The 68581-nt window shown below is 41.7% G+C and overlaps 6 protein-coding genes across 17 annotated transcripts in view; 4 read left to right on the top strand and 2 right to left on the bottom strand.

The window, feature by feature from the left end:
- LOC102084990 (glycerol-3-phosphate acyltransferase 3) overlaps positions 1-4635 on the bottom strand; it is a 30721-nt gene extending 26086 nt beyond the window's left edge. For 4 of the 7 annotated variants that reach the window (XM_021301087.2, XM_065061860.1, XM_005512408.3 and 1 more), the window contains exon 1: positions 1-207. This exon is cut by the window's left edge and continues 92 nt beyond it. In XM_021301087.2, coding sequence (XP_021156762.2) covers positions 1-58 — 58 coding nt within the window. In that variant the 5' untranslated portion in view covers positions 59-207. Of the gene's footprint in view, positions 208-3667; positions 3843-4467 lie in introns of those variants that run through there. The other 3 variants (XM_065061862.1, XM_021301089.2, XM_065061861.1) reach the window with 2 other exon arrangements.
- ABRAXAS1 (abraxas 1, BRCA1 A complex subunit) lies at positions 4219-13246 on the top strand. 3 transcript variants are annotated; one of them, XM_065061864.1, is made up of 9 exons: positions 4219-4535; positions 5288-5378; positions 6769-6805; positions 7649-7715; positions 8378-8571; positions 9215-9334; positions 9653-9737; positions 10235-10343; positions 10496-13246. In XM_065061864.1, exons 2-9 carry the CDS (start codon positions 5348-5350, stop codon positions 10915-10917), a joined length of 1065 nt encoding a protein of 354 aa, XP_064917936.1. In that variant the 5' UTR covers positions 4219-4535; positions 5288-5347; the 3' UTR covers positions 10918-13246. The 3 variants fall into 3 exon arrangements, with proteins under 3 accessions (XP_064917936.1, XP_064917935.1, XP_064917937.1); XM_065061863.1 differs by lacking the exon at positions 4219-4535 and adding an exon at positions 4594-4751; XM_065061865.1 differs by lacking the exons at positions 4219-4535; positions 5288-5378 and adding an exon at positions 4646-4751.
- On the bottom strand, positions 11593-14508 carry MRPS18C (mitochondrial ribosomal protein S18C). The gene is made up of 6 exons (XM_005512407.3): positions 14364-14508; positions 14196-14257; positions 12669-12752; positions 12174-12231; positions 11794-11853; positions 11593-11712 (listed from the first exon to the last, which is right to left on the bottom strand). Exons 1-6 carry the CDS (start codon positions 14413-14415, stop codon positions 11636-11638), a joined length of 393 nt encoding a protein of 130 aa, XP_005512464.1. The 5' UTR covers positions 14416-14508; the 3' UTR covers positions 11593-11635.
- A 57-nt stretch (positions 14509-14565) lies between these two features.
- Positions 14566-31256, top strand: HELQ (helicase, POLQ like). Of its 3 annotated transcripts, none has more exons than XM_005512411.3 (18): positions 14566-14912; positions 15312-16050; positions 16364-16542; positions 17101-17301; positions 18338-18410; positions 18896-18993; positions 19539-19637; positions 20343-20488; positions 21320-21559; positions 22703-22844; positions 23136-23240; positions 24274-24493; positions 24973-25130; positions 26532-26630; positions 26914-27087; positions 27661-27774; positions 29218-29352; positions 31053-31256. In XM_005512411.3, exons 1-18 carry the CDS (start codon positions 14772-14774, stop codon positions 31137-31139), a joined length of 3150 nt encoding a protein of 1049 aa, XP_005512468.2. In that variant the 5' UTR covers positions 14566-14771; the 3' UTR covers positions 31140-31256. The 3 variants fall into 3 exon arrangements, with proteins under 3 accessions (XP_005512468.2, XP_064917928.1, XP_021156760.2); XM_021301085.2 differs by having other exon boundaries at positions 14676-14912; positions 15317-16050; XM_065061856.1 differs by lacking the exon at positions 26532-26630 and having other exon boundaries at positions 14590-14912.
- Positions 31257-37590: 6334 nt separating this feature from the next.
- On the top strand, positions 37591-52335 carry HPSE (heparanase). Its single transcript, XM_065061850.1, has 12 exons — positions 37591-37827; positions 39510-39655; positions 41051-41176; positions 41566-41739; positions 42632-42803; positions 43106-43153; positions 46007-46100; positions 46806-46912; positions 47849-47963; positions 49256-49374; positions 49531-49677; positions 50415-52335. The coding sequence occupies exons 1-12, from the start codon at positions 37637-37639 to the stop codon at positions 50572-50574; spliced, it is 1599 nt and encodes a 532-aa protein (XP_064917922.1). The 5' UTR covers positions 37591-37636; the 3' UTR covers positions 50575-52335.
- Positions 52336-54368: 2033 nt separating this feature from the next.
- Positions 54369-63658, top strand: COQ2 (coenzyme Q2, polyprenyltransferase). 2 transcript variants are annotated; one of them, XM_065061851.1, is made up of 8 exons: positions 54369-54621; positions 54949-55115; positions 57092-57213; positions 57447-57532; positions 58444-58577; positions 58999-59187; positions 61633-61784; positions 62360-63658. In XM_065061851.1, the coding sequence occupies exons 1-8, from the start codon at positions 54402-54404 to the stop codon at positions 62391-62393; spliced, it is 1104 nt and encodes a 367-aa protein (XP_064917923.1). In that variant the 5' UTR covers positions 54369-54401; the 3' UTR covers positions 62394-63658. The 2 variants fall into 2 exon arrangements, with proteins under 2 accessions (XP_064917923.1, XP_064917924.1); XM_065061852.1 differs by having other exon boundaries at positions 54606-54719.
- The last annotated feature ends 4923 nt before the right edge of the window (positions 63659-68581 follow it).

Genomic DNA, 68581 nt, shown 5'->3' with positions numbered 1-68581 from the left:
AAATAATCCAGATAGACAAAATCTTTACAAAGCCATAGCCCTCTCTGTTTTCTTCCATGCTTGCTTCTTCAAAATGCCAACCCACTGCCTTTCTGAGAATAGTTGCTCATCTGCAGTGGAGAACCCAGCAATCTTCAAGAAACAGAGACAAATAAAAACTACACATTCTAATAGCCAAAGCTATCTCTAGGAGGAGGCTGTTGCTGTCAGAAGACTGCTACCACAGATGCTCTCAATGATAATGTCCTTTTTAAACTTTGTCCCACCCTAACTCCACCTGCCTCCTTTTAATTGATATGCATTTACTCATCAGTTATAATATAGGGGAGAGGAAAAGAAAAACATGACAAGTAATAATATATGTTAGGTAATAAGATACTGCCAATAAAGAAACTTGTCAATGTGTCAATGAGTTTTCACAAGGCATCCCATCAATAAATTACAACACAGAACCAAGGAGGCATGGTTTTCAGACTGACTAAACCAGGGGATCTATAAATGACTAAACCAGGGGATCTATAAATGTAGGCGTAGTTACATTTATACAGTCCTAAAATTACATTTCACCCTTTGAAGGCAACCACGAGGCTGACGTGGCACCCAATGAGAATGAGTTTGACACCCATGGCCTAAAATCTTCTCTTCTAAAACATTTAATACAAACGAAGCACTTCCCCAACTGACATTTACTCAAATTAGCAACTTATTTGGTTAGACTTTCTACTTCATGGTGAAATGACTGCCTCGTTTTGGTATTTGACCAAAGGAACCAAACTGAAACTTGAGTTGCAAGTCAAGTTTTTGGGTTTTTTTTTTGGTGTTTTTTTTTTTAAATAACACCTGTGAGATGGAAATACGAATTTCAGCAGGCAGGAATTAACAATACAATAAAACCTTCTCCATTCTTTTACAAGAAATTAGCTAAACTGTATTTCAGGGCCACAAAATGTACTGTGGTGAAGTAACAAGTCACCTACATTTGCATTTATTCAACTGCAGTATTTAAATACAATAGATAAGCAGGTTTTTATTCCTATCAAATGCCAATAACTTAATTCAGTATTTTTAAGAAAGCCCCAGTTCAGTCTCTTACACCGTCCACTGTCCTGCCTTTCTGTACACATCACAGAAGAAGAGGTCAGTAACTGCCCCTCTAGAATCTAAGAGGAGACCACCAGCTGCTTATTTACAAACTTATCACAGAATAAATTATCTAACCTAGGTGGAATGAGCATTTGGGCCATGTCTTCCAAGATACTGACATGTCAGTCCACAAAAGATCTTTCCTTTGCATGTGCTTACATTAGCGTGTTTGACTAAAGCTGGGGCTGTTGTTTTAAAATATCCCCATGTGCCACTATTTGGTTTATGTTATGGAGCAGCCTTTGTACATGCAAACTGGCTTCCTCAGAAGAGAAAGCAGATCCAAAGATGCTCTGTACAAAGTGCACCAAATACTCTCCAGTCAATAAGAGAAGGGCAGATATAAGTGGGCTGCAGCACCACTAAGTCCTCCAGTTTATACCAAGCGTCCCGGCACCAAGCAGCAGGCTCTTGACATGTTACAAGCTCGTGTGATACGATGGCATTCTTCTTGTGCCACACAATGAGTCAAGTAGCTTTTGTATCTCCAGATTTGCTGCTGATTTGCCATCCCTCAGGTCTCTGTTTCACCTCTTCTTCAGCAATCTAACTTTTGCATCTCCTGTTCATTATTAGTTGCCTTACCTTCTCTCCCCTTGCTGAACTTTCTGAGTCTTTTGCGTCTTCTGCAAAACCTCACTGGTTTGTTTTTTGTTTCTGCCTTCCCATTGCCATTTCTGTCAATGGCAACCTCAGTTCCCTCACTCTCCCATTACACTGCTGCTGCCAGACACACCATTACCCACTATTTCTTGCCTGCCTCACCACAAGCTACTTACATCTAGTATACCCTAGCATTGTCATCAGACACATGAAGGTGTTACTATTTCTGAAATTGTTCCTCTGGCTCCAATTGTAGCACTCCTTGGTGTTTCTACGCAAGTTTTGCCACGCTACAAAGACAGAAAAGCAGACTGATCTACTCAGAAAAGTCCTTTAAGTTAATGACACAAAGTCAAGAAAGCAAACCTAGGCTGATTTCCCTACATCTCATAACACATTTGGGGGTACCAGGATTAAGTTTAGCAGGGTAAGAAAGTTTTTCAAACAGGGCTGACCACAATATTCTGCACTCCAGTAATCCTTACGTGTGCACTCACACATGAAAACTATTAAGAAAACCTCTTTTTCAATTAAAGTTTTACCAGCTATAACAAAAAAAAAAGGTCCTTTTGGTCTCTGCTTATATCTTCTCAATGTTTCAACCTCACATTAAACAAACTCCTCACCTGATTGCTACTCAAGGGGGAAATAATCTCTTGTAATTTTGTTTCAATTTTTATCAAAACTGAGGTTCATGCCTCACTTGTGAAAAATGCTCCAAAAGACCAGAATAACCTTAAAGATAACCTACTGCATGGTAAGCAATGTCAGGGGGAATATTTATTTATGGAAACCACACTGTCTTCACACACTAAACTGCAAATGTCCACTCATACTCTCACTGATGTATGTCTGCTGCCCTTTAGTTCTGCATGGATCCCATCTACACCACGAAACACATCTGTGTTTATATTTGACTGCAGTCAGATTTTGTTATTTATAGTTTATGTCTGGCCAACAGTTGAGTTATGAAAACGTTGAAGAAGTATGTTTACATATTGCATCACAGTAACACAGCTGTGACCACACAAGCATCACTGTTTCCACACGAGACAAATGCAACAATTACAGAACCTTATTTATCATATCCTGTAGCTTACAACAGGCTTACACCTTTGTATTCCAAAAGCGTGGAGTCCCACTACATGTTTTGACTACATTTGTCTCAGCAATGTATAGATGGCCTCAGATGCGTAGGCATTATGTGACTGCCAGTACATACCTCATTTATTGTCAATATACACTTGTATATGGTTTGCGTATTGATGCAGAACACAACAGAATAATTTGTCAATGCCCAACATCAGTTGTATTGATTAAATGCATAAAATCCTCTCATGTTCCTGGCTTAGAAGTGACTGCAATCACAGTACAGAGCCCTTTGAGGCAATTTCTGAAAACTGTCAGCATTCATGTCTGCTTTCACTGTTTTCTCCACAAATAGCTATCCAAGCTGATCATATCTTGTTGCCTCCACTATGGCAACATGGTCCATAACAGAGTCATTTGTTACAATGCATCACTGTACTTCTCTTGAATTTATTGCCCGTTTGTTTAATGCCACATGGCCTATATTGCAAGAAATGGAGACTAGCTCTTCCACGTTAATCTTGACAATCATTCTGTATCACCTGTAGACTCGTCACCCCCCTATTCAGAGATCTAGATGATTTATGAATGTGTTGACAAATAAAAGTCTTACCTGGTCCCTCTGTCTACTGTGAGAACAAGTAAGAATCCCAACTATTTTTCTCTTCTAAATATTGCCACCATTTGCAGATATGTTAAATAATACTTAAGGAATTTTAATTAAATGTAAATACATCCCAAATTCATGGAAACATCTCTTGAAAGACCAGAGGAGAATGCATCCTATTCCAAGAGTCAGGAAATGAATGTCTAAAGCTAAGAATATGCTTACCTATAGTCCTGGTGAGGGATGAAATCAAATGTTTGCTTTCCTGAAGGGGGAAACCTCCAGCAGCCTTTAGACTGGATCTCTGAACACGTTTCAAAGAATGGTGTCACTTCTACCTCACCCTTCCTCATTTTTATTTCTAGAGTTTTCTTATGGCTGGTATGGCCAGGAACACCTGCTGGAATGTGAGCAAATATGTTACTAGAAATATTAAAAAGAGGTAAAATGTGATTATTGAAAAAAAGAAAAAATGTTCTCCACACTCAGTCCATGCCCTGAGAAGGAGTGGCATTCTACAATTAACTGCTGTCAGATCATTGTTTAGCATTGTCATTACTTCCTTATTAGAATTTATTAGGTTATTAACTCAGAAGAGTCTCAACACAATCCTCAACAGCACGGTGCACCTCCACACATACTCAGAGCTGCATGTCCTGTTCCAAAAGGTATAATCACTTTACAGACAGGAGCTCATGCGCTATGCTTTTTCATATTGGTGGATGGCGTGACACAATCCTCTCCCGGCAGAGGCACAAACACAGCCCGCTCCACGCACACCACCGGCTGGGTGATGTGAGCCAGGCAGCTCGGTTCAAACGCTGTTTTGATGCTTTACCAAAGCTCTTAATACCGATTAATGAGGCACTTCCAGAAGCACAGATCCTGAATTTTGGCCTGGAGCCACATCAGGCCCAGCAGCTTGCAGGAAGGTGACGGACAGGCATCAATCACTGAGGCCAGGACAACTCACCGTGCTCTGAGGAACAAGACCTCCATCTCCACTCCTTTCCTCCAGAACCCACCTGTGAGGTGCGGGGGCCCTGAACAGCCCTGGTAAATCGCAGCATCAGTCTCAACTGAAGGGTAAAAAGTAAGCAGGAATTCAGACTTAAGAACTGCAGTTTAAGGCAAAGTGAAAGGGCTGGTTTTGCAGTAAAACTGCTCGCCCTGCCGCTGGCTGCCGCTGGGGGCTCCCGCCGCCGCCGCCATTGCGGAGGGCATGGAGGGCGAGAGCACCTCGGCCCTGCTCTCGGGCTTCGTCTTCGGCGCCCTCGCCTTCCAGCACCTCAGCACCGACTCGGACACGGTGGGTGCCCCGGGCCCCGCCGCCGAGAGGGGCGGGAGGGGAGGGGGCGGGAGGGAACGCTGGTCGCCATGGCGGAGGCGCCGCCGGGGCCTCCCCCGGCCCGGTGTGGCGGGAGCGCTGCCGCCGCCGCAGGCCCCGCTCCCCGGGAGGACCCCAGGGCCTGGGTTCGGCGGTGTGGCCCCACACTGCACCCCGCCGCAACGGGAGGGGGACTGCCCGTGCTGGGGTTTCTCTTTAAAAATGACGAGGTGTGGGGGACTGAGCGCCCGGTGTGGCAGCTGCCACAGACAGATGAAAATGCTGGTCAGGCCTGGGATGTGGACAGAACCTGTGCAGCCCCAGACTGCTCACTTCTGAATAAAAACACGAGGAACAGAAACTGAAAAATTAATTGCAGCCTACTCTGTTAAAAAAAAAAGTTCATTTTTGACATCTTTTTCTCTCCTGAACGGTGTTTACCTTGTTAACATTAGCCAGAAAATCCTGTTTAGTTTTACCTTGTCACCTCTTCCCCCCGTCTCTCTCTCCCTATAAAGGAAGGTTTTCTTCTCGGAGATGTGAAAGGTGAAGCCAAGAACAGCATTACAGACTCACAAATGGATGACGTTGAAGTTGTCTATACAATCGGTTAGTCTGTCCACATTTTTAACACCGCGCTTTGTTTCGGATGATTAACAACTGCTTACAGCTTGGAATAAGGGCAGCCAGTGTAGATCCAGACCAAAGCTGCTAGATCCTGGGGCCCACCTTGACATAAAAAAAAAATACCTGGAAAGTTTTAGCAATTAAAATTGCTAAAACAAACAAACAAAAAAAAAGCCACACACACACACAAAAAAAAAAACCCCACACACCACCACATGTAGAAGACAATAATTTAACAAATACTAGTTAATACTAGTTCTTTGTTCCTTGAATAGCTCCTCTTTGCCAAATACCTTGTCACATTAAAGGTAATTTAGGGCCTAGACTCCTTTGTCTTGGCCACACCACAAACTCTCCTGGACTAGTTGCCTTGCCTAAACATGGCATCTTTCAGTGATGTGAACTTTAATGTGTTAGCATCTATTACCTAATTGGCAGCTTTTAGAATACTGCATGTGAAGGCTGCAAACTATTTAGGTATTTCATTGAGCAGATGCATGTTTCTTTACAGTCTTCAGGGGATTGAAGTGGATGTGCCTTTTATACTATCTCTTATACAAAAACATATGTATGCATACGCTTGTACACACAGTTAAGTCCATTCTTTCAAAATGCAGTTAAAGAGAACAAAGTAAAACAGTATGTGACTTCTTTCCAGTCTTCCTGAAACTATGGTAGAGAGAATTTGTATCTCATTTTCTAGTTTCACTCTAGCATAAAATTAAGGTGTAACACTTTCTTCCACTGAGTCTCACAGATGAACCAAAAATGTGGGGAAATTTTTTGCAGTGGTATTGATCAAGTTAACCAGTCTGGTCATCACATTCTCATAGGCAGAGTTAGTTGCTCCAAAGTTTGGGGGTTTTGGTTAACTTGTGAAAATGAAAGTAGGGGAGAATTTAGGTAAAGAAAAGGATTTAGAATGCCAGATCACTGGCCATTTTTTTCTGGTAGTCAGTCTTCCAGTTCTTGTCATGTGCTGTGTAGGTTTCTGTTCTCCAGCCTCATATTTCTTGTTAACAGCATCCATGCCTTGCTGCAAAGTAACTCAAGTGAAGTCTTTCATATTACATACTACTTGTGTACTCAACAGAAGGGAGGAAAAAAATGAAGTGCCTGATCTGATTTTTTTCACTTGACAAAACAATTATAAAAACACCATTTATAGAAGTGGTTTTCTTTATATTTGAAAAATTAATTAGAATATTTAAAAAAAATATATTTCTTAACCTTACTTAGATGTTAATACATTTGTTTTAATAAATTATATGGAATTCTTTAGTGATTTTTCAACCAGTTTCTGATTGTAGCATACAGAATAATATACATCTTGAACTGATGAACCCAGAATAATATTACCTTGTCTTTACAGATATACAGAAGCATATTCCATGCTACCATTTGTTCAGGTAAGAATCTTAAGCAGATATGAAAAAGTTAAAATTAACCCTAATTTGAACTCTGCAAGAGATAAACTTATTATGTTACTGAGGAGATCACCCAGCTGTAACTACAGATGTAGTATCAACCCCTTGGAACTACAGATGCAAAGCACCTTTTCTTATTCCTATTTTGTTTCTTGTTGTCTTTTTTGTTGTTTGTCTATGCATATAGAGATATGGCATGCTGCACCTTCTAGTGAGCAATGACACCATATAAACTACAGAATAATGTCAACATCCTGAAAAAAAAGCATTGCTTTCCTAAAAGTATATATCCCAACTCCTCACCCTCAAAAAATAAACAAGTAGCAGCAGCCATAAGCTTCTAAATGGGTCAGAAAAAGAAATACTTGTTAGCCCCACAGCAGGAGTAGTTTCAAAGACTAGTATTTAGAGTTCCATCACAGCAACACAGCTGTGCAGGCTTATATCCCTATAAGAAGAGAATCACGACAACTTCTCTCTCAAATTTTTATGAAAATTAATAAATCCGAATGTTGTTAGAAGGGCATTTAATAGGAAATTGAAGGTATTTTACTGTTTTGTAGTTGAGAGAACATAGATGCTACCTGTAACTTGTATCCCAGTAGCACTGATGCTAGAACAGCATCAGGGCTGTACAAGAACACCTACATATCTCTGAGTAATGAAATTAACTGCTCTGTTCTAGCACAGAAGCTGTGTCAGCATCTCTCTAATAGTTTTTTTCTCCCCCGGTAAGCACGAAATGACATGATTGCCAGACCACTAGGAAATAATTTTTACAGTAGCTTTTTTTTTTCTCTTCTAATTGTCCTACATTTCTTCTAGCTTTTATAATTCTGCAGGAGAACTGAATGAACTTGCCTTGAAGAAAATACTATCAGGCTGTAAGAAGGTAATTAATTTTCAAACCTAAACCATACCAAGGGGCTTGCTCAGATTTTTGAGGGCTATTCTGGGTATCTCTTGTATCAAGCTTTTGACCAATTTTTAATTTTTTTTTTTTTTTTAAATCTTTCATCTAGTCCCTCACACTGCTGGTCAGAGCAACTGCATCATATTTTCCCCCTGAAAGAACAGTATCCATTTAGGTTTCGACTAGAGTTTGGCCAGCTTTGTCACAACTTAATTCTTTTCTTATTCATTTCTCCAGTGAATAGTTCAAATATCCACAAGGAATTCTACTATTCAGTTGAGCTCAGCTCACTCAAGTGCTTAAGCACCACCTGACCAGAAAGATATACAGTCTTGTCCACAGAAGAAAGTTTCACAAGAGTAGAAGCTGGAAAGAGAAACAGCAAAATAACAGAGCCTGGTTTTTACAGTTATCTGAGCACAAGCTCAGGTAACAGGCCAGTTCAACAGATGGTTTGGAAGGAAAGAGAAATTGTCATACTGGAATTAGACTTGGATGTTTGAAGGGTTTCGAATTAACTATTTGAATACATACACATCCCTGAACAATTCAGATCCATAACTTTGTACTGAATCCTCCAACTTGCTCCAATATGACACAGAGCACCATTCAACACTTAATAACTTTTCTTCTGCCTGCAGAGTGTAATAGGATGGTACAAAATCAGACGCAACACAGACCAGACCATGACATTCCGGGAGAGACTTCTTCATAAGAATTTACAGTCACACCTATCAAATCAGGGCCTTGTATTCCTTCTATTAACCTCTAGCGTGATGACAGAAAGTTGTTCTACTTACAGACTGGAACATGCCTTACATCGGCCGCAAGAAGGGTAATTGGGTTCTTCTCTAGTTTTAATAAAGCAGCTCAGAATCTGCTATAGCTTGGAACAATTTTTTTCTTTGTTGCAACAGATTTATTGTTAACACTGTTTATTTTGCCCTCAAAACTTGCACATTAAGTAAGACTGTTCTATATATTCATAGAGCCCCATTGAGATTTTACCCTGGAGTTCTGTTCAGGGATTTGTATTTATGACCATATGTAGAGCCAGTGTCAACAGGCAGACGCACTCTGTTCATTTATGCACATAAACTGTTCTCAATTAGTTTGGGGTTTTTTATATAGGACTTCAACTACGCATGGTGTTCATCTTCATATATGGAAATATTTAAATTGGTGGTAACTTTATCTTCTGAGACAGGCTGCTCATAGGCTAGGCTTAACAAGCAAGTATTTCTTTATGGTGACTAATACCTAGAAAAGGGAAAACTACAGGCATTGCTCAGAGTCTTGCTGCTACTGCAGTTTGCCTAAAGCCATAAGTAGTCATTGCTGTGTGATGCAATACATTTAGCAAGAACTAAGACACTGGAAACCTCCATCTGGGATACTTAGTGGTCAAGAACCTTTAACTATCAAAGAGAGGCCTTTGGATGTAAATAAGTCATGTGTTCATACTTCTGCTTTTTAAGTCTTTTCCAGAAAGTTCCTTTGGTGGTTACCAACCTGGGTATGGCCGAACAGCAAGGTTACAGAACCGTGTCTGGTTCCTGTGTATCTTCTGGTTTTGTGAGAGCAGTAAGACAACACAGGTACAATATATGTCATATTTACCAATAGCTGTAGCTTTAAGATACATATAATTACCTTTCTATAAAATACTCTTTTTAAAATGCTTTCACAAGTGCTACAGCCATACATTGTTTACTTGTTTACCTGTTTCTTGCAAATATTCGCCTTTCCAAGGTACTTTGAATTTAGTTCAGTCCCATCCTTTACAATGAGAGCAGCTGTCTCTCTGACCATAAGCACCTACCATTGAAGCTCAAAATGCTTCTTCATTATAGTTCCTCCTAAGCAAGCACTGAGATCATTAATTTGCAATTACAGTTAGGATTCTCTGTCCACAGGTCAGAATTCTTTCATGAGGATGGATCCTTACAAGAGGTTCATAAGATAAATGAGATGTATGCCACCTTGCAAGAGGAACTGAAGGTAAGTCCAGTATACCTGTCGATACAGTTACTTTCTGCAGTACCACAAAACCAAGTCAAGCAAAAGATACATATGTCTTGCACTAAATGAGGAAAAACCTTTGTCTAGGAATGGCATATTGTAAGATCAGGGAGTTCCATTTACTGTTAGTACACCAAGTTCTCAAAGTTTAAGTCTTAAATTTCCATTTGATCAAAAGTATACTGATAAATAAAGTCCACTGATAAAATTCTCAGGACAGAAACATTTTGAAGGAGTACTATCTGTAGTTTGTTAGAGCTCCTTTGCTTAGATGGGAAATAAAACATCTTGCACCTCATTCAGCACAAGGTTCAAGGGTTCAAGTTCTCTAAAATCCACCTCAACTCTTTACTTATGCTTTTTAGTAGTTTGTGTCCAGCTTTTAAAATTGTGAATACCTTTAAGGATTTTGAAACAAGGTTAAAGTCAGCTTCTGTGAATACTGTTAATTCCAACAAATGCTCTTTTCCTTGCAGAAAATATGCTCTACAGTAGAAGTCAGCGAACGATCTGTAGAGAAACTCTTATCAGAGGTGAGACAATTAAAAGAGAAGATAAAGAGAAAAAAGCAACAGTGTTGTTCAGGTGAGTTAAAAAAAATGCACTGCCAGTCTTGGTAAGACTTCCAAAGTTGATTCAACAGGGAAAAGCACAGAACACTGAGCTTGAGGCAACCCAAACAGTAGTGGCATAAGTGCACAAGAGGAACTGCAACTTTTTTTTTTTCCCCCATCCAGGAGAGGACAGAGACCACCCAGGAGAGCCAAAGGAGAATGTCTTCCTCTGTCAGGCACTGCAAACATTTTTCCCCAATTCTGGACTTCAGACATGCATTGTTTCCTTCAAAGGCCAACAGATATCCAAGAATTGCTGTAACATTGACCATAATATTAACATCATGGACAAACTGACTCTCATGGTAGAGGAAAGAGACTTCACTGAAGCTGAAACAAGACACCTAACAAAGCGTAAAGTCAGAGGGACCACGACAGGATCAAAGTTATTCAAGAAATCCAGATCACTTCATCAAAAGTCACTTCGAGATCAAGAGGACAGTGATCAGGAAAGGAAGCTTACGCTGAGTGGCACTGAAACAGATGAGGATGTGCTGGAAAAGGAGAGAGACACAAACAAATACCCACACTCCCCTACTTTCTGAACTCTTAATGATTCATCTAGATAACTTTGCACCCAAAGCTACTGCCAACATATTCAAGTGACATATCAATTTATAACACTGCAGGGATGAAAACAACATAATGCATTTTAGCCAAAAAAAAAAAAGTTTCTCTCCAATGCATGAATCCTGTTTGCCATAGAGACATAGAGACAAGTCCAGATGACATTTCCTCATTTTGCCTTCCAGACCTAAATCTCTCTCAGGGTTTACTGACTACATTAGTGGGATATTAGTGGTCATATAACTACATCACATACTGCCTCCAAATAATGCAACCTCAAACTGCTGTTGAAGCAGCAGTACCTGCCTTCTCACAGCAGCAGCTGAGGCAGGGAGCATCTAAAGATCACAGGCAACATGCTTCACAAAACCAGTCTACAGAAATTCCCACAACTTAAAGTATTTATCCTTCACTACCCAGTACTTCTTTCCCCCCTTCCAATGCAGCAAGTGAAACAACAGCCACCTGAAGTTCAGCAAGATGTTTGAGCAGAAGTGTTCCATACAGTTGCCAAATTCTGTTATTGCTCTTCTCTTTCAAGTGTCCTTCAGACAATTTTAGAAACTTCACACTTCATAAAAAAGGAACTGACACCCACTCTTCAGTCAGCAATGCATTATGCTGGCCAACCACATTACCAGTCAACAAGTATATAAGTGTGAAAAGTAGTTTTATTGTTTACTTCTTTACAGTACATTACTCCGGATATTTGATATTACATATCTTGGGGTCTGTGAGAAATGATGGGTTCTTAAACATAACTGGCATAAATCCTGTAAAAAGATAAGACAGAGGTTTTTTTAAATAAAAAGTAGGCTTGACTTACACAACTCAAAAAGTATAATCACACTTACCCAATACATGAGCTCTTTTAATCGCTTTTGAAATTTCCTTCTGCTTCTTGTTGCACAAGCCTAAAGAAACAAGCCATTTTCAGTCTTTAAAATTGACAATAACAAAACCCTTGAATAAAAGGTTGAAGGTGATATTACTGACAATTCCCTCTAGCTTTGTTTAAGCCTCCCTAGAAAAATACGTGTGCTTATACTGTTAAATACAAAAAAGCATATCATTAAGGGCTATTTTCATTCCTTGATGAAGGCTACCAAGTCAGAGGAATACTGTTAGAAAACATGTACAGTTGGTTGTAGTTACTTTTGGAAAAAAAACATAGTTATTCAGACTCAGAAGAACATTAAAACTGGTAAATTATTTAACTGAATACTTCACATACCTGTTATATGCCTGCCATAAATGCAACCAGTATATGGAGAAACAAACTGGGACAATAGCTATTTAAAACAGAGAAAGACAAAGTCAGATGAAGAACTCTTTCCAGACAGCTTCAGTGTATTTTACTACTTGCATTCTGTTTTTGATTATTTGATCCGCTTTTACAAAACTTAATTCTCCTTGGAGATGAGACAAGTACAGCCTGGCATTAGACAGTATTTTACATGCCATAACATTAAAGCTGTATGACAGCAGAATAAGAACTGAGGATTCGATTTACTAAATAACAAAGTTGTAACACCCACACATAGAACTAGTAAATGGAACAGCTTATCACAACTACATTATTTGACCATTATCTACACATAGATTTAGACCCCTACATATACAAATTAATTTTTTCAGTCTTTTGAAGTCCTCCTGGACTTCCCACACACATTTAAGTACAATAAAACAGGTACTTTCACCTAAGGACAGGAATTTTCAACAAACTCACCTGCACATTCTTGTAGTCTACATTTATTCCACATAAGACACATCTTTTAGGAGGTTCTTTATAGGGGTTCTCCATTTGTATAGGCTGAAATTAGAGAATTAACATTTTTAAGCTTCATAGGACAATACGTAATTTTGGAGTTTCAAATGCTTTGACAAAGCATGCCTTGAAACCAAAAGAGCTATTTAATTTATCTTTGAAGTTTTTCAATAACTTATCTCTATTTCTCTAACATTCTGGTACCTAGTCATCTAAAAGAGGACTTCTCAGCTACACAACCTTTTAATAAAAATGACAACATAATCATTCAAGTAACATGTAAGATAGTACTAACACTTAACTTAGAAGGCAACATCTAGAAAAGCTGGTAGTAAGGCAGTTATGACAAATTACAAGAGGCTTTTTTGAAAAAAAAAACTTAAAAGTCCTGAGGGATCCTCTGTCTGCTCATACACTTTTTAACAAGAGCTCCTCAAACATCTCCTGAACCCTGAAAGGCTTCTGTAAGCTTCAAAACACAACCAGCATCAAACCCTTGTAATATATGAACAAAAAAGAATAAAATTTATTTTGACATACATAGGTAGAAGCTATATGTCCTGGTTTTGTTAAAAATCAGGTTCTCTTTTAGTGAATTTGCCTGTCAGCTAAAGCCGCCTTATTAGCTGCATTTTCCTGAAAAGCTAGATACATGTTTTGGTAGACATAGCAATGGTATGCAAGGTCGCTGGCCTGATAAGGATGCATGCACATCTCACAAGAGGAGCAACGAGAAACAAGTAACCAAAGACTGAGTATACCATCCCGTTCACTTGATGCTTCATATAAAGTTAGGAGACCACGAGGATCTCCTCCCTCTTCCACATGGCCAACATTAGGAGAGGACCCTGTGGGTCATCCCTGTGAACTGAGGCCTAGTGACACACTGAAGCCAGGTCCAGCTGGCTGCAGAGTCCAGTCCTGGACTTTCGGATGCTGGCCCTGCATCTGCCAGAGTAGTTGCCAGGACATTCAAAACTGGTTTTGTATATTTTGTATTATTTTCTCTCTTTTTACTAATAGCATTAGTAAAACATTTTTAATTCTTCCAACTCTCTTTTCTTGGTCCTTCTTTCCCTCTGAATTGCCTGTCCTTAGTGGGAACTGGGAGAATGGGAAGAGGTGGGAGAGAAGGGCTTAACAATACACCTGCCACAGTTTTATCATCACTCCACAATCAAAACCTTGACACTATAGAAAAAGTTAAAAAGTTTTTTTCTCATAACACCACATTTCTTCAGACATAATAACTACACCACCTGTGTTCTATTAAGTCTTTGTCTCAGATCTATACAGAAAATCAGCACTATCAGAGGTTTTGCTCTACATTTGAGGAACTAAACCAGTGATTTCAAGTTAAGGTATTAGCCTGCAGATTAGTGAAGCCTTAACTCCAGCACCCGGTAACTTCCCCCGGCACTAGGCTGCGGCTCTGCCACACAGCACGTAACTAAACTCCGCGGCTTCCAGGACTCGGAGGGGCCTCACCTGGTCAGACCGGCCGGGCTCCCGCTGGTGCTGCAGCCGGCGCGGCCTCTCCCACAGCACCGCTGCAACGGCAAGAGCGACACGGTTAGCGGCCACCAGGACATCCGCCTCACAGAAACTACCCTACTCAGAATAGGGAACAAAGAAAGGAAAGCAGAAGGAACGCACCGGGCAGCAGGCTCCGCCATGGCCGCCCCTCCACCAGCACCCGCGCCGCCATACTGCCCTCCAGCGCCGCTACTTCCGCCCTAACCTCACTTCCTCCTGATTACAGAAAGCTTCCTTACCCCTCCCGCCCTCACAAATACGACTCGCTGGCCAATGGGGCTGCGCCCTGCCCTACTTGGCGCAGGCGATTGGTCGCTGCGCCGTCACGTTGCCCTTATTTCAGTATGTCAGCGCTGGGAGTGGTGTGAGTGAGGTGGAAGTTGTTGTAGATTTCCGGTCAACTAATGGCGCTTCCCGCTCATTCAGCCGCCCCTCACTGGGCCCCACCGTGGCCCTGACAGCCCCCGCGGCAACTCCTCCGAGCACCGGCCTCGGGGTGGGGGTTGGTGTCTTCTCCCGGCTGCGGCGATGGCCGAGCCCGGCCTGGCCGTGCGGAGGAGGAGCTGCCGGGGCTCTGTCGGCAAGCGGAGCCGGGCCCTGGCGCAGACCTGCGCCGTCTGCTCGCCGGTGGCTCGTAAAAGGCTAAGCTCCGGTGACGAGGGAACAACGGTATGGGCAAGCTCCTAGTGCTGGGCCTGGAGGTGGGGGGACTATGGGGGCTTGGCCCGCACCGAGCCGCGGTGCCCTTGGTCTGGGAAGGGCCTCGCTTTGCATGGGGAGGGATGCGTTTTGGCTTATGCTAATGTTAAAAAAAAAAAAAAAAATCATTGCTAGTAAGTAATTATACAGGCCTAATGTCTATTTATAGGTTAAGTTTCACGAAGTTAAAGCACATACTCTTTTAGAAGTCAAACTAAGTGTTCCTCACAAACAGCATCAGAAAAATCTTAAACTTTCGTGTTAAGTTGAAGACAAATAGCTTATACCTTTTATGTGTGCTGTGCAAGTAATGCTGCCTTTTTTGGTGCTACTTTGTAATTTTAATACTCTTTTGTTATCTTATGACAGTGCAGTAATGATAGCGAAGAAGATATGTTTGGCGACTATGACAGCTTCTGTGGGAACGATTCTTTGCTAGCTCAAGTTGATGAAATAGAGCACAAATACTTGCAGGATAAGAATGTGGATATTAAAGCAGCTGGAGACATCATACTTGGGAATCTTCAGTCCAGAGTTCACCAGGACAAACAAGATGATATTTCTACTCCAGAAAACATGGTTGTCCTTAAAGCTGACAAAGAGGATGATTTCCAAATGAATGAAAATGACCTGGTGGACAGCAATCAAGAACCAAGTGAATCTGTTTTAGATGAGTTGCCATCATCACAGCTTCTGTATTTGGAGAAAATGAATGAACTTTCTTCAGGTTACAGAAAATCTGTAGGCACAGAAGAGAGGGATAAATGCATAGGTTCTTCCTTGGACAAAATCAGGAGTCCGCTATCTTTTTGTCCTGAAGCTGAACCCAGGAATAGAACTGTTGACTCTTGCTCAGACTCTAAGTGTGATTCACTTAAAACTGAGAGTCTTAAAGATCACCTGAAAAGTGCTATGACTGTGAATGCCAAAGCCCAGACTCTGCAGGTCTCTAAGACCAAGCAGCTTAAAGAAGCTGTGTTATCTGAAGAGATTTGTGTTGCTAAGAAAACTATTGAATCTTCTTCTGTTGATATAGGCCCTTTTTATGGATTGCCTAGTAAAGTTAAAGATCTACTCAAACAGTTCCGAGGGATTGAAACACTTTATGGTAATATAACTGATTGTTTGTTAAAAAAGTAAAGCATTACACTGAAAAAATGTTTAAGGTAATATTTATGTAAACCATGTTGGAAAGTAGTCGGCTTATTTTATTAAGTGGTTATTTTGCTTTTTTTGATTGGGGGTGGATGATATGGATTATGAAGTACTTCAGAAGGCTTGATCACTGAAAGCCTTTAGCAATTTATTGAAGAAAAAACAATCTCAAACATTAGGCCTAAAATATTTTATATGCAGAGGCACTGATATTGATGAACATGTCCCTAGAGGTTGCTAATAATACTTTTTTATTAATTTTGCAGAATGGCAGCATAATTGCTTAATGTTAGAATCTCTACAGCAAAGAAAGAATTTAATATACTCATTGCCAACCAGTGGTGGAAAAACACTTGTAGCTGAAATAATAATTCTCCAAGAATTACTCTGCAGGCAGAAAAATGTTCTGATGATCCTGCCATATGTTGCCATTGTCCAAGAAAAGGTCTGGATACAATGTTTCTGATACTGCTTATCTTTTCTGTTATGCCTGTTATTCTGTTGTTACTTGGCTGGTTTTAACGCTAGTGTTAGGAAACTCCATGGTTTTCATAAATAGGTGGGGTGAAGTGAGTGACTTCTCAATGCTCTCTGAGAGTCAGTAATTCTGTAATAAAGCAGACTGAAATTGCAAGGTAAAAATGCTGAGTCATAAAAGTAAAACGTGCTAAATCTTGAAATAATACCTTTTTGCAATGTCATATTTAGTTCTACAGTCTTAGATCTGTACTGTCCAACTTGTCAAAGAAATAATCTAGAAATAAAAACTATTTTTAATGTAAAGGAAAAGTGAGTTTTAGAGAACAGATGTAACCTAAGCTTGAAGATTTTTCTACATGCTTCAGGTTTGCAGTTGGAAAAGCTAGTTATAGCTGCATGTTTTCACTAATTCACACAGTTGATGGTGGGGTGGGTTGTTTATGTGCATGTTGAGTTCTTGAAACAGCTCTTTAATACAAAATGAGCTTGACTTTGTTCTCTAATTTATCTTTGTTATTTTCAGGTTAGGGGTTTATCGAGTTTTGGGATAGAACTGGGTTTCCTGGTTGAAGAGTATGCAGGAAGTAAAGGAAGATTTCCACCAATCAAGAGGAGAATAAAAAAGTCTCTTTATATTGCTACTATAGAAAAAGGACATGCTCTAGTGAATTCCTTGATTGAGACAGAAAGAATTGATGACCTTGGTCTGGTTGTAGTAGACGAGGTATAGTACAAGATTTATTTAGACTTATAAGCCATGATTTTTTTAATATTTATAATATGCAATTTTTAGCAAATAAGCTTTTTGATTACTTGGTTTTGCTTTGAGTGTTTATCATGAAATTATCACTACTTAGTTACTGCATTGGTATGTAATTCTGTTATATTGAATGTTGTTTTTCTTTAACTGAAGCATTTGTTGCTCTATCAGGGCAATCAGTTCTTTACTGAGAGAAGTATTGTGTTAGTGGTTGATGTTGAATTGCTTATTAACTGCTTGTTAATTAGATATCTCTGATTAGGAAAAACATAAAATACATTTCATATGATTAAAATTATTTATGAATCCCAGAACTGAACTCCTAAATGTGGAACCATGAGACTTTGTGTCTGGTATTAATTATGATTAAATGAAACCTTTAAAAACAAAATATTAAGTAACAGTGGACTGACAATTGCCCTTTACTCTTTTTGGTGGTGTGGCTGAGTTGTGTTACTAAGGGTTGATTGTGAAGTTCAGTCTCCTGTGTAACATCAAACAGGGATGTTTAATTCCTGGTATGCTTCAGGATGACAGAAGATAATTACCTTCTTCTTTATCTGATAGTAGCTGGCTGCCAGAAAATTTTTTATATTGCTTTCCACTGTAGGTGTTGCTTAAAATACAGTTTAAAATTGGTTTAGGCTGGTGAATACAAAGATCTTCACACTAATTATTTACTCTGAGGAGTTAAGTTTGTGTAAGTTATAGTCTAGTTAAATGAAAGGTAAATCTTATCTGCATTTGGTCTGTTTGGTTTGGGTCTCTTTTTTTTTTTTTATGATTTTTAAATGTTGTTACAGTGACGCTATACTCCTAAAGGAGCTTAGCAGTCAAAATTTAATAGAGGGATATAATGAGGAAGTCCAATAAAGACATTCTTGTAATAATTGCATAAGACTACATAATTTCTTTGGCTTTGTTTGTTTGGTTTTTTTTGTGGAGATGCTTTTTAACTCAGTAATGTTCTTGTATTTTCTTTTTCCCCCTCTGTGCACAGTTGCATATGCTTGGTGAGGGAAGTCGTGGAGCAACGCTGGAAATTACTCTTGCAAAAATTCTTTACACCAGTAGTAAGTCATGGCTGCAGTTAATGTTGCTAAAATACTGTAGTGATGGCATCTCGATAGAGAAGTCAGGCTTTTGCTTTCTGGATTTGTGGTGTTTCAGCTGCTTTTGAAAACCATGGCATGATTCCATGCAGTAACAGTGTTTACTCATTTAAGTATTAGAGTACGTTTACCCTGTAATGATGGGCTGGGTGTTTTGAAGCATTTTTCTTTTCTGAGAAATTCTGGGTATTGTTAAATGTTTTCTGTTTCCTCACATGAGCCCCTTAGCCATTCCAGCTAAAAGCTTCTGTAGAGAAGGATTCCTTTTTCATGTTTACATCTTGGGTAATATTTCTTAGCTATATCTCTCTTCAGAGCTGCCACTTCGCCACGTAAGAAGACTGACAATGGAGAATCACTTATGAATTAAATACTGAGCAGAAGTGATAAAAAGTGATAAAAATTGTGAACATGGCAATAAATTATTTTCAACTTCTGTTTTACAGAGAACACACAAATAATTGGAATGAGTGCAACTTTAAATAACGTTGAAGACCTTCAGAAGTTCCTGCAAGCAGAGTACTATACTAATAATTTTAGACCGGTTAGTATACAAGATACCATAAACTAGTAAAGATATTTGGCTTCAAAATTATAGAAAATCTGTTTAGGGTCACATCACAGCTTTTGTGCTTAATTTCGTGGCGCAGTGTAATATAGCAGCTGCTACTGTTAGGCATTGTACCAATACCATAATAGCACTATGCATGATGCGAGTGCCTGTATAATGTTGTATTAAGCCAGTTGTGTCAGTTTAACTAAACCAATTTCTAAGTTACAGCTACTGTGAGCAATCATTACGGTTTGATAGAAGTAGAATCTGGACTGTTGATGCTTGAATACTGTCAGTGTTTTATCAGTGGTACATGCGATACAACATTTGTCATGTTCTTTGTTATAATCAGACAATTTCTGAAGGCAGATAATTAAAACAATTACCTTTAAAAAAATGCTTGATGGGGTGGAGTGTGCACTTATGTGCATGCAAGTATATATAGTGTGATGCTTAGAAAAAATTAGCTGTTAATCACTAATAGGAAGACTTGGTAATTCAACTGAAGTTTCTGTTTATGGCCTATATCTCCCTAGGTAGAATTAAAGGAATACGTAAAGATACGAGACACCATTTATGCAGTTGACAGCAAAACAGAAAAGGGCTTTACTTTTTCACGTCTCCTCAATTTCAAGGTAAAACAGAAATGCTTATAGTTTCTTTGAACTGTAGTTACGAAAATTTTTTACACTGATTTGTTTACAATGCTTTTACTTAAACTTGTTAGTTAATTTGTCATACCTATAAGAAAGAAAATCGTACGGAGGAAAAAGCCCTTGAAAATACCAAATGCTTAGCTTGTATTTAACTTTTTTTTACTTCTCTTGAGGTAGGTGTTTCTTCAGTATTTTGATGTGTGAAGAGCAATGGATTTGAGTACTCCAGATACCTAATGCTCTGTGGTCTTGTTAGATTTTCTCAACAGTTGATCACTCTTAGATGATACTTTAAAAAAGGCATATTTTTGTTTGTTGTCAGATTATTAATGCCTGAGAGGGATTCCTTTCAGCCTTTAAAAAGAAAAATGTGAGTCTTGGTAGGCTGCTGGTAGCACAAGTGACATCACTACGTTGTCACTAAAAGAAATTGAATCAGAAAGGGGAAAAAGCAAAACATTCACTTCTTACATCCATGTGTCCCCCAGTTCAAGCCATGTGTGTTCATCAACTTTTGCAAGTGAAGAATTGAGAGAAAAGTTTATCCTTCAACTTAGAATTTTGTCATGTTAAAGCAAGTGGGAGTACTCTGGTGAAGGCTGAAAACAAATATTGAATACTTAGTTTGAGACTTAATTTCTAAGTTTGGAAAGTAAACATTTTGTCAATGTGTGTTTATTATAGTATTCTAGTAATCTGCAGAAAGCAGATCCTGACCACATCATTGCATTGGTTACTGAGGTTATTCCTAAATATTCCTGCCTCATCTTTTGTCCCACTAAAAAGAACTGTGAAAATGTGGCTTCAATGGTGTGCAAGTACCTCCAGAAGTAAGTTACTATCATGATTTTTTTAATTATATATGGAATAATTGGTTAGAATTTAGGATTTGTCTCGACTAGTTTGAAAGTGACTCTCCCTCCCTGGTGATCAGTAATAAATACTTTCAATATGGAATCATGTAAAGTTATTAAATGCTTAAGTTATAGGAAACTGCTCAAGACTTCTTAAATGTTTTACCGGAAGTTTTCATTTTTAAAACAAATTAGTTGGCAAAGTGGTAAATAGAGAAAAAATAATAAAGAAAAAAGTCAAACCTTGTATCTCCTTGGCACTGGTTTCCACAAGGTTAGTAAACAAATATTTTCTGTATAGTCTGGTGTTTGGTCACATATGTTACTACTTGAGTTTCTCTTGTTTCATACCTTGTTTGCAAACATAAGTTGTAAACTCTAGACTAGGCTTAATTAATAAAGAAAAGAGAGTAAGACTTATGATTTGTTTCATTTAGGTGTGGTTTAATAAACTCAATGGTCTGGCAAAGTTAAATTGTATGTAAGAAGAAACGATTTAAAAATAAATATAAAAACTCTCCCTTGCTATCAAAGTTGAAACCATTTTTGATATACCTATGGTCTTCACTATGAGCTGATATTAGCTCTCTTTCTATTCTTCAATGCACTTGATACCTACACCTGTCAGTATTTGATTCATTCTGTACCTGCGCTTACAAATACGAAAGAAGTTATGTTGCAACTTTAAAAGTCTCTTGCGTATTGCTGTTTTAATGTTACTGGGACTATTTCTCCAACCTCAGAGGTCTTTTTTTTTTTTAGTTAATGATTCATCAAAGTCTAAAATAATGTTTTTCCTCCTCCAAGAGAATTTAGAGCTCACAGGGAGAAAGAGAAACAAGATCTTATCAAGGACCTAAAAAATATTGGAAATGGAAGTGTCTGTCCTGTTCTAAAGCAAACAATCCCTTTTGGTGTTGCCTATCACCATAGTGGCCTTACAAATGATGAAAGAAAAAGTATAGAGGAAGCATATTCTGCAGGCATCCTGTGTCTGCTTGCTTGCACAGCTACTTTAGCTGCTGGAGTCAACCTGCCAGCTAGAAGGTTAGTAATTGAAACAGATTTCATTGTTTTGTTAGTTGTGCTTTGTGAAAAACTAACAAGTTAGAAACATCAGTGCCATTTAAAGCATGTTTCTGCTTTTACTATAAAATTGAAAGTGTAAAGGATTTTGTGTTCAATTCAGGGCACAATTAAGGCTGCAAAATTTCTGTGTAGGAAGTGTGAACGAGTAGCAAGTCCTTCAGGATGCATAGCAGGGGAACACTTAACCTGAATGGATTAAGGAAATTTTAGTAAATGGAGGAAATGCTTCGGTACTTTAGTAATTTTATCCAAAAGAGTAAGGAGTTCACGGTGGTTTCTTTAGATGTTGTCTTAAGAGCAGTGCTTGAATTGTCAAATAAATCCATTTTAAGGAGATATAGTTTGAATGTGTTTTAACACAAAAATATATTAGTTTTTCTTATGCAAGTGCTGATGAAATGGCTGCTCTATTTTGTATGACCAAAGACTGTTTGCTAAGAATCCAGTTTCTTCTCGGTGACAACCAGTAGGACAAGGGGTAATGGGTTCAAACTGGAACACAAGCAGTTCCACTTAAATTTGAGAAGAAACTTCTTCTCAGTGAGGGTGCCAGGCTGCCCAGGGGGGTTGTGGAGTTTCCTCCTCTGGAGACATTCAAAACCCGCCTGGACACCTTCCTGTGTAACCTCATCCACGTGTTCCTGCTCTGGCAGGGGGATTGGACTACATGATCTTTCGTTCCAGTCCCTAACATTCTGTGATTCATGTGCATGCTTGAATAATGCATCTGAAGTGAGAAAAATATTTCCTAGAGATAAGTGTGTTTTCTAGCATCACTGATGTATGGGCACTGTTGCTTATGTTTTTTTCAATTTGGTTTATTTTGTATCTCTTTGATTCTTCAGTCTTAAACTCAGGCCTTTGAGTATATGTAAAGACTAGTTCCAAAAACTCCACAAAACATAACTAACATGGCTTGTTAAATAAACGTTATACTGTTAAATTTTTTGTGGTTCATTTACACATCTGTTCAAGCAGTTCTATTTGGTTTTTATCTTAAGTTAATAAGCAAGAGGCATATTAAAAGAGCGTATTTGTAAAATGTAGTTGCTGTTCAGTAATTTTAATATAAAGCATAACTTACTAAAGACTTCTTTACAGGGTTATTCTAAGAGCTCCTTATGTTGCTAGTGACTTCCTGAAGAAGAACCAGTATAAACAAATGATTGGCAGAGCTGGTAGAGCTGGTATTGATGATGCTGGAGAAAGTATTCTCATAGTGCAAGAGAAAGACAGGCACCTGGTAATTTTTACAAAGCTGTTGGTAATTTGTTGGGTTAAGCTGGTGGGATAAACATCAGGAACTGAGCTGCCTAGCTTAATTTTTGTTCACTTCTTCACGATGCAAGTATTTGATTTATGTAATAATAATCACAATCTACCTTAATGTAGTTTGTTTTCAGACATGAACTGTAAACTCTAGATGTCTACTGTTATTTTATTTATAAGCCAAATCATGAGTATCAGTATTGTTAGAAGTGTTAAACTAATGCATAAATGTTTTCCATGAACTAATGTTTCTTGCTCTTTTTAGGTTCAGGATTTAGTCAGCAGTCCTTTGGAGAACTGTTACAGCAATCTTCTGCTGGAGCTGACCAAGGGAATGCAGAGCCTGTTGTTATCTTTGGTTGGACTGAAGGTATCAGTTAACTCTTCTCTGTGAGTAGCCCAAGTGCTCCTTGGCAACGCAAAGAAAATCTTATCTGCTGATTCAATAGAAAAAAACAGATTTTTTACTTTTTAAACAGATTGTCTTAAAAAGTTCATAGCCTCTAATCAGGTGAGAAAGACAAAGATTTGATTAGTGTTTTTATTTAACTGAGCCGGTGTTATGGATTTACACATACATGCTGCTGTATTAGGGTCTGCCCTAGGATCCTGGTGGTTAATGTAAGGTCCAAGAGAACTTTTCCAATTCTTCTTTATTTCTCTGGTTAAAGCTTGAGCTGGGTGCCCCTGGAAGGGGACCCCTACCCCAGATTGTGCCCCCCCAGTTTTACCTGTACCACCCAGAAAACAATCCTTGAGTCCAGTCACTTAATTCTGGTCAGTGGTCTCTTGATGTGTGTACTTGTTTTCTTTATTGCTGGGCAGACCTTCTTCTGAAGTTACCTCTTTCTCTTTGAATTGTTTCCCTTGGCCTTATCATTTTCATTCCATTCATATTTGCTGGATTCTGCTAGTTCTGTGTTAGCAGCATTAGTTTTATCAAAAAGTTTACTCTCGGTCAGCTCTTGTGGCCGAGGGCTTCAGCTACTTTAGTTACTAATGCTAAATGACACTATTCAGAGATAAGAATACAGTTAATCAAACTTATTCCATAACAGAAAGTAATCATGTAACATGAGTTTCTTAATGTGTAAAAGTCAATTATATCTACCTTATGATACATTACAGTATTAATAATATTTCAATATCTGATATTTGATCCAAATAATACAAACAATGGAAACAAATTAATATAATGCAGTAGCTAGAGTAATAGAAAATAAAGCATCCTGTCAGACCCATCATAGACTGTCTATCGTTATATTTGTTGTCATATCTTTCTATAGAAACAAATTAACAGGATATCAATACTGCTTTAGTATTCAGTAAACTGTTTCGTATAGTTTTTGCGTTATGTGGAATGACACCTTTAAATGTACTAATCACTTGCAAAACTGATGCAGATAGCAGTTACCCATGAGGAAGTCAGCAATTTTATGTGCAGTACATTGCTGGGTGTTCAGCAGCAACTCCTGTCTAAAGATAAGAGCCTCTCGGAGATAATTAAAGATGGGCTAGAAAATCTAATACAAAAAGGACTCCTAAGAGGAAGAACGTCTGAGAAGGACCATAATTCCAAATGCACACTAACAGTCACGCCATTGGGTAAAGCTACATATAAAGGTAAGATTTTTTTCTTATTATAATATTTCCTTCAACAAAGTCTTTCATCTCAACCTTATCTCAATTTGATATGCTTTCCCATCTTCAGTCTGAAATGCAGTGAAAAGTTATAGAGAGACAGTTGTGATTATTAAACAATGTGCTGGACTGAAAATGGGAATGAATCCAATAGTGGATTAACTGGACATGATGGGATCTAAGTGTAATAGCATTGGTCACAATGGGAGTAAAACCATAACTGTACCCAAAAATAAATTTAAAGATATGATTTGGTGATTGTAATCAAAATAGCTCATGACCTCGTTTTATAGTTCATTTTTGTGTAGGTATTGCGAACGAGGGATTTCTTAAGCTGGTGGGAGACTAAGAGGGAAAGGAAGCATATGACATGCAGACCAGTTGTAATGAAGAAGAAAGATATTATCAGGAAGTTCTGTTTTCCCATCATAAAATAGCAATACATTGTGTGTTTATTATAGGATCTATAGATTTGGCGTACTGCAATCTTCTTTACAGAGAATTGAAGAAAGGCTTGGAAGGTCTGATTCTTGAAAGCAATCTTCATTTGCTGTATCTAGCAACTCCATATGATATGACTTCTAACTGTAGCCCAGATTGGATGATATACTTGAAACAGGTGAGAATTTACTAGCAAACATATTGAGGCATATAATAATTCTGCTTAATAAATTTTAACTAAATGCTTATATATAGAAAATGTAGATAGCAGGGTAAGGATTTGATGAAAAAATGAGGTATACTAGTTTATTTTCAGTCATACGGTAGTGTGCTTTTCTGTATTGCATAAAAACTTAAGTTGTGTTGTATTTGGCCCTGTTTGGGGGAAACAGTTGCATGAAACACATCTCAACAGTTGCCAGTACTCCAAATCCTCTCTCTAACCTTGGTGCTAGCCTTGCCATCACCAGGCTCTGGTTAATCTTGAAAAAAATTCACTATAAAATAGCTAAATTTAACCACATCGTAATAGTTTTGCAAGAAAACCCCTATTAAATTATTCAAACCCCATCTTTACCTTCTGATGCTCACTCATTTTATCTGTAAATTTGGGAGCAGAACCCACAGGAAAATATTGTCTTAACCCTTGTTTTGTATCTGAGGCTAATGCTTAACTCCAGTTGTAACTATCACACTGTGACCAATACCTTCCTACAGACCACTATGCTTACGTCAGCCTGAAAAGCACAGCCGCTGGTCTAGTCTCACGCACTCTGTAAAATCCATGGGTAATTTAACTAATCTCTTTTCTGTAAAGTGTTTTATACTAGCGATAGCACTGAAGTCTATTTGGTTTTGCTAAAATGTGGCATTCAGAGATGGACAGTTACAGATATTGGAAACAAGTAAGCAAAGAATCTGCAACTATGTGAATACTAATCAGAGATATTGAAAAGCATTGTTTCACTTTGAGTAATAGTCTTGTGTTTTTTATAATATTAAAAGAAGTCAATACCTGAAAATTCTTCATAAAACTATCCTAGAGTCTGCAGAGCAATTGTTAAGCTTGAAGAACAGCCTCTGATCACCATTTGGGGATGACGTTGAATCTGGGATATACTTTAATACTGATGACATTTCTTGGAAAAAATATTTGAGCACTTAAATGTGACTTAGTTCTCCATGGTTTTTAACCTGTTCATCTTTAATCTTAAACACACAAGTAGACATTTTTATTAAGTGGTGGAAGAAAAGTGATGCAGTGTGCACTTTAATGCTAGAGTGGGCTATACATTTATAAAAATAAAATCTTCATAGGTATGCACACAGTAGGTCTATCAGCAGAACACATATGTGAGTTTATTTCCAAACCACTGGAGTTACAGGTTGTAAAGAATGCAAATTTGCCATTCACAGTGGAAAAGGAAAAGTAAGTTATTGGTCTGCAGGTGGTATCGGTATTATACAAATTTCATATGAATTGAGCACATTCACATTCTCTGCAGTTCTGATTTGTAACACTTGTAACTTTTAATGAGTTATTAATAAATAATCTTGACTGTAATCAATCTTATTTTAGTTCAACCAGCTAAGTGCAGCGGAGCAAAAAGTAGCAGATGTTGTGGGAGTACCTGAAAGCTTTATTATAAAAAAGGCTTCTGGTCAAGCAATCAGAAAGGTAGGCTGGAGGTTTCTCATACCTAAGATGAGTTTAGTAATTTCATTTTATTATTTACAAATGCTAGATTATTTTTCTGTTAGTATTCTTGATTTATCTTCTACTTTTAAGGTTCTTTTAACCTCATTGGTTGGTTTTCTTAATGTTGTTTAATGTGTTTGAGTGTAATACAGACATGTTTTAGAGATGTGAGGGTGTAGAGAGGGAAAGAATTTCCTTGTGGCACTAACAGAATATCTTGAATGTGATACTGGCCCTGAATTCTAACTTGCTTTCTTGCTAGAACATGGACAGTGCTGTGGTAAACAGACTCTACCTGACGTTTGTCCTTTATGCCCTACTGAAAGAGACCAATGTATGGAGCGTTTCAGAGAAGTTTAATATGTCCCGAGGATATGTGCAAAATCTTCTCAGTTCTGCTGCCTCATTTGCCTCTTGTGTTCTCCATTTTTGTGAGGTAATGTGTTAAATCTATTCTGATAAACTCTTTGGGATTGTTCTTGCAAAATCTGGAGTTTTGTTCTCCTATGTTTGAACTAAACACAGATGTTGTATTTCGCCTTTCCTGTGCAAAACTCTTTTACATCTTTCCAGTGCAAAATTATTTTTCCTGTTCAGAAAAGCATGTTCATACAGTGATACCTATTTCTTATATTAAAAGTAAGCTTTATGCACTAAGAATTTGAACACATACAAACTGTAGAGGGCATTGATCAGTGTCAGAGCTGTTGGTGAAATAATTTAAAATTTTACCTTTCTCTTGGAAATAAGGACATGCTGTTGTGGAATGTCATCTCGGGAAGACAGTTGACTCTGTTCTTGTGGTCTTTTTCCTCCATTGAAATAATGCATTGCTTATCCTTCAAAAATGCTCCATGCTTGAGATGCTCAGCTGTGGAGCACTGATAACTAGAAATAGTATTTTGCCTGTCTAAAAGCCAAAATATGTTTGCTGTAGCAGAGCTCTGTCAGTCGTACCTCCCAAATACAGAACTTAGGAGCTGATTTTTAGTGATCTTTGTCTCCGCAGGAGCTGGAAGAATTCTGGGTTTATAAAGCCTTGCTGACAGAACTTACTAAGCAGTTGACATACTGTGTTAAAACAGAACTCATCCCACTGATGGAGGTAGCAGGGGTTCTAGAGGTTAGTAAACCTGGCTTTGTGGAATTTTCCAATGTAAACTTGTATGCTAAATGTTACTGTGCCTTTCAAGCATACCTGGAAGTCCAAGCTAGTTTTTTATTGAGAATTTGGCATAGTGAAAATACCCTAAAGTAATGCTGGAGGTTGGGGAAAAAGTGGTCTGTTCAGGAAATGAGCTCATAGCAGCCAGAAGAGAAATATTATTTGTTCCACAGCAATAGTGAAAGTGCTATATGTGCACACCAATTGACCTGTACCCTCAGCTGGAAAACAGAGTCAGAGTTTCTTTTGTGATAAGGATTCTTCAGTTCATTGGGAATAAGGAGAGGAATAAGAATTTACATATTTAGTTAGAATATTCTCACAGAAATATGTGAAGTTCTATTGGGAACGTAGGCTTTTACAATCACTTGCAGTGCTGCATGTATTAAATAAGAAACTTAACCAGTCTCTGAATTGAAAACTCCTTTTAAAGTATAAAATCTATTTGGACTTCAGTGTAAGGCTATAAATAATTTATTGTAAGCCATTACTACACATATGCTATCAAGTAAATGGCTTTCTATTATCTCTAGCCTTTAAAAGAGGAGGTGGTGAAAAAAGGTAATTGACCAACTGTTTGGAGGTGTAATACTTCATCAGATGGGTATTATTTCATCACTTGGGATACTAAAGCCTTGGATATGCTTATTTACTCTCCACCAGTAGTGTAGAAATGCATTTACATTTAAATGTTGTAAAGTTGTTGCAGTATTTGTTCTGCAAACTAAATGTTTGCCCAGAGACCCTCTGGTAAGCAAATACTGCTTGGTTACCTTACATAGCATCAGGATTAAGCCAAGTTAACAGAAGCAGGTAATGCACACCCCTTTATGCTGGTGATAATCAAACTCCCCAGAATCTCTCCTGTATATGTGAACTCACAGCCATGAATTTGCACCAAAAAAAAAATCCTGTGATACTAAAGGAAAAAAAAAAGTATTAAGAAGCTTGAAGCAGGAAAGTCCTTTCTGGAATTTTGTGAAAGCTCTGTCTTGTGAAAATTCTATGAAAAAATTTTCAGATAAAATCAGGCTTCTTTTCCCTTGCACACCTCCAAACAATGTGAGACAGTCATTCCTGTCAGTGACTGAATGCAGAAAACAGGACAAGAGAAGGTGGCAGTCCGTGTCATGTAGGCTAAAAAAAGACAAATGGGTTGACAAGAGCCGAGTAAGATTGTATGGGGAAGTTAAATCTTAGGGATAAAACTGTATTTGGGGGAGTAAAGATTCTTAGCAGAATATTAGAGCCACTTACAGTGAGTATTGGTGTTCTTAGAAAGATGAATCAAAGAGAATTGGATTGATACACAAAGATGGAATGTTTGAGGTTGGTGCAGAGTTTGGCAATGGTAATTTTTATTGCCTGTTTTAATAATCTAACACAATTTTGGACTTACAGGCACGAGCAAAACAACTTTATAATGCAGGGTACAAAACTTTAGCACACTTGGCTAATGCGAATCCAGAAATTCTGGTCAAGGTGATTGAGCACTTGTCACGACGACAAGCCAAACAAATAATTTCGTCTGCAAAGGTAAGTTAGAAATAAAGTTATAAAAACCTACCTCAGAACTTCAATTATGTCAAAAATGGATGTTTGAATGACATTAACAGTGAATGATTCAGAGTAGTGGTAAAGGCATGAGTGGACATTTGTGATCCAAATAATGATCTGTATTAATATATTGTAATATTTTCTTGACAGTATTATTTGTCTGAGATGGTTAACAGGAATGAATTCAGCAATTGCTGACCTTCATGTCCCAGAATGATAGGGAAACTTCTTTAATTTAAAGCCATTTGTTAAATACAGAATAGTGGAAAGCTGTGTTCTTTTTCAGAGGGGAAGCAGAGGGCAGAAATGTTTGACAGCATGTCAGAGGAAATGTTGGAACTGAATGGCTACCTTGATCTCCATGCTGAGTCGTCATAACTGAAAATGCTCAATTCTGCTAATACCTCAGGACTAACCTTATAGGAATTCTAGTAGTATTTGTGATAAAAGAACGGGATTTTAGGACTGTAGAAATGGAAACCAACAAAGGGATAGGGAGGGTTAACCTCGCCTATTTAGGTTGCTTTTGTTATGCTCTGTTATTCTTTCCTTTCTAATGGTTTTCCATTTTTAATATGCATCATGAGAAAGGCCTTCATTTACTATCTGTCTCTAAGGCACATATAAATAATCCCAGGGAAAGGATCTGTAACAAACATTGAGTTGTGCCTAAACAAAAAATACAGGATACTACTTAACAAGTGGGTAGTATTTTTTTCTCCTTAATCTCCACTAATCACCCGCTGTTACAATGGTATCAGCTTCATGTTTAATTGTGCTGAAATAGAAAGCTTTTGGTAAAAAATAAATCCGTGGGTGGTTGTTGGTGTAAAAATGATGCAATCATTATTAAAGTCTTGGTTTGTATATTCACATGGACTAAAAGTACTGACTTTGGGGTTTATGCGCTTATAAAAAGGTCATGGATGTTGAAATTTACAGGGTTCTTGCTGCCTTTTTTTTCTTTTTTTGGTGCTGCTTGAGCCAAAAGGAAGGGGAACATACACAGACTCCTCATCTTTTGTCAGTGCCAAATCCAGCAATCTAGCTTTGTATCTGATGCTCAGGTGTTAAACTGATGGAGTTTTCTTTGACTGGGAAGTGAGAAGAGTGCTTGCTTGTGTGGTGCACATGCTGCTGGGGAACTGTTGCACACAAAGTACCAGCAACAAGCAGTCTAGGGCAGCAGATTGAACATTTGCTGATATTGGAGGTCTCAGTGTAAAATGCTGTAATAAGAAATGTTGTATAAAGAAAGAAAATTGGCAACTTGGCAGGCACAACTTAAAAACGTTTATTCCATTCTGGAAAATAAATATTTAAGGCTAAAAATGTTTTTTTGTTGATAGTTGTAGACAAAACTGTTTATGTTCCTTTGAATTTTATGTATCATGTAATCACAGAACTGAGAAACCAGCTGTGTACTGTATGAATTTTTGTAGCTTTTGTGTTAATGCTTTTTCATCTGGTTATATGCTAAACAGTAAAAAATGTTGGTGGTGCTTGTGGAAATGTTAGTACCTTGAGGCAAATGTGCTGCAGTCCTGTGAGCAGCATCATCAGTTTTCTATAGACCAGATGCAAGCTTGGAAAGAAATATTGGTGTTTTAACCTAACAGTTATATGTAGTACTTGTATTTGTTTCCTAATATGTTTTGTGGGGTTTTTTTCCATGATAGATGCTGCTGAGTGAAAAAGCTGAGGCTTTACAAGAAGAAGTTGAAGAACTCCTAAAGGTGCCTACAGATATCCCAGGAACCTACTGACCAACTGTCTTGAAAAAAATCATGAATTCAAAAATTGGAATATTTTAAAATTTTTAGCTTGCTTGTGTGAATATGCTGTAATTATAATAAATATTTAATGTCTTTTGTATCACTCAATTTTGTGTGAGTTCTGAGTTCTCGGTGTTTCTTGGAAAGCTGGCTTCATATCTGTGTAGAACTTAGCTTCATAGCTGACTTACGTAATGCCTTTACATTGGATATTTCTTGTAGGACACATGTGCTGGAGTGAGCTATTCCAGAATTTCTACTTGCAGGAATCCTTTTACTCTAGGGGTAGCTAATGGAAGGAGAGAAATAGAGTTGGAATTTATAACAAAGAAGTTGTCCCAGAGTTCTGTAAGAAATTGTAAGTAATGCCTAGTTTAAGCCTTGTTAGAAGGCTTATCAAACTTTAAGCCTTGTTAGAAGACTTATCAAAATTTTATTCAGCCTCTGGCAATTCCTGGAGAGAGGATATTTCAGGATATTTTGGTAGCTGTCTTCCAAATAGAAAGTTTCATTTTTAAAATATTTTTTAAATTTAAGCATATGTGAAGACAAATAAATATGAAGTCTTGATGAACTGATTTTTGAGAAGCCATATCAGCCATATCCATGGGCATGTCAGCCATTGTTAAGATTTTTAAAGGTATCTAAACCAGGTTTGCTCCAGCAAAAAGTTAGGCTTCTAAAGTAATTTTGAAGATGCCTGAAACTTCAGCTGTGATACGGTAAACTCCTTTTCAAAGCTGATATGCAGAACATGGAAATGTTAGAGCACTGCACATTAAGAAAGAATTGAAAGCTGTGACAGACTGCTGCATGGAATCATGGTAGCCAGTATATTTACACACTTAAATATGGCATTTCTGTGTAAAATCAGGTGTCCCTTCTCAGTAAAGTAAGAGAAACCTTAGTAAAGTCTATTTTTATTCAACTTAGGCATAATTGTGCTGGGATTCTAGAGATAAACAGGTATGTTTTTAAATCCAGTGGGGTCCTTAGAGGTCAAACACTTTATTGAAAGGGGTTGTACTAAAGAACTGATGAAAATAATAGTATTTTATTGCTCACTTTGTTGCACTGCAGAAATCTGTAGGTAGCAATTGAATTATTTTTAAGCCTTCAGTTGGCAGAAACATGCTTTTCAGACCATAATTATGATACTTCATAGTGGTTTACAAAGTTTGGATAAGTGAAATATTTGAGTGCGTTTAGTATTAAACCAGGTCAAGAATTTTAAAACAGGACTTTGCAGAGGCAGCATGACTCATTTCCACTTGGAGACTCAGTACCCACAGGGGAATCCTCTTACTGGTACTTCAGTGCCTGAGGCACAAATGGGTTTGGAAACATGAGAACATATTAAGTTGGCTCTAACAACAAGGTTATAATTTGCCTTCAAGTGCAGAAGTAGTATTTGCCATGACCTGAGGTTATCTTAGTCTGTCTCTTAAGGCCCTTTTGAGATATATTTTGACCAAATGACAGTTAATATGGAATTCTATATTGTTTTTGAGTTACATTCCAAAGATACATGCTCACTCCAGCATAAATGTGATTACACCTCTAACTGGTTGATGAAGAGTGCATGTAGGAATGCCTCTAAGGCCTAACCCACTGCTCTAAAGGTTTATTGGTGCTTCATGGCGTTCCTCAACAGTTTTAAGCAGTCTTGCTAAGATTTTGGGAGAAAAAATCCCAGCAAATTGCTGTGAAGTTATTCACTCTGAGTGTGCGGAGTTATGGCAATAACTGAAGCTATGAAAATAATCCATTAATTGCTTATGGGGTGGTTAATGAGCTATTAACCTCTGCTGCAATACTCTCCATGATATTTGTACTTGAGTGCTAATTAAAAAAGTGTACGTTTTTATTATTTCTGGTATCTGTCCACTGTTGGGTCACTAATTCCCCATCCTCTTGCTTGTATGTTGCTGTAACAACCTGTGAGACTGCGAGATGAGGTTTTGATATGAATCATGTTTAGGAATGAAGTTGAGCATTCCCTGCAAATGCTGGAGACCCTTTGAAAATGGTAGCAAAAGCCAGATTGAAACAAAGCAGTTGGTTTCAGGTCTGCATCCAGCTGTGTTAGAAAATGAGGTTGGCGTTTTTTGTCTCTGCTGCTCTGTTTATGCAGGCTGTGCTTTGCCAGGTAGATGGGTACAGCTCGCCCAAGGCTTTCCCTCTGACCTTTGGTAACGTCAGAAATTAAATGAATGAAATTGCCACGATTTGCACTGTAGCTTTACTCCATGTAGTTAGTCTTATTTTACTGAAATAAAACTTAACAAGCAAGGCAGTAGACATCTTCCATATCGTGTTTTCTTTCTCTAGTATGTGTTAATGTATGATTAAATGCTCTTCAAAAAAGCTTTTTTACCTGGGATTTACCTCCCAGTGGAGGTGAGAGAGGGGGAGAAAAGTATATGACAGATACTGGTCATGGCATTTTTGCTGTGCTGGATGACGATGCTCAGGTGCTTCAGTGTCAAATACGGTACTGGGCTCAAAAAATGCAGTATAATGTGCAGGTGTCAAAATAGGTATATATTGGTTTGGTCAATAGCTGTTACAGGTGCTTGTACTAAGGACGGGTTCAAGATGTTTTGGAAAGCAAACATTTCTCCCCTGGTTCCATGGGAAGTTTACATTTAAAAGACTGTGAAAGCAGCAACAATGATTAGCTTATCTATGCAAAATAATGGGATACTTCAAAGGCAGATTGTAAAAATACGCTCTATAGGATGTTCCAGCCAATTTCTTCATAATCCACAGTAAATTGGATCAGAGCTGAGGTGTGTGTAAGTAACCTTGTCAGGTTGCAACCTGTGGAGAATAAGTGTTCTGACCAAAAACCTTGGTGTGTGTTTCTTAGTCTTTATTGCCTAACCAGTCCACTTTCCAAATTGCCCACATAATCCAGGTCTTATGTTTGTCCCTCCTTTTCCTGAGTCCCTAATTCTGTACCATCAGGAGTACCTGTACATAACTTAATGAAAACTGTCTCTCTGGAAGGACTGGTAAGAGGGACAGGCTTAGGTTAACGTTTAGCTGTTAATTTTCATTGTGTGACTCAGACCTATTGTGCTCTCCTTTCTGGAAAGCTGCTCCTGTGTGAGCTAGTCCTGTCGAGGCAGCTCTCGCTTTGTCCTTCCTTTTAAAGCTTTATTCCACCTCTTTCAGCATGGTGGTCCACCACTGAGTATTGGTTGTCCTGAAAGCCAAATATTATCACTTAAAAGCTTTATGTTTTGATTAGAAGGGAGGCTGAGTGATTTTGCTGTGCGCTGTGCTGTGGCACTGGAGCTCAGCAGCTCCCATGGTACCTGAATTTGTCAGCCGCAGACTCGGTGGAAACAATGACTTTCAGCAACCTGTGTGTAGCTGTGTGCACTTTGAAGAGAATTGCTAAAAGTCAGGCCCAAGGTGTCATTTCCACCTCAGAATAAACAGCTTGTGTCCCATCTGAGAGTCTTGTAACCAGCAGATTTCAGAAATAAAAACAGCTGGGAGTGCTGAGAGCCATGTGCTGTCAGGACAAGGTCTGGCTGGGGTTTTGGGGACAGGGAGTAAGGATAGCTTACAAGTGTGCCTCGATAGGTGTCTTTCTGTGGTTTTGCAGTTTCCAGGCTTTCTTGGTATCAGCTTTGTCTTAGTTTCATCTTCCTGAGGTTTTGTATATAGAAATATAGATTAAGTGCTAATCTGACAGAGGTCAGTTTTGTTCATTCGCTCAAATGCTGCTATATCACAATAATCGCCTTCTGTACAGACATGTCTTCCCTTCTGATTTCCCTCAGTATTTACATTAGTGATTTATGTGTGCATGAGTTCTTAGTTCTTGCTCAGGAACAGCGGTGGGCTCGCTGTTAGTGACAGTGCAGCGCTTCCGCTGTTGGACAGTTGAAATTCCCAGAAGGCTTTATTTTTAGTTCTTCCTAGTTGTAAAAACACAGTTGGCACAGTGCCTCTGGTAACAGCATCGCTGGTGTGGGAGAAGCAGAACTGCCTGAGAGGAGCTGCGTGACTCGAGGCATTTGAATACAAGGCAGGGGTTAGGCTTGCTGGGATGTGAGGAGGCAGGATGGCGTGCCAGTACAGAGCTGCCTTCAAACAAGACACAACTGGGTTTAAGTCTAGTCCTGGTTCTGATTTCTTTCCCCTGTAGCTCACAGGTCATCATTCTAATTCTGCCCTAGCTTCCATGAGAATCCAAATACTACCTCAGTATTGATCTGCCTTACTTTACAAGATTTAAAAATGTGTGTAATAGGATGTGAAAAATGCCCAGATAAAAGCTACCAATTCCCTTTTAATATCTGTAGCTCTTCCAGTGTTACATTTCAGCTTACAAGGTTTTGTAGGCTGCTAAATGCATAACATGTTACACCTTTGGTACCCAGCCCTGCACTCAGCAACTGGATCCAAAATGTAGCTTTGGCCATTTGAAATTCACACCTCGTGCCTCTGCTGTGAGAAATACAGTGCAGTGGCAAGTGACTCAAAGTGTCTCTCTCTAAAAAAGCATTTTGATGGACTTAAGGAAGTAGTAGTGAATTCCAATAGAAAAAAAATTGTGCACAGGCTGCATCTTGCCTGATGGCTATTAACATTCTCTGTACCTGTGCTAGTGGCCTCAGCTTGGTTTGCGGCAATGATTTCTTGTGCACTGAGCTGCTGCCTTAAATCCTCGGTTCGTTCATGAGGCCGGGTAATTGCTGCGGTGCTCTGATCATCCACTGATAGATGAATTATTCCTCTGACAGATATTCACCCCAGCCCTTCCTGTGGGTGTAGGCATATAATTGGTGTCATCTCCTCGAAATGGGAAGCATTACACTGACTAAGATACTGAGACAATCAGGAGTGTCACTGACATTTCCTTCCTGGCAGAGCCATGAATGTGTTTATCAAAAACAAGGTTAATTTGGTCTAGTTCTTCTTGTTCTCATGGTGAGTTACTTAATAGTAGGAAAATGTAGAGCAAGCAGAAACAGGAAGGGCTGGGCAGGTGAGCACTTGAGCTGGGCTGATTAAGGCCTGGACTTTGGCGAGCATGGGAAGCGCAGCACCTGAATAAGGTTGCAGATAAGGGTTGGACAATTTGCAGTGTCCCAGCAGGTGACTGCTTTGAAAACAATCTTGGTAAGAAGCATGGATGTTTCCAGAAAAAAATGTTGCAGATGGGAAATGATATGGTGGTGATAATTTTTTAAAACTCTGCAAATGTTTTAATAGCTTGCAATATTAAGCAATAACCTTCCTGTGGCTGCAGCTGCGTGTTTCCTGGAAGGGCTGGCTATTGCCAAATAAAAAGGAGTTATGGCACAAGCTGGACTCTGCAGGGAGCACCTGGGGACAGACCCAGAGCATGCATGGGTCTTGTAACAGCAATTCCGAGTTGTACGTATGCTGTCGTGAATAAATACCTGTGTTGCAACCAAGTGGCCGCACAGGGAAGGTGAGTTTCAGCATGAAGTGGCAGACCCGCAAAGTGTCACTTTGTCACAGGCTTACTGTGTGCTGCTGTGACTTGGTTTCCTGCAATGGAAACCTATGACATCTCATCTCTTGTGCAGCAGTAGCAGCAGTCAGCGTGTAGCCATTTTCCAGCCTGCTGTTTTTGCACACAGCTGCCCATGGTCATGCAGGCAAGGCTGTGGAAGTTAGCTGGTCAGCTGCTGCGAGGTGTGATGTTGGAAAACTGGGCTCTCCAGTTTAAAACGGATAAGGAATTAACTGGAGTCCAGTGGAGGGCTATGAAGATGTTGAGGGGTCTGGAGCATGTTTCTTATGAGGAGCGACTGAGAGATCCAGGTCTGTTCAGCCTGAAGAAGAGAAGGTCATTTATGCTGATAAATATCTCAAGGGGAGGTGTCAAGAGGATGGGACCAGACTCTTTTCAGTGGTGTCCAACAACAGGATGAGGGGCAATGGGCACAGACTGAAGCATCGGAGGTTCCATCTGAATTTGAGGAGAAGCTTCTTTACTGTGAGGGTGCCAGAGTCCTGGAACAGGCTACCCAGAGAGGTTGTGGAGTCTCCTTCTCTGGACACATTCCTGTGCCATCTGCTCTGGTGAACCTGCTTTAGCAGGTGGGTTGGACAAGATGATCTCCAGAGGTAGCTTCCAACTCCAACCATTCTGTAATTCTGTGATCCTGTGAAAGGCTAGGAGCTGGCAAGGAACCAGCTTCAGTCCTGGGTTAATTTTTATAGTAGCTGGGAGATTAACCCTGGGCTTCTGGTGCTTCATTGTCGATTTGAAGACACCGCGGGCTGGCTGAGGCTCGAAGAGCAGCGCTGCGCTTTAAGCATGCTATTGCAGTCCGCAGCCCCTTTCAGGAGGCAAAGGGGGGGTCTCGGCGCTGGCTGCTCACCACACCCCCGTCCCTGCCGGCGGGGAGCGCAGGGCTGCACCCCCGGGCCGTGCCCGCCCTCCGCGGGGGTGGTGCCGGTGCCGGCGGCGGCGCGGCGGGCCGGAGCGGAGGATGCTGCCGCTGCTGCTGCTGGGGCTGGGGCTGGGGCTGGGGCTGGAGCTGGAGCTGGTGGGGGGCTGGCGGGCGGCGGTGCTGCGGCTGGGGCTGCGGGGCAGCCCCCGCGGGGAGGTGAGCCCCGCTTTCCTCTCCCTCACCCTGGACGCCAGCCTGGCCCGGGACCCGCGCTATGTCGCCTTGCTCAGGTGAGTCGCCACCACCCGCCCTCTTGCTTCTGGGCAAAGCAAAAGAAAAAAAAAGGGGGTCTTTGGAGTGGGGGCCAGGGGAGGTCCCCGGCAAGGCGGGGAGGGGTCCACGACAGGCAGCGAGCTCCGCAGCTGCGGCGGGGGCAAAAGCCGGCAAAAGCGCTGCAGCCCGGTGGGCTCCGGAGGGGCCGGGGAGACCCCCTCCCTGGAGCTGCGGCTGGGGGAGGCTGCTGCACCCTCTCTGCTCTGGGATTTAGTGATTTCAACCCCCCCGGGCAGCAAGGTGGGACCTGCGCCGTTTGGCTTGGGCTTGGGAAAGGAGCAACAGGGCCGGATGGATGGAGAGAGGGTGCAGCTCGGGTAGGTACTCGCTGGAAACAGCGTCGGGATGAACTCAGGAGAGGAGAGCCGCTTTGCTGGCAGAAAAAAAAAAAAAAGGAGAAGGAAACTGCCGAGCTGAGGGTTACCCGTGAGGGGGCTGGGGGCTGCCAGCCCTGCCCCTCCGCCACATAAAAATCATGTGAGTGCTCCCGCAGCTTTGCAAACAATTTGCCCGGGGCAGCATCAACAGAAAGTCAAAGAAATGCTGAGGAAGGTCTGTCGCTGTCAAAGCTGAATCAAGCGATCCTAAAAATGAAGTCCGTCTCTCCCCTTGGGTAACACTGAACAACTCTGGACTGCCAAGGGTTGGTGTTCCCTGCCTTGGCCTTGACTTTTCTCTTGATTTTTCTCCTCTGTTTTTTTTTTTTTTTTTTTTTTTTTTTTTTAGCAATCTTAGTGCTTTCCTTTTCCCCTGTCTGGCCCCATTTTTCAACCCCACAGTATTTTTCCAATCCTGATTTCCCAACTTGCATCACTTTCTTTTTTTCCTCCTCACCAAGATGGGGGGAAAAACAAATGACACCAGCTTTATTGGAAAGTAGTCAGGTCTCTGACCTCCAGCCCCATCTACACACCTTGGGGGTCAGGCTGGGGCTGGCCCTGCTGCCTCTAGGAGTGGGAAGTACTTGGTAGCTTCTAATCTGCAATGGGTCACCGCAGAGCAGAGATAACACTTGTATGCCCAACGTCCTCCGATGTATCACGGTTTCCCCCAGCTAGGGCCAGGTGTCAGTGCTGTACATCCTGCGTGGGGTGCGTGCAACTTGCAGAGGCAGAGCTTATGTTATTTCATAAACCTGCTTCGCCAAAGCTAACGCTTGTCCCAGTGTGGACTTTTAATCTCTCCCTGGGTACCCAAGCAATGGCTATTGTTGATGGAGTTTGGGACTGATAGCATAAAGTCAGTTTTATGTACACCTTCTTCTGGGACCAGTATGTTAGTTTTGTCCAAACAAAACCATAAAATCTAGGAGAGAAGGATGTGAGTACAAAAAACATGCCTGTTTTGAAGTACTTCGTCTCCATGACTTGATTGACTGTCCGTGAGTGTGTTCTCTGAGGCATGTCCCCCTCACTGACGCTCTCCTGGCCTGCTTGTCCAGCAGCATCCCTGTTGCACAGGGCAGAGGGCTGTGGTACAGGTCCAGCAAGGGGCCAGGACTCCCCTGAGGCTACCAGGCACCCCCAGGTCACCCGCTGCAGCATGTCCCTCTGAGCACTTGCAGTGTCTAGCCTCTACACAGTAACCGTATTTGGTATGAATATAACTTTTTCTCTGTTTCTTGATGTCACTTCCTCAGCAATCCCAAACTGCGTGCCTTGGCAACAGCCCTATCACCAGGCTTCCTGAGGTTCGGTGGCACCGAGACAGATTTTCTGATCTTTGACCCCAACAAGGATTCAACTTCAGAAGAAAAAATCCTGTGGGAGCTTCAGGCCCAACAAGGTAAAACAGGTGCCAGCACAATAGCCTCAAAAGCCCCCTGGGTTTAGGACATGGCTTTGGAGCAGGCTGGGGATGCTGCAAGGGCACGGCAGCAGTGTTGGGGACCTCTGCGGCACCAGCATTGCTCTGCTCTACTGAGAGGAGATCTGTGGACCTTCAGCATGCTCTGTGGGAGGAGCTTTGCCAGCCGTGGGAAAGAGAGAAGGGGAGGGGGGGACCTCAGTTCTGCCCAGACATCTGCTGGGAATCTCCCTTTGCTGCCACGTGCTCCCCGCAGCAGCCTTGGGAGCTCCCCCACCACCCGGGAGGCTGTCAAGGTCAGCTCAGAAGTTGTGGTTTCATTACAAAAATTAAGTAACAGGTGCAAGAAATAATCTGATGAGAACAGAATGTCTGTTTTCTCCAGCTTGGCCAAAGCCAGAGCTAGGTTGGCCATGTAGCTTTGCCCTCCTGTCCCTTCGACAAGGCAAGTGCAAAACCTGCAGACCACTGCCAACTGTTCAAGCTTGGTACTGGTCCTACTGAATTAAACTTCATTTCTTTCTTAAACTTAGCAAAAGTACATAAACCCTTCCAGAGGCATTTCACATGAAAAAACAACCTGTCTTTTCCTCTGGGACACAGCACAAAAATGCAATCGTACATCGCTGTACAACAGGTGATGCTCAGTTTTGAAGTCGGGTGGTACTTTTCCCCCTGTATCACTTCACTGAGTGGCCACCTCCTCTCTGGGTGTAACCGTGACTCAGGCTTGTGCCTTCCTCTCTGTTTACGGCTTGTTCCTGGTTTGCACGCTGAGGAAAAAAACACAAGCTTTTGAAGAAAGAGAAATGTCTGATGACTCATGCTGGTGTTGCTGTTGGAGCCGCGTGGGACAGGCAGCCCTTTCTCCAACATGGGATGCGCAGTGCAGGAAGAGTTGCTCCATATCTGCCTGCAGCAAGGCGGCAGTGACCCCTGCCAGAACGCTGCACGCTGGGGTGGCTTATCTGCTCCTCAAGCACCACAGCCCCAGCTTCGTCAGCTCACAGGAACAAAGGTTTCCGGGTGATCCTCAAGCTAGAATAGTTTATTGGGATGTGACTGCCATGATACCAACCTCCAGAAGCACAGCTTAGTCTTTTTTTTTCTTCCCCCTCTGCTTCCATCACCTTAAATACTTCTCAAGTATACATTATATATAATACATATATTTATGCATCAAGCCAGCTCTCTTTTTCTACGTCTTTAGCACTGACTGTGAAAGCAGGGGTGTGTCTCACAGAAATGAACAACTGGCTCTCAGCCTGGCACCAAGCAGTTGTGCTTCCTCCTGAGGGATGCAGCCCTTCGCGCACTGGACCCTTGGTGTGAGGACAAGGATTTATTTGCTTTCTTCCTTCTTCTGCCCTGCAGAGGCTTGCGGCTTGAGGCCGGCATTTGCTCCTGTTCAGAAGCTGCTGTTGGCCCAGTGGCCCAGCCAGGAGAAGCTGATTGTTGCGGAACATAACTGGAAAAAGCACAAAAACACCACCATTACAGGTAAGATTTAGTAGGATTTTTCTGCTAGGGTTTATAACCAGGGGGGCTGCAAGTCTCTTTTCCACAGTAAAAGAGTCGTAGGCTGTTAGGAGCTGAAACCAGTGAAAATTAGTATTTTTCTAAGTGCGTGAGTTGTTTCTAAGAGACCTTTTTCTACCATCTGCCACCTCATATTTAATAGTATTCAGTTGCTGAGGGAGTTGGAAGGATCTCAACACCTTGCAGGGTGGTGTGAAATAAAGTCTGGGCTCTTTTGTCCAGCTGCAAGAGCTTGGCACATCTGCAGCACCAGGCTAAATAAATACAGGCGGTACAGATGGTTGCATGGCCAGAGCTCAATCAGCGCGCCGTAACCTTGAGATAAACATCCCCCCTTCTTGTCCCTGCAGGAAATACGCTGGATATTCTCTACAGCTTTGCAAACTGCTCAGGGTTTCAACTGGTCTTTGGGCTCAACGCCTTGCTGAGGAAAGCTGGGTTGCAGTGGGACAGCTCAAACGCCCGGGCGCTGCTGGACTATTGCTCCTCACAGAGGTACAACATCTCCTGGGAGCTAGGGAATGGTACGTACAAAGCCTGCTCGTGGAATAGGTAACCTGGAAAAGTATCACCGCAAGGTACAGGCTGGTGATTTTTAGGGCATGGCAGTTCACGAGAGCCTGGTTTGGATAGTGGCCCATAAAGGCAATGTTGTGTTTTAATGGGAAATATTAAGGTCTTAATTTATGAGGAGGGGTTTCACAAAAGGTCCAACAAACAGGCAAATAGAGATGATTTTGCTGCTCCCATCTGCAGAGAAAAGTCCCAGCAGAGATCCAGACCCGAGCGGACGGAGGAAGAAATGCGGCCGACCCAATATGAGTGATAAAGCATACTTCCACTTTATTGCCCGAGATAGCGTGCATTTATACCAAATACCATAATTATGCATACTTGTCTCTATCTAATAGGCGAAGCACATTTACTTACTCCACCTACTTGGGTTTAGCTAGCTATGCGCATCCCACATTCTTCTGACTCTTATCTCTTCAAAAATATCCTGACCCTGCCTTAGTTAGTACTTTTCCGTTCCCCCCTTTCCCACGGCCTAATAGACAAGCTAACTAAGGCCTACTTATGTCAACTAAAATGGGCTCTGCTCGTACAGTTGCTTGGTGGACTCATGTCCGTGCTCCTTGAGCCAATCCCCGACACCCATCGAGGCTCTGAGGTGAGGAGAATGATGCCTCATGAGGTGCAGAATGTCACCTATGCGGACAGGCTGGGACAGAGCACAGGAGAGCACCCTGCGTCACCCGGGCTTCTGGTTTCACGCTTATTGTCTTAAAATGTCTCACCTGTAGCATGTCAAATCATGTGAAGCCATAGGGTTTGGTGCTCCCCATGTGGAACGAGCTGCCCTATTTTGTGCCCCAAAACTAGAGATAGGTGCTGATGCTCACATGTCTTCCCCAGAGCCCAACAGCTTCAGGAAGAAATCCGGCATCTACATCGATGGCTTCCAGCTGGGGCAAGATTTTATTCACTTACGCCAACTCCTGAGTAACTATACCCTCTACCGGCATGCAAAGCTCTATGGTCCCGACGTTGGGCAGCCCCGAAAGCACACACAGAGGCTGCTGAGGAGGTGTGTGTGGGGCCCTGCCAGCCCCCTTGGGGTGGACGGGTGTGGGTAGCAGTGGCTCCTGCATGCAGGGGGCATGAGCAGGCATCTGGGTAGGGTTGTAAGGATTTTCTGCTCCAAATCAATATTAAGGATGTACAAAGGCATACATCCAGTCTATTTAAATGGGCTAAAGTGGTTCCCCATTGTTACTGTCAGCCATGGGGAAAGGGGAGGCTGTGCAAGGCAATGTTTTTATGGGAGGCTGTGACCCATGACCGGTCCCCACTAGTTCCTCACTCTCCACCACATCTTCTGGTTTGCAGCTTCCTGAAATCGGGAGGGAAGGTGATTGACTCTGTCACATGGCACCAGTAAGTACTACTTGGATACCATTATCACTCTACTTAATGTCCATTTTCTTTACAAAATGGCAATTTGAACCTGTCAACAAGTAGCAGGGGGGTGAAATACCCTTTCAGCAGTTCCTCAGGTGCCCCTCTGCAAACTCCTCTGCTCAGAACAAGAGAAGAATTGAGGGAGAGCATTATAGAAACACAGAAGAAATGCCTCTCTAAAGAGGCTACGTGGTACATAGACCCAAAAGCAGCCGCAGGGGCTTCTAACGTAGGCACAGCCGCAAGGAATGCAACGTGTGCAAGGAGGTCGTTTCGCTTGCTAAATATGTGCACAGATAAAAAAAAGTGGGATGTGGAGAAAAAGACGGCATGGCAGCTTTATTTCTCTGAAGAGCACAAGGTCACAGCTACTCCCAGCATGCAGAGACATTCTGCAGCGGTCAGGCCTTTTTGCACATGTTGTGTTTCATGTACGAGAAGCAAGTGAGACCCGAGCAGCAGTCCTGGTTGTCTCAAAGCTCCAAGTTGCCAGCCCTTGCAAATAAAATGCACTTTCCCACATGAAAAAGTGAAGAAGGGCGTGTTATTTAAAAGGAAAATAAGATAGCTCAGACTTATTCAGCAGGCTTGCCTCTGCTGAACTTCTGCGAGAGCAGGTGTTCAACATAAGGTTTTAAATAACCTGTGGGTGGCTAGGCTTTGAAACAGAGTCAGATCCCTGTGGCATTGGTGCTCTCCTTGACATTAGAAAGGTTGTATTGGCTTGAGTGAAGCTTCACTCCCTAAAAGCAAATTCAGAGAGTCATTGATAACTCAGCAAGCAAATGAACCCAACTGCTTGTAAACAATGCAGCAGGAGCCTTGTTAACTCATGTGTTACGTGCTGCCTTTTTTTTCTCTGTTTATGTGTTCAATACAAACAAAAACGCCCTGCAGGTCTGGCTGACCTTTACCCATATTGATGTGCAGCTTCTCCTGCTCCCTGACTTTTGCTCTGTGAGGCAGTTCCGGGTGCGGGGACCTGCAGTGCAAACATCACCGACGCGTTCCCAGCCCTTCACTCGTGTGCTGTGGCTTAGGGATGCGGTTTTAAAGTGCTCGGGTGGGCCAAGTTGGCTCAAGGATGCCTGCAATGAACTGCACATGGTTGAAAGGAATTTCCACATGAAGGTGGTTTTCTCTATGGAGGCGAATGCAGCAGGAAAGCTGGGAAAATATTTACATGCTTATATTGTATATATGTATATATATGACTCATCTATGTATTTTGAGCTGCTAGAAAGGCATAAAGTGTATCTTTGTCCTTTCCAGGTCTGTTCTTGCTCTGTGGATGCTCTTGCTTTAAATGGGCACACATTACTTCCTGTACTAATTTAGGATTATCAGAATTTAGCTTCATCTTGTGGCTGGAAGGCTTCAGCTACTTCTGGTAGGACTGAGTGATAACGTGATGAAATGTAAAGCCCATGGTAGGCCTCAATTTCCTGTTCTCTATTCAGGCAAACCAAACTTAAAAGCTCTTTTGCTCCTGGGAGACAGCAACCTTCATCCTGGAGGGATGCCTCCAACCCGTTCCCCTCCAGATGGCCAAAATACTCCAGCAGAGGGACAGAAGCAGGAATCTGATATTTTTAATATAACTTTGTCACGGTTGAAAGGGACAAATGGCATAGACCAAGTTCCTTTTATGTACAAACAGCAGTCTCCATTTATTGTCACAAACGTTTTTTTATATAGTCTTTACCAGCTCAAGTATTTTCTTGTTATTGGTTGCAAGTTGCAGTAGTAACATCTCATTGGCTAATTTTGCTATCATCAATGGTACTCTTTTACTCCCTTCTGTCTCATCTTTCTCACGGGTAAACCTTAATATCTTCAAGGCTAATTTCTGTTCCCATGCCCTCCATCAGGGGATCCACGGACCCACTGTAGTCCCCCACATAACTTAATATCGTAAAGCAAGTTATCACATAGGAGTGTCAGACTCCTCAGCAAGAGAAGGTTTACAGAACCTGGCTCTTCTTCAGTGATGTTTTCCTTGTTCTAAATGAGTAGATGCAAGAAAACCCACCAGCTCTACTACTTCTGTTGCTCAAAATTTCTGTGATATCCTGCCTCCACCAAGGTAATTATACCTGCTAGTCCCTTAAATATGAACAACATACTTTCACATTTGGGAAAGGAAAAAAAAATAAAGATAAAAAGAACTGGACAGAAAACCAGTGATGTGGATAAATGTATAAAGCAACTGAGTACTTTTGGTGGTGTTTTGTACCAGTGGTGGTATTTTTTCCTTATTTATGATTGGTTTTGTCTTCTTTCTTTCCTTCCTTTCTCTCTTTCTCTCTTTCTCTCTTTCTCTCTTTCTCTCTTTCTCTCTTTCTCTCTTTCTCTCTTTCTCTCTTTCTCTCTTTCTCTCTTCCTCTCTTCCTCTCTTCCTCTCTTCCTCTCTTCCTCTCTTCCTCTCTTCCTCTCTTCCTCTCTTCCTCTCTTCCTCTCTTCCTCTCTTCCTCTCTTCCTCTCTTCCTCTCTTCCTCTCTTCCTCTCTTCCTCTCTTCCTCTCTTCCTCTCTTCCTCTCTTCCTCTCTTCCTCTCTTCCTCTCTTCCTCTCTTCCTCTCTTCCTCTCTTCCTCTCTTCCTCTCTTCCTCTCTTCCTCTCTTCCTCTCTTCCTCTCTTCCTCTCTTCCTCTCTTCCTCTCTTCCTCTCTTCCTCTCTTCCTCTCTTCCTCTCTTCCTCTCTTCCTCTCTTTCTCTCTTCCTCTCTTCCTCTCTTCCTCTCTTCCTCTCTTTCTCTCTTTCTTCTTTCTTTCTTTCTTTCTGTCTTTCTTTCTGTCTTTCTTTCTTTCTGTCTTTCTTTCCCATTTCCAGCTACTATGTCAATGGAAGAAAAGCTACAAGGGAGGATTTCTTGAGCCCTGAAGTGCTGGACACCTTTGCCACCGCTGTACACGAAGTCCTGGAGGTGCCTTGTCCTGTTAAATCATTCCCACACTCGGTTTCTAGTGGGTTAGCAGAGAATCCTGAACGAAATACAATTTATCACTAAAAATGAATGGTGATCCTCAAAGCTTGGGTGCTGCTGTCATTGTAAATCAAAAGAAAAAAAAATAATTTTTATTAGTAATAGGTGAGCTTCAATAGTTTGCCATGCAGCAAGCACAGTGCCAGATAGATCACAAACCTACAAGATTCTCATTTAGTGATGTCATTATTCAGGGATGTAGTTTATCATCATATCCCTCAATACCCCAATTTACTTATATTTTGAGATCCTGAGAACAGTGTAATTTAAAGTATACCACTACTCAGTACAAGAAGATTTATAGGACCTGGCTTTTAGTGTTGCTTGCTTCATTCTACATAGAATCACAGAATCATTTTGGTTGGAAGAGACTCTCAGGATCATCAAGCCCTACCATAACGCAACACTGGCAATAAACCAGGTCCCTAAGAACCTCATCTGGAGTGGGGGCAGAATAAATCTGCTGCTTCTAGTCCTTTTGATCAAAGTTTTTGTGACATCTCACCTCATTCGCTGTTACCCCTTAAATGTAAATATTCTAAGTAGGCATTTGGCTAAAGGACAAAATTTTGATTGCCCATTATTTCAGTAGCCACAAACTTTACTGTTGTCTCTTTCTTTCCTTCCCTACCCCACACTGGACAGATTGCTGATGGGACCGTGCCCGGCAAGAAGGTCTGGCTTGGAGAGACCAGCTCTGCCTACGGAGGAGGAGCTCCTAGGCTGTCCAACACCTACATCGCTGGCTTTATGTGAGTATCATGCCACACGTGTGGGGAAATTACACATTTATATCCAGCTGAATGGGGTTGTGTACGTGCCCTGTGGGAGAAACATCTCCCTGGGGAGCACAGGCGATGGGTGGGTTGAGGATCGTGGCCCTTGTGCTGCTCTCTGTGTGCTCCCCTCTGTGTCTGAGGTGTGATGTATACCCAGGTAATAGCAAATTCCTTTGGGAAATGGGGGATTAAAAATGTGAGAAAGATGTATTTCTGCCTTCAGATCTGCAACACAAACTTTGTCCTCTTGTGAAGACAGAATGTCATTCATGAGATGTGTTTTGTTTTCCTTTGACCATCGTGAAATAATTAAACAAAGGGAAATGTTGTCATTAAAATAATTTTCTCCAAGGACTCAAATTCTTTTGGAATAAAGGAATTAAGGCTTTTCATAGCACTTTGATCTGTTTAAAGACTCAAACAGAAAAAACTGTGTGTGAATGTGTGGTTCACGCTTTAAAAATTAACCAAAACCATGGTTACAATATTTTTTTCCTTCCTGTAAGGCATGATGATCTTTTCATCAGGGCCTGCTGGCTGAGCAGTCAAAGCCTGGTAATCACAGGCAACCTTGAGGCTGGCTGTGATTTCTCTCAGCCCTCAAGCCCTTGACCAGTTGAGGAGCACTTGCTGGGTTCTGCTTTCCATCGCCTGTTCCTTGTCTCCCAGGGGAAGGGGGGCAAGCAGGGGAGCAGAACAAGTGTTCCCACCAACTCAGACCTCCAGTCAGAGGTGGTCTGAAATTAATTTTTAAGGTAATCAGTGCAAGACTTGAATTTAAATTAGTTGTGTAATTTTTAACAAAGTCAGCATCGTGCCCTAATTCTTGTTTCCTACTTCCTGAGCTGGTTGGAGAGGGGCGATGGCAGCAATTTCATCTCCGTGTTGTTTGCCTTTTTTTTTTGGCAGGTGGTTGGACAAACTTGGGCTTTCGGCCAGGCAGGGGATTGATGTGGTGATGAGACAGGTTTTCTTCGGAGCAGGGACCTATCACCTGGTGGACGCCAACTTTGAACCCTTGCCAGTATGTATGCAACCCCGCTAATGCCATCTGAACTCTGCCTGTATTTCTGTACAGGCAACAGTGGATGTGCAGACACAAGTTAGCTATTTTTACAATGCAAGACACGGCGAGATTTTGTAGGACAGTTGCAGTTATCAGTCATTGCACCTCAAGTTAGTTTATATTTGAATATGGGTTCATATAGTATATATAGATACAAGATATTTACTGCAACTGCAGGGACGCAGCTAGTCATCTTCAGCAGAGACTGATTACTGGGAGGCGATGCTCCCATTTGTATGCAGACACTTCTGGAGTTCATGAGACATTTAGATGCAGTATTTTGGTTTGAATACTCCTCAGGTGAGTGATGAGTAGCTTTCAAACAAGTGATATGAGGTTTTATAATAAATTACATCATAACTGAAAAACAAAGCGATATAAAATCTAGACTCAAGCATTTTTTGGGTCATGAATATCTTCAGCCTTATCTAGTGGGTGAAGGATAATTAAATGAGAACACGCATGTAGCATAGCTGAATTTACTTGGAAATAATGTTTTGCTGTGATGAAACCTCATTATTTGAACTTAACACTGTTCTTGCACATACAGCATGTTTCTTTGTGCCAGTAGCACTTACCTCACGGTGAAAGGACAATGTCTGGCTTTTTAGCTTTCCTCTCATTCTTCTGCTTCCAAGGTGTGATTATCACAGGCTTTTAGAGACCATCTCATAGGAAACTCAGTGTATGCTGTTTTTCTGTCCTGCCTGTTCAACTATTCCCTATGCCAGGAGAAAAACACAACAATTTTCCTTCTAGGGCATCATCCTGAGGTGTCAAGAGGATTTGCTCTTGACTAGCATTAAGAAATTAATCCTGTGACCTGTTTAAAAGCCACATGTTAGGGAGCTGCACAAAAGTCGTCGGGGGCTTCTTCCCAGCATTGCTCCTGCAGGAAAGGCAGCTGATCCCTGGTTAGGGGTGTTCAGACCTGAGGTGCCCTGCAGAAAGGCATTTCCAAATGCAAACAGTCTGTCCTCCACAAACAGTGCTCGGAGATTTGCATATGAAGGGAAAAATGACGCTAAGGTACCTTGCAAACACAGCTGCTCTGCAGCTTGGAGGCAGGGTTTTCTTTTTAGCCATGCTCTTTGTGTGAATTTAAATAGATGCAGTGAAAAATTCAGTAATGCAAAAAGCTATGGGGGAAAAAAGACCTGAAATTACCAGCAAAATGAATGTTACATCAAGCACTGTGTGGAGTACCTGGCATGTACATCAACACTTACATGTGTTTTTCCGCCTCCCAGGACTACTGGCTCTCGCTGCTCTACAAGAAGCTGGTGGGCACCAAGGTGCTGCAGGTCAGCCTGGTGGGAGCTGATGAGAGGAAGCTCCGTGTCTACCTCCACTGCACAAACCCCCTTCAGTAAGCCTTCAGAAAGGGGAAAATCTCCCATAAACCAAGCCCACAGCTGCCCCCAGGCCAACAAAATCTGGGACGGCGCAAAGACATGCGTTACTTCTGTAAATCCTCTTTCTTGCTTGATCCCCACTATCACCTACCTATTCTCTTGCCTTGCAGCCCTAAGTACAGAGAAGGAGACGTGACGCTGTTTGCCTTAAACCTCTACAACGTTACCCAACATTTGCAGCTGCCTAATTACTTATGGAGCAAGCATGTGGATCAGTACCTCTTGCTGCCTCATGGCAAAGAGAATATACTTTCCAGGTAAGTGTGAAATTCCTCCTGTCCCTGTAGAAATGACAGTTAGTAGTGTTAGATGGCCTCTAAAACCTCACCTTGTTCAGCTTGCAAGACAGGAAGAAAAAAAAGAAAAGGATCACCATTCAGCCATCTGGGATTTGTTTGTTTGTTTATTTTCAGTAAAGTCTGACTTGTCTTAAATCAGATCTCAAAATCAGGTGCTAAAAGTTTGCTAAGGTAAAAGGACAATTGTTTGATGTTAATCAGAAAGCTTTTTTCTAGCAGCATTCAGGGCTCTGGGTCAGCTCCTTAGTCCTTTTTCTTTTGCAAAAGCACAGGTATATAGCTTTCCCACATACTGGATACTGATTTACAGTAACATGTTCAGGCTTTTTGTGGTTTCTTTTGTTGCTAGCTCTAACACATCAGCATGGCAAGGGTCTGCTCTGTGAGCACAGAAGATACCTTAATATTTGCAGGAGAAGAAATAAGACAATTTAAATTTGTACTTCTCAAAGCTTGTTCTGCTGTTAACCTCACTAGGAGAGTAAGAAACACATACTTTTCACCTTGCTTGTGCTATGACTCTAAAGGAGCCCTTGCAGGGGGAGTAGAGCAGATGTTTTCTGTTATCCTGTATGTGTAAACCCTGAAGGGAAGTTTAGTTTGGCTTTGGGCTGAGTTCATGTTTGCACTCAGGTCCAGAGCTGTTTGTGCAAACAGGGCACAGCTGCCAAGACTGTCTCTCTGTCCCCCTCCAGGTCTATTGAGCTGAATGGCCGTGTGCTGCAGATGGTGGATGACAAAACACTGCCAGAGCTTATTGAAAAACCACTTGGTCCCGGCAGCACGCTTGGCCTTCCAGCCTTCTCATACGGCTTTTATGTTATCAAAAATGCCAAAGCTATTGCTTGCATTTAAATGGTTAATACACACGCACAGGATAAATGTAAAGCACTTAGCTAGTAGGGAAGTTTAATCCTAGAAATTCACGTTTCAACCATGAGATTTAATTCTGGCAGGGGATGCAATGTGCTGGTGGGCTGGGGAAGACATGAGGTCTCACTAGGTAATTTGTACGTGAAAGATGCTCCTTAAGCTCCTGGGAGGATTTTCCTGGTGGAGCAAGCCCAGGCAGGAGCTGGCTTTGCTCGTGGTCCAGCCTGGGTCACTGTGCTTGAGTACAGGAATGTCTTCCACACCACATCAGTTTCTCATGTCGTGCTTGGGGCTCTGCAGCCTTCCCTCTCCTGGTGTAAGCTTGGCTCTTAAAGCAGCTCCTCTGTGAGCTCACCTTCAGAAAGGGTGAGCAGGGGTTTATGTGAGCTGTACAGCTGTGGGTTTGCCTGCACCGTGGTGGGGGGAAGCCTGAGGAGGGGTTGTGGTGGCTGAGGACATCTCAGGGTGAGAACTCAGGACTTGAAAAGCAAACCAAGATCTGTGTGCCTGCAGGGGAACACACCTTGCTGAGAAACCATGTCTTCCATAGGATTTGCGGCAGCACCACGACTTTTTTTTCCCAAGCTGGGAGAGTTTAGTCACAAGATGGAGCTGTAGCCCTGTGCTTTCCAAAAGTGAGTTTTTTTTTTTTTTAACACATGAAATGCAGGCAGTTCCTGCAGGGTGGTCCACCTCTGCCCTAGCATGCTGCATCCCCGGGAGGAGAGGAGCCCACCAGTGCCCTGGCAAGCCCGCTGTGGGCTGCTCAGCAAGGGTTTACGACTCCTCAACCTTCACCACCTCGCAGGCAGTTCAGGTGAAAAGGACTTCCCTGGACCTATCTGCTGGTGAAGCTCTGCTTTACCTTCCCTGACTTGCTCGGGTCTCTTCTGTCCTGGAGGAAACAGGAGCATAAAGACACGAGGCAATGTCCCCACAGCCATCAGAAGGGCTTCAGCAGCCTCAGAGCACCCTGGGGACAAACCTGCCTGGCCAGGCTCTCATCCGTCCCATGCGGGAAATGGCCATTTCGGCCAGAAATCTATGTTAGCGATGGCTTTTCTCCCCACCCGTGCCTTCCCCATGCACACCTGGCTGTGGTTCCTCTGGCACACGGGCTGCCGGTCTGCAGGGCAGCAAAATGCCTCAGAAAATACCTGTGGTCTGCCATATGTGTTTATTTGCATCTCTTTTTCTTGAAGATACGTAATGCATGCCACCATCAATGCCTTATGATACTTTGAGCACAGCAGGGGAAAAAATCACAAACAAAACACCACTATATTTCCCTTTTTAAGCTACATGGGGTTTTAACGCAGGGCAGGGTAGGGAGGGGACATTTTTTTAATGTGAAGACTTTAAAAGTGATGTACTTTTGAAACTGTGATGAAAATTTGCGGAATAAAAAGTTTATATTTAACTTTGGTCTGTCAAAGGGGTATTGCATCCAAGTACAGGTGCATTCTGTGAAGGGTTATGTTTTGGGGTCAGAAATGACAAAAAGTAAGGTTTGACATTGCCCAAGTTCAAGAAAAGAAGTCAACAGGGTGTAAAATTATGTGGAAAGTCTTAAATTAGGTCAATAAAAAGGTAATAATATTATTATTATAAGCTACAACTAAGACATCAAAGTTGTTTGCCTGGTATCTTCTTTTTAGAACTTTTCTAGAAGTTTTATTTCAATGCTTGTGACTTTTATATGTGAAGATTTTTATTAAAGTGGTTTATACCAACTTTTGGAAATCTTCCTTTTTCTTTAAGACTCCTTTTTGGCATACTGATACAGGAAAACTCCCTCCGTTTCTTTCGGTCATACATCACCTGTGCTTGGTGTGATTCTCAGCAAGAGTAAATGCTCATGGAAACAGAATCGTAGAATAATTCAGTGACTCTAAGCTCTCCACACCCCAAGGTGACTTCCCTTTAGAGTGCTGTATATTAAGCTGAGAGCAGCTGTCAGCTCTGTACAAATAGAGCAGGAGAGAGGGGAGCACAGGAAATGAGAAGCTGTATCCCAGCACATCGGGACAGGCAAAGTCAGAAGAAGATTCAGGCCAGACAGGAGGAAGAATTTTTTTACACTGAGGGTGGTGAGACAGTGGCCCAGGTTGCCCAGAGAGATGGTGGATGCCCCATCCCTGGAAACATCCCAGGCCAGGCTGGATGGGGCTCTGAGCAACCTGACCTGGGTGAAGATGTCCCTGCTCATGGCAGGGGGTTGGACTAGATGAGCTTTGAAGGTCCTTGCAACCCAAACTACTCCATGATTCTATAACTGCATGTGGCACCAATGCCTGCTGCACCGGCACCTTATCTCAGGAGCTTCTTATCCTATGTGAGTGTTGCAAACCTCAGGGTCTCACCCTTGAAGGTTGATGAAACCAGGAGTGAAGGTTGTTCTCTCACACACACCTTTGTATTGCATTTTTGTCTTCAGAGTGTGGATGGCTCACCTTGGGCTTACAGTAAATCAGTTCCTGGAAGGTGGAGTGAGTTGCATCGTAATGCATCTGAAAACAAGGAAACTGGTGACCTCCATAGAATCAGAGGTAATTTGATCACCAGCTTAGATGTGAGTCAAACAAGACAGTGTGGCCTTAATAGCTTTTGGTGATTTTTTCAGTCTGAAATGTCCCATTCCCTAGATTTTTTTTCCAGTGAGGAGACAGGCCACCACATAATGAATATAAACCTAGTGAAAATAAGTTTACTTTTCTGCTTTGCTTTCATGAGCTCCTCAAAAATTGTCTGCAGATGCCCCAGGGTTTGCTCACCACACGACACATAAAAAAACCCACAGTCCCAAGTGTCTGCACAGGAGCACGCACCTGGTGAAAATGGGAGTGCTGGAGTTCGTAAGCACACAGCAGGTGGAAAGGCTGCACATTGCACCATTCAAACACAGCGCGGGCACTCGTCTGTACCTGCACAAAGCCCCCAGTGACTCACCTTGTCAGTGGGAAACACAGGTCAGGTCACTCAAAAAAAAGTTACTTCATGCTTCCTCAGAGTTGACTGACGGTTTCTTTTATGGTCCCCTGCAGTAGCTGGGGAGTACAGCTCGTTAAAACAGCAAATACAAAAATGTGAAAGTCACTTCTCCATTATATTGTTTTTCGACTTCCTCCTGGGAGTCAACATTTTGGGGAATTAAAAGTTCAAAATGGTTTCTCTGGGGTTTTGTCAGTGTGTCAGTCCATCAAGCTGAAGCAGCAGAGGCATGAGCCAGAGGTTACCCATTACACAGATGCTGAATTCTCCAAGAGACCTTTCAGCAGCAAATCTGGGGACATTTTATGGCTGAAACCATGCCCAGCAAGGCAAGGTTTTTATAGCTCTATCCAAAGCTCCCCTCCTTCCCTCATTTATACAATAACTCACATGAGATGGTAGAAGAACTGGGCAAATAAGGAGAGAGACTTGAAGGCCACATATAAAATCAGAAATTTTTATTAGCTCCAGTTTGGAAAGGTTTGGGAGGCGCCTGATCACATACTTCTTGATGATATGTTTGAACATATCAAGTCACCTGTGGGAATTCAACAAAATAGCATGGAAGACTGAATACACTTACTGGTAAAACCAGCACATACGCTTTTAGTGAGATGCTTCAGTACAGTAACTGCAGGTCACATTAGTTATTAAATCTGTGCATGCTGTTGTTCTGCCCTGTTGTTCTAACCTGCAGCTCCCATTCCGCACACGCCGCGCAGCCCCGCAGCGGCAGCGACAGCCTCAACGGGGACGCCGGGCACGCTGCGCATGCGCGGCGTCGCGTGGCAGCCCCACGCCGGAAGCGCGGCGGCGAGATGGCGGCGCTTCTGGCGCGGCTGTGCCGGGCCGCCCCCGGCCTCCGCGCCGCCCGCCTGCCCCTCGCCGCCGCCGCCGCCGCCTTCCCGTCTCTGCGCCGCCCCTCCGCACTGCCGGGATCCGCGCGGCCGCTCAGCTTTTCGGCGTCCGAGCTGGTGCGCGCCGCGCCGGGCCCGCTACAGCCCTACCTGCGCCTCATGCGGCTGCACCAGCCCGCCGGTGAGCGGGGCGGGGCCAGAGCCGAGCCGTAGCCATGGCGACGCGGGGTGGGGGGAGCGAGGCGGTAAACATGGCGACGCGGCAGCCATGGCGGCACGGTAACCATGGCGACGCGCGGGGATGCGGGCCGGGAGATGCCGCCGGTGCCGGCCCCGGCGGTGGGGCAGGGAGCGGGGCTTCCTGTGCCGTGTCCGTAGCACCCTTCACAAGCACAGGCGCCATCGCTTCGGGCTGAGGCCTAAGAGCCGCTCGGCAGCGCCGTCACTCGGCTTCCCCCGCTCCTCGGCTCCCCCCTCACCCCACCCGCGGGTTTTGTCTTTCCCCCAGGGACGTGGCTGCTGTACCTGCCGTGCACCTGGAGCATCGGCCTAGCCGCCCAGCCGGGCTGCCTCCCGGACTGGCAGATGCTGTCCCTGTTCGGCGTCGGAGCGGTGCTGATGCGTGGAGCTGGCTGCACCATCAATGACATGTGGGACCGCGACTTTGACAAAAAGGTGGAGGAACCCCCTCGGGCTTGCAAAGGTCTAAGGAAGTGAAGTGCTGATTAATTAACCGAGTACATGTCCGCTCATCTCCAGTACCGCCAGCGATTCCTTGCTGAGTGCAGGCACAGGGCTCCAGGTTCAGAAATTCCTCCGTGTTTCTCTCTGGGATGTGTGCAATTAGTTTGTGTTTCCTCCTAGAATAGTAGAAATAATTTGTATAATATTTCTCCATCTAAGACTATAAGTGTTCTGGAATGCATACCTCTATGTAAGATAAAACAAATGTTGTTGTCAGTGGTAGACAATACTTGAACAACTTTATTTTTCAACTTCTTTTCAATGACAGAACTTTTCACTAGACTTGCTAGTTATGATCTACACAAGACCTTTGTATTTATAGTTTTATTTTAAATGTTCAGGACTAGAGTTTTATTGAGTATTGTTAATTTCTTTCTGAGAATGGCTCTTAAGACTATCATACCTGACACTGAGCTAATCTTGTATTTTTCATTTCCCTTTTGTTCAGAAGAGGGAAATAAGCAAAAGGCAGCGTTGAGTGTCAGATGTTGAAATGCGCACAGGTGCAGGCTTGAAGGGGAGTATCCTGGTGATGCATCGCTGTTTGCTTCTCCTGTTTTCTGTTCCTCTGGTTGCTCTGGTTTTGGGTTTTGGCACTTGCAAGAGGCAAGATATTGAGCCGGCCCAGTATGTTCTACTTATGGCACTGGTGTGTTTGTGCTATTGGGCAGGCGATGAATCAGTACAGGTTTTGTGGCAGCTTTGGATGGTTTAGGGTTTGAAGGTTATTCATGACTACATATGCTAGAAATATTTGACAGAGCGGGGTGTGTGATTACTAAGGTGGAATTTTCGGTATAATGAATTCATTTATGCATTAATGTGATGTGGTTAGATGTAAAACAGGGGTGTCAAACTCAGCTTCATGGTTACCTTCAAAGGGCCGAATGTAATATTAGGACTGTATAAATGTAACTCTCATGTAAAGTTTTTAAAGTTCCCCTCACAGCTCTTTCTTAAAAGAAAGATACCTTAAAAGGGTGTCTTCAAAACAAGTGCAGTAGAGGCCTGGTCAACAGCAGGGTGTTGACTTGTGGTGGTTATTGTGGTTTGGGGTTTTAGATTTTATGTTACTGATTACTTGGCAAACTGTTTCTTTTCTTTAAATGAAACATCCCGTGTTTGGTTATAATATACAGTGGAATTGGCCACAAATTTGTTAAGTATGTTTAAACTGCAAAAGCAGTATTTGAAGTTTAAAATAACCTGATCACAGTGGGAGAACAAGCTAAAAGAGTTTATTTAAATTTGCAGTATCAAAACCTGCCAAACTCTTTTTTTTTTTTTTTTTTTTGGCAATGGTCACCTTTGGCAAATAACTCACCATACATTTCAGATTCACTTCTTTCTGATACTTGTTTCTTCCTTCGGTTTGCCTTGTATGATTTCTTGTTCCAGGCATTGATTCTAAACTCCATTATATCCCAATTAGAATCACATTAGTTGTCCTTTTACTGTTATTAACAATGGTTATGTGTGCTAGAGGAGCCCTGCAGCTTTATGATATTTTGCATGGCAATCAGTTTAAAGTGTTTAAGCACAGAAGTGCTGCTTGAAATTTGGTTAGATTGCTCACAACGTTTTAAGTCTGATTTTTTCTTTTCCTAAGGTAATTAAATTCATATACAAGATGTCTTCAGTGTTTCTTATCAGCATCATTGCACACAAGTGGCACTTCATTTCTGCTCTAGCCTGCACACTTTGATTATAAGCTGCTGCTAGAAGTTAAACTCTTGTCTGTGATGACATGCTAGGTGTATATCATTGAAAGAACCCCACCTCATACATTCTGGGACCTGTTTCTGTTTATTTTTGTGCTTATATGCTGATGACGTGACTTTTAGTTTAATGATATGTTGGAATGTGTTATGTTGGATTTGGTATTAACATTATTCATACATTTTTAGGTTGCGAGGACAGCAAACAGGCCCCTGGCAGCTGGAGATATCTCCACTTTTCAGTCCTTTGTTTTTCTTGGGGGACAGCTCAGCTTGGCTCTTTGTGTCCTTCTGTGTCTGAATTACTACAGGTGATGTATAAGTTATCTTTTGTTTTGTAAAATTCAATGTCTGGTCCAGAGTTAATCACAGACATTTTCAGCAGAGAGGGTGTTGGGGGCAGAGGGAGGAGGTTATTAGTTGTGGAATTGTGGCTGGAAGTAAAATAATCAATTCAGTACTATGTACAACATCTATAACACTGCACTATATCTTGTGTTCTTTAGACTGGCGAACAATAAATCTCTTGATACTTTTTTTACAGTATTCTTCTGGGAGCAGCCTCTTTATCTCTTGTGATCACCTACCCTCTGATGAAGCGAATAACATACTGGCCACAGTTAGTTTTGGGTGAGCTGGAAATATTTTACTATTTTTTTCTTCCAAAGTAGTTTTTGGGGCATTCTACAAATCAGTAGCTGAACTTGAGCAATCTGAATTTTTTATAACTTTCTGTTAAAATAAAAATACCTTATAGGCAAAGTTCTGTTGTGCCAGAAGCTTCTTAAAGAATTTATAACACATGTAAGTGCTGATGTTTCACAAATTTTTTGTTGTTGTTAAAAATCAGTTCCTTATTTTGATGGGGGGAGGGAGAAAGGGAGAGATAAAATAAATATTTGTCATTTGAGAACTAGCTTTGGGTTTGGGGTTATCTCAAAACCTTTCTTGAACATGCATTTGTCCCGCATTTCAGTCTTCAGCCTCTAAAATATCTCCTGTGTAGAAACTGATGGTGTTTGTATTTCAGGTTGAGCTACTAAAGCATATCTTGCCCTTTACTTTCCAGCTGCTTTCAGCTTTTTCAACCGAAATTATAATTTTCAGCCTTGAAGTACCATAGTTCGCTGGTTCACTTTTGCAGTCAGTTATACCGACACCTTTTGTTATACTGACATCTAAGCATTTTAACTTTAGACCCATTGTTTGACTACCTGGAATAGTTATGTGCAAATGGTTCTCTATGCTAATGAAGTCAAATTTAAATTGAGGGGAAATGTATAGTTATATGTATTTCTCCTTGTATGTCCAGAGTATGTATCGTCAAATTACTTTTATTTATTATCTGACTGAAAATATGTGGTAGAAAAATAGAAATGCCAGTATTGTAGAAAAAGCTACTGATACGATATACACCCAAACAAATAATATTTAATCCTATACATGTAATTTAGACTGCTCCTGGTAACCTTGTAATTTTTTTTCTTTCTTTTTTTGTTGTTTTTTTTTTTTTTTTTTTTTCACTCTCTTTATGTTTTTAGGACTTACATTTAATTGGGGAGCCCTTCTTGGCTGGTCTGCCATCAAAGGGTCATGTGAGTGGTCAGTGTGTTTGCCCTTGTACTTGGCTGGAGTAATGTGGACACTGGTATACGATACTATTTATGCACATCAGGTAGAGTAACAGTGAGAAATTTTAGATACCTGTGTATGTTTGTGTTGTGTTTAGTTTACAACTTTGTTGCCAAACAGCAGTGCTAACCTGTTGCAGTTCTTCACCCTCAGCTGAGCTAAAACAGCACCAAAGAAATATTGTCGTCTGTAAATGTTTTGCATATCAGGTAGAAAGCTGGAGGTATAATGTGCTTCGTGTGCTTACACATTTGCACTGTGTAAATAACTTTGACTTTAATATTAGCTTTTGGCTGCTGAAGTAACCCTAAGGACCAACCTTATAATTTAAATTTTAATGTAGGGACCTACACATGCACTTAAATTGGGTTCCTAATAAGAAGCCTTGGAAACATAAGCAAGGCTCCCCTATTTTTTTCCCTTATAAAGTGCCAGGTGGATTGTGGATTTTCCTTTCATTCTAGGATAAGAGGGATGACATCATTGTTGGTGTGAAGTCGACAGCATTACAGTTCAAGGAGGATACGAAGCAGTGGCTCAGTGGCTTCAGCCTTGCGATGCTCCTGAGTTTGTGCATGGCAGGAATGAATTGTGACCAGACGTTCCCGTATTACTCAGCTGTGGCTGCCATAGGGGCTCACCTAGCGCACCAGGTTTGGTGGATTTATTTATATTTTTTCGATGTGGAGGTTCTGGATAAGAAAGCAGTGCTTTTCAACTCACATCAATTCACCAACTACCTAAAAAACTATTCCTGTGAAAACAACTGAAGTCTTCTGACAATAAGCCTGCTTCTCTTAATTACCTTTTGCAGACTTTTTGTTTGAAAAGACCTTCTGTGGTCCGCAGACTGTAGGGCACTGGTTTTCAGTCTGTTCGTAACCAAAAGAACTGCCTCACGTTAATCTATGATCTCCAGTAGCTATATGGAAATAAATGTTGCGTGTTCTGTCTCTCAGAGGTGGTTAATTTTACATCTAAATAATGATTCCATACTGTGGTCTAGAGCTTCAGTCTGGGATCTGACAGTATAATAAAATTTTCTGTGTCTTGTAGCAGATGTTTCTGTACCTGTAGCAGATGTTAACATTATAATTTTATGACAATTGATTGTTTTAGTTTACAGTTCTTTTTATAGCAGAGAACAATCCATTTCAGTCTTGTAGTTGTACTACTGTAGAAATTTTAATGAATAACAGAAAGAAATAAATTAGCTTTGTTCATAAAGGAAGCAGGTAGGATCTTGTTACCCTATTCTTTCTGAATCCTAAAAACTGTGTTGCTCAATCTTGTAGTGATGGGTCAGTCTATACGAAAGTTAATTGCTGGTCTTGGTAGGTGAGTGATAGCAAAGGAGTTTGTGCCTTGCAAATAGTAAAACTGTTGACAGTCTGAGAAGTCTATGGTTTACATGGAACTTTTTAAAGCACCTTAGAATTAAGTGGCACTTTAATGTGGGGAGCTCATGCAAATCACGGATATTAAACATACCTCTGGGTAGGAATCCTTATGATGATGCAGGCTGGTACTTGTCGGCCACTGCATTTCAGAGCAATTGTGCTTGGAAATGTATGGAGGAAAGAATACAGTGTTCCACTGCATAATCATTAATGGTTTGAATTCTCAGAGTGGCCTTACATTGTCACTTCGGCACAAACGGAAATTACTTTCCTGCAGGGAAGGTTTTTGTAAGTGCGGATGCAGATCTGTTAAATGTGAGTGGTGAAGAAGGCACGATTGTATAGACTGCCAGTGTCACAATAACAACATTGTTCTGTGTACCAGAGAGCAGCATCTTTTCAAAATATTATTTTAATATTAATTCTGCCTAAATATTTTCATGCTTATCTCCTTGTTCAAGATTTCTAAATGTGTGCTTAACTGAGATTATAAAGCTGAGTAAGCACAGGGGGTAGATTTTCCTTACTTCATTGAATTTGTACCTGAGGTAGAGGAATTTGCATCTTGAAGTTGTCAAATTTCTATCCCACCCATGAAGTTCACAGGTAGAAAAACAACATATTTTATTTGCTTTGCTTTTCTGAAGTTATTTCTTGCAGCTTGGCTGCTGTTGGGTTTTATTTGTCAGTTTACTGTTTTCAGTTCCCTGTGCTTGGATGGACTGACAGGTCATGTCTTAGAAGCTTGTGGACAACATTTCAAATTATTTAATCAGAACCCAGCCCTGTTGTCTCTGTACAGCCACAAATAGCAGAGGAACAGGTTTCCCAGGCAAGGCTTCACTTCTTTTAGTCAGATGCATTCTGTTTTGACTTCTTCAGAGGCTGAATTGCAAGGTTTGGGGTTTTGAAGGGTACTTTTCTATTAATCCTTTGACTTGCTTGGCTTAACATTTTGTCTTCTCATACTTCTCAAGACTTTTGCACTAAGTTTTGTTTCCTGAAATATTTTCCAGTACCTTTGCTCTTGCTGCACTGTGTGGTTTTTTTCCCCCTTAGTTGTGACTCGCAGCAGACAGCTGCCTTGGTTCTAGCTGTTGTTGCAGGTGTCCTCCTTTTTTGGCAAGAAAATTGGATGGACGTGGCCAAGAGTGATGGGATGGCTAGTCCGGCAGGGCCGGGCACATTCCTGTGCGTTCCAGTTCACTGCTAGCTCTCCAGTGTCTTGTCTCTACTGAAACACAGAGCAATACTTTGCAGCAGAGATCTAAAGGTGCAGGCAGGTTTTGGCGTTTTATTTTTATTTAAAGTTCCCATTGAAGAATTAGGTGGCTACCTCCTGAGGAAAATCTCAAAAAGACTTATTTACATGCCCAGATAGGTTTACATTTTTAAATATCAAACCACTTACATCATTATACTGTCCTTCATTGAGAGGGTCTGGGAGTCACATTCATATGTGATCCTTGACTTTTGGGCTGAATATTGAATAAGTCTGTCAGGCAAATGTAGATGCCAGTTATGCAAAGAATTCTTTGTCAGCACAGGGTATTCCTGTTTCTTCTGGAGGTAAGGGTAGACTTGAGAATTTGAGATTCAGTTATTAAGTTACAGACATTTTTGTGTCTTTTTTGATGTGTCAAATATTTTTGAGTCTGTATAATAAAAATGCTAGAATGTTATACTGTGCTTTTGCAGATTTACACTTTGGACATAGACAAGCCTGAAGACTGTTGGAAGAAATTTGCTTCAAATCGTACTGTAGGAGTTCTGCTCTTCATAGGGATTGTGCTTGGAAATCTGTGGAAGCAAAAGGACTCAAAAGATGTAGAAGAGCCTTTAGAAAACAGGTAGTTGAAATTACTGGTATTTTGATGAAGCTGCAATGTAAGTACTGTAAGAAGGAAAACATTTTTAACATAACTATAGATGCTTTATACTCTTTATTTATAAAAGCTGATGAAAATGTTCCTGTTCCTAAAAACATGCAAATGAGATCATCCTATAATGTGACTTTTGATTATGCTTAAATGACTCCATAGAAGCTTCAACAAGTGAAGCTGCTCTGCTGGTCCTGTGTAGTACAAGCAAACTTCTGTGAGGCTCTCCAGAGTGTGAGCTCAAGCTTTTATACAAAACAAATACCTCTTGGTGATAGCACGTGGGAAAATTAAAAGTGATTTCCAGAGGTAAATAAAACTTGGCTGTACATGTTTGGTGTTCTTATTTATTGCATGAATGATTTTCAGTTTCTATTGGAACTTGTGTGAAAGAATTGCAACAATTTTTATCCTGAGGTGTCTAGAAGCAGGCGTGACTGAGTTTGTGAGGTCCAGAATAAGAAGGTAATAGAGAAGTATGTAAAATTATCTTTTGCTCTTGCTGTGATCACTGGCAGTGATTCCTTTTCATGTGAAAAGAACAGGTTTCTGCAAAGTCGCCTGCAAAGAGTGAGCTGAGCTTGTTGACAAGAATGATTTGAACACGTACTACTGACTTAACAAAAACAAAACCGGAGCAGCCCAGAGCTATTGCCGAGCGTGTGTGACTGGTGGTTAACCCAGAGCTACCAATTCATCATGGAAAGTAATCCTCATTTCCAATTTTTATTTTTAAATTCTGTTCATCTTGACTTATGCCTACAGGTTTTATTTGTAGTCTTACAGGAAGAACTTGTTCATAGGAGGATGCCTATAAACAACAAAATTAACAACTGCAGGGTAATAATTACTTCGTTTTAAATAAATAGTGTTTTCAAACGGTTTATGCTATTTCCGCTACATGATTTGCATGGTAGTTAACCTTTTCTTTGACTCATAGTGTTAAAGAGCTTGTATGTCATGTTCTGGAATTAATTTATTTTGAAGGAGCAAGGGACACATCTGTTCTAGGAAAACAATATGGTGGAGTTTACCCCAGACGGCACCCTGGTAGGCAACGCAAGGGTGCTTTTCTCCACCAGTGGCTTTGTGTATGCCTGCCTACGGAGCTGTGGTTTGAGGACATTTGGTTGCCAAACTCATCATGGTGTTCCAGCAACTTTTCCTGATATCTGCTCTGCTCCTGGAGTGGTGGGGCACAACCGTGCCTGCAGTCACACCAAAAATCAGGCTGCTCTGAAGATGGGCATGATATTTTAAGGTTATTTAAACAAATATGTCTGAGCGACATTGCAGACCAGAGCCATGTATTCAGGGTTTGCTACCTGCGGTTTTGCATTCCCAGTGATGGTGAACAGGCGAAGAAGTTTCTGTTGCAGGGACATCAGACAGCGTATAATGATTCAACAGCTTTGGTCACAGAAGATCCTTGCTGGGGCTGGAAGCAACTTCCATGGGTTCTGAACACTTCTTTGTAATATCCACCCTGAAAAGTTGTTTTTTCTTTTACTATTTGAACAAGCGATGTCAAATATCTTTTGAGCAAATTAGAGAATGTAGATTTTTCAGCCTGGCTGCGTGTGTGATAGAAATGTGTGAAAATGTTAGGAAGCATAACTGCATTTAGGGCCTTCTTGGTCCTTACACAGAAATTGTTCTTAAATAGGGTTTGCCATTTGGGGATAGAGGAAGTATCAAGTTGAAGAAAAGCGGCTTGAAAATGAGGAATGATAAGTTTCTGAACAATTATGTGATGAAGTAGAGGGAGAATTGAATGCGTCCAACTTCATGTTGAACTTTGGTTATAAAGCACTTACTAGCAATAAAAATGTCTTTTGACGTAATTAGTATGGATGAGTTTCTTAATACATGTAGTATTACCTTAGAGAGATTGTGGCAGAAGTTATTAATACGTTTCTAACATTAAAGTGGCTTTAAGTAGCTTAGTTTTGGGAAGAGCTCACATTTTATAGTGCCTTTGAACCTGCTGGTGTCTGTTGATGACAGCTTGTCACAAGTAAGTGTTTGTGTTCTAATGGTAGGAAGAAGAAGGTGTAGCTAAATATGCTAAAAATTAAAGTTGCAAAGCAGTCCTTGCGTCTTAAACATGAAAATCATTGTGTGTTTTCTCTGGAGTTTTTCCAAAATTGTCTCAAACTGCATTTTACAAATATAAGCCTTAGCTGTATTTTATGTTCATTGCCTAAAAAATGAAGAGAGCTTCTGGGCTATAATACTGATGGTGTTATTTGTGTGAGAATTTTATGATTAATACACAGAAATAAGAACTTTTTAAGTGAAAAAAAGACAAAGGCTGAACTGCTTCCCGGGTAAGACCCTGTTTGTATCTGTTGGACAGTATATGTATGTATCTTCTCATCTCCTTCCATTCGTCAAGCTAGTCTAAATCTTCACAAAGACACTGTCTCCTGTATTTAGATATGGTCTGTTACAAATTTTTCAAAAACACCTATCTGGAAGCAGCAGCTTCATTATTAGCTAGTGTCCTTTTGCACGAATGAACAGTGTCCTCCGAAAGTTTCTTCTGCAGTGTCCAGTGTTGTATTTCTCCTCCCATTCCTTTTCCAAATGTTTCTCTGCAGGATGTTGTGATAACAGAGGATTTGGAAGGCAACATGAAGGTCAAATGTGCGAATGTGAGAGGCTGGCAGTTGCTCAACAGAACAGAAAACACTGTAACCAAGATAAATGCTTGCCTTTGTGTGCTCCCCTTGTACTTTGTAGAGAGGCGTATCAAAGCAACGCCAGCTCGTTGTCTGGGAGTAGCTGTACATACGTAAGGGTGCTGGTTCCTGTGGGGATACGAGAAGGGGTTGCAAAGCCACACGGGGCTGGATCTTTGACCCAGAATTCTGCTGGGGGCAGTGGCACACGGGAACTTCCTCATTCCCCTTTGCCAGAGGGAGGGACTCACCGTAGGGTCACCCAATGAGAATTATGCCCAGATTTTGCTATTCCTGTATTTCTTGGTGAATATATTGTTAATGCAAGGGGGTCAGGTTTTTTTCCTCCCTCTGTTTCAGGAAAGGATGTGCTGCAGGCACTTAGCTCTGTGGTGTGCAAACAGACTGGGCCAGGGGACATGGGACAGCCAGCAGGGGGGGAGGGCAGCCTAGTGCAGGGGGTCATGTCAGATGTGGGAACAAAAAGGAGTCGGGAAGGCATGTCAGCATGTAGAAAGATCAAAGCATCCTGTGGGCTGAAGTCACTCAAGAAAGTCTGAAAATTATGGTAACCCATCATGTGGGTTACCACGCTAAAGCAACCATTGTGAGAAAGGACTGGTATGGTAAACAGCAGCAGAAGAATGTGGGCACTTCTTTGTTTTTCCCTTTTGGCAAAAGCAGGGAGAGGGCTTTTAATTAGTTTCTAAATGCATCGTGGTGCAAATACCAGAAGGGAAGATTTGTTTAAGCCTCAAAACAAAGCTGACAAAAAATGTGGATGTTAACTGGCCATGGATCATGTGAAGTTTTGATACTAGCCAAAGGGTCCCAGCATACTGCAGAGGAGAGTTTTCTGCAGTGCCTCCCTGGAGTTTGTAAAGGAAGCAAAAGGCCAGAGCGAATTTTCGCAGTGTTTGCTAGATACAATACCAGAATGACAAAGGAAATTGCAAGAAAACCCATTGTTGGGTTTATAGCACTTTTCCTGGGTGGTGGTGTTAAAAGAAACCACCACCCCACACTCAGCCTGGCAGCTGTACACCCAGGGTTTTGTCTGAGCTAAGCAGGAAGAGGTCTAATACAATTCAAAAACAAAACAACAAAAATGAATGTTCAAATTCCAAGTTCAAAACTTTTAAAAATACTGCTTTAATTTCCAGAACCCATCCCTGAATGTTTATACCAGCAGAACACCATTCCTCCAAATTGCGAAGGTTCTTGGTTGTGCAAGATGAAACTTCAACAGCAGTGTTACGTTGGCTGCTTAAAATACCCACATGCGTTTTGAATTAGCTGTCATGCTGTAGTATGGTAACTATTTGTCAAACAGGAGATTTTCCAGCTTGAACAGGGCTTATTTTCTCCAAAATGCTGCCATGCTATTAACATTTTTTTTTTTTCAGGAAATATAGAAAAGGAAAAAAAACAGTCCTTGAGAGAAAAATGAAGGAAAGCACAGACTTTGTAATGTACCCAATGTGTTTTTGGCAATGTCTGCATTACTGTTGTGCTTTATTTGCAAGGGGCCTTAAAGAATTTATTTGCTTAGCGAAGGCATGATGCCTTTTTTCTTCCTCCCTGTTTCCGTGTACGTGACAGCACACAATGTATGCAGTAATGCAATAAATGAAAGATTTGACAGGACTCTGGAAATGGTGTCACACTGACTGTAGCCTTCAGACAAAAGGGTGGGGAGGTCTCCTGTCTTTTCCCTGCTTGGGGAGAAGACCCAGGGCAGCGTAAACACAGGTTGTCTATGGTGCTGGGGCTGGGGTCACTCTTGGCTGGGCACAGGACAGGCTGGAGGTCTGGTGTTGCAGTGCATGCCTCCTCTCTTGGGTGACAGATGACAAAGACCCGCTCACTCAACCCCAAGCAGGGCTCCAGCACCCATGGGCTTGCACCTTGTTGGGTCTTTATGGCTTGCTCAAGAAGTCCATGGCTGTCACGGTTTAACCCCAGCTGGCAACTAAGCACCACACAACTGCTCACTCACTTTCCCCTGGTGGGTTGGTTGGGAGAATCAGAATGGTAAAAGTGAGGAAACTCATGGGTTGAGATAAAGACAGTTTAATAGATAAAGCAAAAGCTGGGCATGCAAGCAAAGAGGAAAATTAACTCTGTTCTGGCTAAAACCAGAACAATGGCAAGGCAGGGGGGAACAAAAAAGTTGACTTGAAGTGTTAGAGCTGTTCAGTGCTGTTTACTTCCACCAAGGTAAGTTAGAAGGTATTTCAGAAAACCAGAGGTTAAGCATGTAGGGAGCTACTGTGAGAGGCTATCAGGGCGAGCGTGCTGGGTGCCGGTTGGATGAAGCCATGTGGAAGAAGCCCTGTCATGCCCAAGAGGCACTGTGTGCACACGGAGGAGAGAAACAGGACTGCCATCAAACTGAAGATGGGTGAAGCTCTCCTCAGAAGAGGACTTGTGGTCATGTGCATGCAGCAGGCATGGAACCGCACAGCTTCCCCCTCTCACACATCGTCTCTCCCAGTCCAGCTCTCTCCCCAACTGCCTCCTCCCATATGTCTTAAAAAGCATATTTGCTATTAAGTAGTAAAGGCCCTTTTTAATCAACAGTACAATTTATTCTAGTAAGCAACATCAGGACATGTAAAAAGTACTTGTCACATCAAATTCTCTTGCAAAGTGTGTTGGACCTCATTCTGCCAAAGCTTTGGTTAATGTTGGATTAACTTGGTGATGCAACATGTGTGGCTGTTTGCTCAGCTCCTGCTCGGGTGTTGGCCTAACACGCTTCTCCTCATGTGTGCTGGGAGCAGCGCTGTTGGGTTAAAGCCAGGGCATCGTGTGTGCTGGGCACACGGGACAGGAGAAGGTAAGGTCCATCATCCCATGCAGCATGGTGGCAGCACCTGGGAGCTTGGGATAAAACTCTTGGGAGGCCGTAGAACCGGCGTAGAGTACATATCCAAGATGGAAGATCGCTTAATACAAAAAAGCCTCTGGAGCTGGTCCAAGAGCAGCTGGACTGCTGAGACTCTTCTGCTCCCCACCATCATGTGTGGATGGGGATGGGGCAGGAAGGATGTGCATTCGCACCCACCAGTAGCTCTTCCGTTCACGTGTGGGTGAGTGGGTGAATTTGTGAGTTTGGGAATTACACAGTAGCAGATTACAAAATTAATGAGTTGGACTTGTCTGCTAAAAGGGGGTTGATTTGATTGTTGATTTTTACTTTGAGCTCCTGAGATGAAGTTTGATTCCCAGAGGACATTGTCATGTAAATCTGAGTGACCCAGAGGAAGAGTGGCACTGCTTAAAGGAAGGTGAGAAATAACAGGAAACAAGTGCAGGAAGCAGAAGCTCAGCAGCTTGAAAGAAGCTGAGCAGAAGCTCAGCTGCATGAAAACATCTTGTGACAAACCTTTGCCCAAGACTGCAGGTGGAAGAGAAACCGCTTCTCGTATTCCTTTCCCTTGGGTCTGACGTGCTGCAGAGCAGGTGGTACCACTGACCCTGGCCATGAGGTCCCCGCTGTATGCTGGACCTTGTGTTTGGGTGTCTGCAGGACCAGGGGTTGGAGCATCTTGTCCAGGTGGTGTTGCACCCCCTGAGCCATAACTCCAGTACCGTTTTCTGTCTGATCAGCCAGCTGAGAGGACCCATTCCCCATCATGGGAGCGATGAGGGATGGACAGGTGTGGGCAGAGAACAGCTCTTTCCTTTCTCCTCGTACCAGCTTCAGTCACTTTGGTTTCAGTGAGATGTGAACCCAGCCCTTAGCTGTACTTCTCTAGCCTGTGAAAATTTCTCCCAGCACCTGCTCATCTCCTTTCTCCTCTGTTTTTTATAGTTGTGCAGATTTTCCTTTTACCTGAGTCCTTCCAATCTGTGGGAAGGAGGAAAAGTTTTGGGGAGAGGTGCTCTTCTGTTGAACCATCTGGAAGAAGCAAAGCTTCAGATGAAGAAGCCCTTCCCCATGTCTGAAACAAAAACCTGTTGAAACCCTGAGGTGGTTTCTCTGCCTCTTGGAAATGCTGGTGAGACCAGAGCTTTGGAGAGAAGCCCCTGGTCACCCTCCTGGACACCAGTGGGCTTTCAGCAGACACTCTCTGA

This window comes from Columba livia, chromosome 4 (genome assembly GCF_036013475.1).
Source record: "Columba livia isolate bColLiv1 breed racing homer chromosome 4, bColLiv1.pat.W.v2, whole genome shotgun sequence".
Taxonomy (NCBI): domain Eukaryota; kingdom Metazoa; phylum Chordata; class Aves; order Columbiformes; family Columbidae; genus Columba; species Columba livia.
This window is presented reverse-complemented; position numbering and strand designations above follow the sequence as displayed.

What these genes read in the sequence shown, in the direction of transcription:
- COQ2 (XM_065061851.1), top strand. Translation starts at nt 54,402, where the DNA reads ATGGCGGCGCTTCTGGCGCGGCTGTGCCGGGCCGCCCCCGGCCTCCGC. An exon ending in CTGTGTCTGAATTACTACAG is followed by an intron (nt 57,214 to 57,446) that starts GTGATGTATAAG and finishes CTTTTTTTACAG; the next exon opens with TATTCTTCTGGGAGCAGCCT. An exon ending in ATACTATTTATGCACATCAG is followed by an intron (nt 58,578 to 58,998) that starts GTAGAGTAACAG and finishes CTTTCATTCTAG; the next exon opens with GATAAGAGGGATGACATCAT.
- ABRAXAS1 (XM_065061863.1), top strand. Translation starts at nt 4,665, where the DNA reads ATGGAGGGCGAGAGCACCTCGGCCCTGCTCTCGGGCTTCGTCTTCGGC. An exon ending in TGAAGTTGTCTATACAATCG is followed by an intron (nt 5,379 to 6,768) that starts GTTAGTCTGTCC and finishes TTGTCTTTACAG; the next exon opens with ATATACAGAAGCATATTCCA. An exon ending in CCATGCTACCATTTGTTCAG is followed by an intron (nt 6,806 to 7,648) that starts GTAAGAATCTTA and finishes CATTTCTTCTAG; the next exon opens with CTTTTATAATTCTGCAGGAG.
- HELQ (XM_005512411.3), top strand. Translation starts at nt 14,772, where the DNA reads ATGGCCGAGCCCGGCCTGGCCGTGCGGAGGAGGAGCTGCCGGGGCTCT. An exon ending in GGGTAAAGCTACATATAAAG is followed by an intron (nt 24,494 to 24,972) that starts GTAAGATTTTTT and finishes TGTTTATTATAG; the next exon opens with GATCTATAGATTTGGCGTAC. An exon ending in AAATAATTTCGTCTGCAAAG is followed by an intron (nt 29,353 to 31,052) that starts GTAAGTTAGAAA and finishes TTTCCATGATAG; the next exon opens with ATGCTGCTGAGTGAAAAAGC.
- HPSE (XM_065061850.1), top strand. Translation starts at nt 37,637, where the DNA reads ATGCTGCCGCTGCTGCTGCTGGGGCTGGGGCTGGGGCTGGGGCTGGAG. An exon ending in ACCTACATCGCTGGCTTTAT is followed by an intron (nt 46,913 to 47,848) that starts GTGAGTATCATG and finishes TTTTTTTGGCAG; the next exon opens with GTGGTTGGACAAACTTGGGC. An exon ending in CCAACTTTGAACCCTTGCCA is followed by an intron (nt 47,964 to 49,255) that starts GTATGTATGCAA and finishes TCCGCCTCCCAG; the next exon opens with GACTACTGGCTCTCGCTGCT.
- MRPS18C (XM_005512407.3), bottom strand. Translation starts at nt 14,415, where the DNA reads ATGGCGGCGCGGGTGCTGGTGGAGGGGCGGCCATGGCGGAGCCTGCTG. An exon ending in TAGACTACAAGAATGTGCAG is followed by an intron (nt 12,232 to 12,668) that starts GTGAGTTTGTTG and finishes TGTTTTAAATAG; the next exon opens with CTATTGTCCCAGTTTGTTTC. An exon ending in TAAAAGAGCTCATGTATTGG is followed by an intron (nt 11,713 to 11,793) that starts GTAAGTGTGATT and finishes ATCTTTTTACAG; the next exon opens with GATTTATGCCAGTTATGTTT.